Raw genomic sequence first — 72,089 nt, forward strand, 5'->3', positions numbered from 1 at the left:
GGCTTATAACTATAGGACGTTATATAATCCAAAAACTACAATGTTTGGGCAATTAGAAATATCCCATTAGAACAGTAAAAAATACTAATTTCGTAAAGCACTAAGAGAAAAAATTGTTTAGAAACATACAGCAGCCAATTATTGTTCATATTTGGTGTATCTCCAAGGTAATCAAACTTTCATTGAAAACGATGTCGTTTCAACTACGAGTAAGTCACCTGCTGGGCGTGAATAATTGAATCTCACTAAAAGACGAGAGAACATCGTACCAGTACCGATACTGAATCCTTCTATTTCCTTATGCAATTAGATTTTCAAAGAAAGTGGCCACACCCCATATTCTATATAAAATGTTGCCCTTGTGCTTGAAGTTTTACTTCTTGTTGTATTGGCACATTTCTGGCACATTCAGAAATTTTGCATATCTATATTTATTTTGAAATTTTTCTACTGATAGCTGGAAATTTGTTCTACATACAGTTGGTAAGTAATGAGTGTGCTGTTTCAATTACGTCCAATGTAAAGTTTACTTTTTCATATTTTAAGAAGATTATGAGTAGCTTTATCTATAGGATAATTTGTGCAAATTGAAAAAAATTATAACAATTCAGAGTGAGTAGTATAAAGTTTGAATAGGTTTTTCCTAGTATTTACTTTGTCTTAGTACAGTTTGAATATATGGTGAACAGGCTTAGATCCAGTATAAAGTTTCAATAGGTTTTTTCTAATATTTTCTTTGTCTTACTACAGTTTGAACACATAGTGAACAGACGTAGATCCAGTATAAACTCTATATAATTACAGTTCAGTTTTTAGCGAATATGTTTACCTAGAGTATAAATTTTGCAACATTAGAATTTGAATATATTAGAATGTGATTACTCACAATATAAAGAATATGTTACTATAACTTAAATAAATAATATATACATTTACCTTTAGTATAAAGATTGTGTTAGTACTATTAAAATATATAGTGAACAGGTCTCTATTACAAAGTTTATAATATTACAACTTAAATTACACTTTTCTTTATGACATTCTTACTTCAGTACACCAGATATGAGTAAGTACAATATTATAACCACTGTGTTTCTGTTTCAATCTCTCTTAATATAGTATATTATAAATAATTATTAGGTTAAGGAATAATTCGTGAGCGTTTTTAAATAATTTCATTCAAGCATTACATGCAAGACTATACAATACTTCAATGCATGAACACATTACACCCAAAACATTTATTATGATACTTTATTTCATGTAATACCTAGGTATATAGTATGCATTGTTGTAAATGAAATTGCAAGAAATTAAATGCAAAAAGCAGATGGTGTCGAAAATGCTCGATTTTGTCCACTTACATTCCATTTAATGAGCTGAAAATGAAAGCAAAAATTAAAGACATGAAAATCAAACACACCATCTATTAGAGCAAAAAATTATCTACCAAATGACATGAAATATTTTGCGAAAGCGTTTCATTTATGAATATATTTTGTTAACTTGAAAAAACGCTCACGAATTATTCCTCAACCCAATAGTATGTCTAATATGCGTGTTTATTGGACAGGTTTATATATGTACTTCCTTAGCTGTATATGTTTTAAGGTACTGTTTGAGTCAAATCTTTACATGTTTAGGGTGCTTTTTGCCAAAACGTTTTTTAGGGTTTTGTATAATTCATGTTACAAAGGGCGCGACAAAAGAAGGACGTTGAAAAGTTAAGTTCTTACAGATTTCTGAAAGTTATTTCATATTCATATTATAAGTTGTAATAATTTGGGTTAAATAACATAATAATAACTAGATATTAGTGATTTTGATAAATAAAAGTAAGTTGGTAAAAGTTTTGACTTGGAATAGATAACAGTGTACTAGCATTTGATGAAATGGTTTATTAATTTTGTGTTAGTCAACACTTGAAATGTTTTACATATTTTAGTGTTCGACTTAAAAAAAAAGAGCCCTTATCTCATGGTTCAGTGGTAAGCCGACGAGGCCTTTCGTTTGATACCAGAGTTCTTCAGATTGGCTGAAATATGCAAACAGAAAAATGGTTGTGCGCTATTTACATCATCAAATGGATATTGTATGAGTCATTTATAAATCATAATTATATTAAGAATTAATAAAATAATATCAAGTATTTATTTCAGCAATAACACTGCACAACAATTTTTGGAAAAGTTTTGCTTCCTGAAAAGTTTTTGCTGATTGTGACAGGTACCTGGTGGGTATCCACAAATATAGTTTTGGTTTTGCTTCATCACGAAGGAACACTGAGAAATAGACAGTTAACTGTTTACTGGCAATAAAGTATTTAATTGCATTTATGTTTTTAATACGCTATTAAGTTCAACATAATTAAAAGTGTTTTGCTCCTGATTTTCGTTTGTATTCAATGTCCGGTGCATCACGTTGTAGTGTCCAACAGTAGTCAGCAAGCATTGACGGATTCCAGTTGTCCTGAGATCGTTTTTCCGTTGTAGCAATGTCCTGGTGAAACTGAAGATTTCGATGAAACGGTACGTGATGATTTGGATGTGATTTTCGTGATCAGCAGCCAAAAATTTATAAGGAACACCCAACAGTGTTCAATAAGCAAAAACTTTGTTGTGCAGTGTTATTATTTCATTGATGTGATTTAGTTCTACTAGAAATAATTTCATTCATTACTCAGACAAATCTTCGAACTATCAGACTAGTTCTATTTTAATTTATTTAAAGATTAGCAATAATAAAATCAAGACTAGGAAGACAAGATATTATACACATGTAATTCATGTTAGTCCAATAGAGCTGACAAAGACGCCACCCTTTCTTCATAATCTGTCAATTTAAAAAATATATACTTGAACTCGAAAATAAAATATTCTTTTTCGTTTCAGACACAATGAAGAAGTGGACAACCTGTTTGTTTCTTTTGGGTGAGAATTAATATTTTGTGTTAACTTCACTATATAGAGAAATATCCACTAGATTAAGTTAAAAATTAATATTGTTTTTAAATAAACAACAAACATTAAAATCGTAAAGAACAAAGTTTTTAACGGTTGACTGATCCAAAATCGTGTAAATTATATTTTCGCTCGGGGTTGTTAGGTCCCGGTAATAACGGTTTCTGTTTTAAACGTTTCATTAGTAACGTCTTATGTCCAAAGCACTAGGTTCCAGTATAACAGTATCTGTCTGAATCACCAAGTTCCAGTAATAACGTTTTCCGTCCAAAACGTTGTTTCAATAATAGCTTTCTGAGTAACTAAAAGTAATAATATTATTGATTTATATTTTTCACAGATGCATTATTCATTTCGACAGCAATAATTATCATAATTTTGTGAACCATTTGTGTATATATTGTGATAAGAGTAAAGTATTCTGCCTTTAAGTTATAATATCGTAACAGTGTCGTTATTAATACTAAACCATATCCGTCACTTTTACTAAGATCTGATCTTCTATTTTATCTACAGATCAGTCTTTTTTCCAGACCAATTAAGGGATAACAATTATAAGTTTTTTTTTTGAATTTTGCACAAAAGTACACGAGGGTTATCTGCTTAAGGCGTCCCTAATTTACAGTGGCGGCGCCAGGATATTTTCGTTGGGGGAAGGGGGCTGAGGTAAACTGTGGAGGGGCTTCCCAAAATGCCATCAATATGAAGTATAGATGGTAAATTATAATTATGTAAGTACCAAGGTACATTTTAGAAAGGTGTGCCAAACTGTTATTGTGATATTTTTCATATTATCATAAGTATGACAAGCACCTGTTACAATAATGTAACTATTACATTACATTAAATTAGGCACTTCTAAATAGCCTAATGACAATTTCAAAATTCATTCTAGAATTGTTTAGAAATATTATTTGGTTAACATGTAAGGTTATTATCTAATTATAAGTATAACATTAATTGGATTGTAAGTCATAATTTTAAGTGTATGCCACAATCATCAGTACAATTTTGGATGGCTGATACACAATGCAAAATGATCTCACAAAGGACACAACACTGGCTAAATGCTTCATAGTTTTGACCTATACACAATACACTTATACATACATGATATGTTTTGCTTTTCAATAAAAGATAAATGAAATTAATGGGTAAATACCTGTGAAACCTTTGGTTTATCAAGTCAAATCCCTGATGTTCTGTTGTAACTTGAAATCAACGTGATTGTACAGTCTTCGTAAAAGCTCAAGATAGAATGACATTACACAAAGAGCGGCAATACAGTGCATGAGTTTCAGTGCATTCAGTACGTTGCTATGGGAAGCATGACACATACTTCCGTCTTAATGAAGACGTTGAGTTCTACAGATCTCTGTCTCTTTGATGTTAATTGTTGAGCAACAACGACGATTGTGTTTTCCATACTTTATGAATATATGTAGGTAACAATATTCGGGGGGGGGGGCTGAGAGCGGATTGGCTCATTTTTGGGGGGCTCAATCCCACCAATTTCCCCCTTGGCACCGCCACTATTAATTTGGTAATAAAAGATTAGAGGAAAGGCCTACTTGTGGTCTACTGTTTTACCAACAAATAGCGATATTGACCGTAACTTTATAATACCCCCTATGATTGGAAGAGTGAACATGTTTGGTGAGGCAGGGTTTTGAATCCACGAGCCTCAGGGACAATAATGGCAGGAACTCTATATTTTCTTTGAATTAGCTCATGCTTTCTCACGACAGAATTTTTATAATGTACCTAGAGCTACTGACTAGAGGACGTTCATCCTTTCTCCAGGCAGCCTCATGGTTACTGACGAGGGGCTGCACTATGAGAAATCCATTAAATTCTGAAGAGTACACCTATACAAGTTCAGACACATATATAACGGAGTTTTCTTTGTATGTTTTACGAAAGCTCAATCCATAAAAGTTCAAGTATACCTAAAAGATAACTACAACTATTTATTTGTATGAATAAATGTAAGTTATTGTGTTTTGAATATACTTAAAAATATTTACAGGATTATTAACTATTAGTTTTGGTGAGAAAAAAAGGTCAACATCGAACACTGAAGTTGACGATGACGATCAAATTCAGGCAGTAAGTTTTTACTTTCATCAACAGGTGTTAATTTTACAATAATTTTGACTGTTGATCACAGGATAACCTCGTTGTTAGCGATACTTTCCGCCATAAGAATTGTAAATACTAAACTAATGCTGTTAAAGTCAAACCTTGAGGTACTCAAAAATGAATTAAATAGATTACTTGGGCGAATCTTACTTTTGCTGTAAGTGTTTATTTATTTAGAAATTCCACATTTTTTTCTCGAAAGTAAAGAACAAAGTTTGCGACTGTGAAATAAAAGTAAATAAACAAATTTCCTTTTAGCGCACTAGCAAACCTTTCAATTCTTAACTATATAACACTGATGAAGGTAATCTGGAAGTTTGCCACTCATAAATGTATTGTGGAATATCTGTCTGTGAAGAATATAATTTGGAATGTCTGTAACTGATGAATCTAATGTGAAATGCCTGTCACTGAATAATGTAATGTGAAGTGTCTGCTACTGATGAACGTAATCTGGAATGTGTGTCACTGAATAATGTAATCTAAAGTATCTGCTAGTGATGAATATAATCTGGAATGTGTCTCACTGAATAATGTAATCTGAAGTGTCTGCTAGTGATGAATATAATCTGAAGTGTCTGCTAGTGATGAATATAATCTGAAGTGTCTGCTACCGGTGAATGTAATCTGAATGTCTGCTACTGATAAATGTATTCTGGAATGTTTGCCTACAAAAAATATAATCTAAAATTTCTGCCACTGAATAATACAAACTGAAATGTTTGCCACTGATGAATGTGTCCTGAAATGTCTGCCTCTGAAGCATGCAATATGAAATGTTTTCCAATGATGAATGTAATCAGAAATGTCTGTCTCTGGTGAAGGTCTTTTGGAATATCTCTCATTTAAGAATGTACCCCGAAATGTATGCCAGTGATAAGTGTAATCTGTAATGTCTGTCACTAAAGAATGTAATATGGAAAGTCTACCAGTGAAAAATGTATTCTGGAATGTCTCTGATTAATGTGACAGTATAAATTACATGGCAACAAATAGAAATAATAACAAATAAGTTGTTTTATCTATTAAAGGCTTTTATATAAGTTCAGTATTGACCACAAGAGTGATTTTACACATAATACCTAAGGTATTTATAATGTGTATACGGACGTCATATGTTGAGCACAATAATAGACACAAAAATATTCTCACAATTTAGATACTATTTTATAAACAACGAAATAATAATCACTCTATACTTTTAGAAAACTTTAAAATTCTTTACTCCAGACCCACAGATTACAAACCCTTTATTAAAGAACCCCCCTTCATTTTCATTAATTACTCAACACTAAATAATAACACCAACTGTTGTGATTTATATAATCAGTTTCGTATTCTCAGTGTTTTTATTTTAAATTTATTATTATTTTGAACATATAGTGTCTATATTTATAATAAGCCTTTTTCTATTATAGTTTCTGTTATCAATGTTATTTATTAAACATATGCATTATATTATATGCCATTAGAAATCTGTTTTTTCTAAACTTCAAAGTGAATACAAAAACTCACTCTAAATAAGTATTGGTTTTGTGGTACGAATATTATAAACTAATTTTTTCTAGATATTAAAATGATGATGGAATTTAAGGAAATTTTGAAGCGCCCGTATTAAAAATGATTTTGGGATTCCCGTGTCTTAAATACTTATTATAAATCATGGGTATATCTTTATTCAAATGTGTATACCTTTCCAGGAGAATATATTTATTCCAAACTATCTACAACAAGACCACCCTCCAGTCTATGAAGGTCTGGAGTCTGTCTCAAGCTATTTGCATTCAGACTATAGTAATGCTCGATTGATTCCTCATCTTTCATCATCTGCGTCTTCTTCGTACATTCCTCCGCGCCCGAATGACCATTCCACAGTAGGGATTAGGTATGAAGATGGACATAGTAACTACCACATTAAAATCAACCCAATTCCCGGAATACCTGGAAAGGATTATCCCGTGTTTTCCCAAGTACCCTACACCAGATTCAGATGTAAAGATGTTCCATATCCTGGATTTTATGCTGATGTCGAAAGTGGATGTCAAGTAAAATATAAATGCTTATGTTTTTTTAGTTCCATTGCTTGAAGTCCTGTAGTAATATTATTAATGCACGTTGCTGGCAAACCATTATAAGTTTTAATTATTTCAGTTCAAACTGATATTGATACTTTGTGTGAAGTAAGATATACTTTAGAATTGATGATTCTTTGTTTTTAGTTTCACACTGAGCTCGATAGGAGTGTTTCGTATTTTTATTATACCTGAAATTCTACATTGGCATCAGTAGCATGGGTTGTATGTCTGGAAAAAACTTAAAATATAATAAAACAAAACACGGACGTGATAATAGGAAGCTTTTATTAAACCTTTCGAAATCATCAAAATCGGCCCAGCATGGCCAGGTGGTTATGGTACTGGACTCGTAATCTGAGGGTCGCGGGTTCAATTCCCCGTCGCACCAAACATACACGCCCTTTCAGCCGTGGGGGCGTAATATGTTACGGTCAATCCCACTATTCGTTGGTAAAAGAGTAGCCCAAGAGTTGGCGGTGGGTGGTGGTGATTAGCTGCCTTCCCTCTAGTCTTACACTGCAATATTAGGAACGGCTAGCGCAGATAGCCCTCGTGTAGCTTTGGGCGAAATTCAAACCAATCATCAAAATCACATCATCATTAACTTAGAACTACAAAATAAACAAACAATATTTGTAATTACAACAGAAATATATACAAAAGAGTAAGCAATTTATATATACAAACATAAGACGAGAAAATGTGTCAAAAGTGAAATAGTTAAATTAAAATACGTTGAAATCTTGTGAAGAAGGTAGGAAAGTTTGTATGTTTCTTTTATTAGTAGTTCAGTATCATTTTTGGCTGTTGATAGAATTTTAAACTTGGAGAAAAAATTGGATGTCATTTTTCAGCGAAGTTGGGAAGGTTTGTAACTTTTCTTCCAGTGTTTATAGACATTCCCATATGTTCACACGCTTGAACTTTAAGGTGATGTTTGGTTTCACTAATATAGAAGGTCTTATAGCCTCAGCTCGTGTAATTAGTACACGAGATGTGAATAGTTGGCACTTGGCAAACGACTTTTGCAGTGCAAAAAAAACGATTTTATCTAAAATTGGGCTTCATAATAACTTTCAGGTCATTTTAAGGTTAATAAGTGTTGCATAACTTTTTCGACCGTTTCGTAATAAGGTAGCTCTGTCTCCCAGGGTATGGCAAGCAGATGTATAAGGGAAGTTTGAGTATAGTTGGTATCTTAGATGGTTTGACAAACAAATTAATTAGAAGTTAAGAAGTTATTTTCCCCAAGAAATGCTTAGGATCCGTTTCGAAAGAGAATGTTTTGTATGGAGGTAATTTATGTGTGAAGAACTTAATAGGATGAGATTAGTTTGTAGGTCCAATTTAATAGACAGAGTATAAGATTAGGTTTAAAAAGGATGTAAAACTGTCAAATTAAGGGAAAAGGCCAGTAAATGTGTTTTTACGGCAGAAAGAAGTTGAAAGACCGTTAGCATCATGGCTAGCAAGAACGTTCAGAAAGGAAATAGAGTTATATGTCTGAATTTCATTAGTGTAGTGTACGGTGAATTAAAATAGTTAATAAAACATCGGATACGATGTGTAAGGCGTAAACTAGGGGGAGTATCATTAACATACCTACTGTACTTTGTTGCTGTTGTTTGAATTAAGCACAAAGCTACACAATGGACTATCTGTGCTCTGCCCACCACGGGTATCGAAATCCGGATTTTAGCGTGTAAGTCCGCAGACATACCGCTGAGCCACTGGGGGGCTACCTACGGTAGAAAATAAGTTTGTAGCTAACAGGACACTTGTCAATATATGTACTGTTTGCAATGTATATAAATAATATCTTAGTTAAAAATCATCTAACACAAAGTGATAATATATTAAAAGTATATTGTGAAATTCCCGCCTATTCACTAAAATTGTATAAAATTCTCGAGTGTAAGAAGCAAAAATATACGTATGTACGAAAGCACTACTGCTATTGTTTTAGCTGAAATTTTTGGACTGTCGCCTAACGCTTACGACAGGTAACCAACGCAACGCGCGAGAAAACAGTATATATTGTTGGCTTGCTATAGTTGGTATGCTATAAACTTTAGAAGTTATAACTATGATTAACGCTTATAAGTCAGATATTTTATCAGAAACCTTTATATATTTCGAACATTACGAACCGTCTAGCTTCAGTAGATTAACTTCGGACGGTAGTATTTTTACGAAGACAGTGTATAACTTCAGTTGTGAAAAAGTTGTGAAAAGTTAAGTGAAATGCAAATCAAAGAAGCCCTACTTATACAGCAACCAAAAGCAAAATTAAACCAATATAAAGGAACACCTTTATACCTATAAATTAATACCCTAACATTAAACTGCACCGCCCCCTACAATCCCGTACCCGTTTATACTCTCCTCCCTGAGACATGTGTCCCGCAACGGTCACTTACAAACTCCCTCTTTCTTAATCTGAAGATGACCTGGGAAGGTCGAAATGTCGTTCTCTGTTTATCAATAAAAGTGATAATACCCATACCAGCCGTTCTGAAATACATTAGTATTTCAAAAGGTATTGTTGTCATCAAGAATAAATTACATTCAGTTTCAGGTTATTTGAAATCGTTATACGTAACAAGTCAAACATGATACTGAACTACTAATAAAAGAAACATTATACATAGAAACGTTCCTTCCATCCCTAAAAAATAGTCTTCACAAGATTTCAACGTAGATTAATCTAATTCACTTGTGCTACATTCTCTCATCTTACATTTGTATATTTAAACTGTTTACTTATGTTTATATTTCAGTTGTAATTACAAATATTGTTTGTTTGTTCTCTGCCTCTATGTTACTGATGATATAATTTTCAGGATTCCGAAACATTTAATAAATGCTTCCCATTATCACACTTAGTTTTATGTTACATTAAGTTAGGTTTTCCGAAATTTGAGCCGATTCATATAATACATTTTTACCTGTATTAAACTATAGTAGCGTTAGCAAATAAATAACTAACGTTGCGTTATTAATCTTTGGCGTAATTCTCATTTCTAAATGAGTTAAATAAAACTAGTGGTAAGTACACTTAAGTTACCTGAATTTAGTGCAATCATAAGAGTCGTTCTTTATTGTGACTCATAATGTAAGTAACAACCAAGTTTCTACCATGTGTTTTGGTATGGTAAGTGGTCTAACAGACAGAGTTTCACCCCACGAGCTTATAACACTAAAATCCTGGGTTTAACTTCCAGTAGTGAACACACCATATGCCTTTTCTAGAAAAACAAATAACCAGAAACAGACAAGCGAATAGTTTCTTCGATGCTGAAAATGGTAAACATAGTGCGGTTAACATATTTTTTCATATTCTCCTTTTATCTTACTCTAAAGGTCTTACAGTTTAGTTAACACATGCAAGTATTGATAGCAGATGTCCGTATGGTAAGTTTAAGTTAATATACTTTCCAATATACATATAATATTTAGTTTTCTCTATTGTTGATGTTATTTTTAAGTTAACAACTATTTTATCATTGCCATATCTTTACGTCTTGTTTTATACGAAGTTTAATTACTTCCCAAAACATTATACGTTACAACTTGTGTCTGTCAGCTAGACTTCATTATTTGACTCTTCAATTTATGTTGACATTGAGTGTGGAATGTAATCTACTGAAATTATTTTGTAAAACGGTGGAATGGTTTACTTTCCATACTCAAAAAAATAAAAATAAAATTTAAAATCACGAAGTAAAACGTTGGAACGGTTCATTGTTATCTTTAGTCTTACTTATGTGTCAAACGAATGTCAGATGATGCATGTGATACGATGTGAGCGCTGACTGTGTAAAAAGCATATTAATCTTGACCTCTAGATGTCTAAAAGGCACTAATAGTATGAAGAAACCACAGTCAGATGACGTGAACTTGTTCCAATGATTATGTTTATAAATCCGTAAAGGCCAGGAAGCTCGATCAAAATTTAGCTTAAAAACATGTAGTTAAATACCCTCACCTCACCATTCATTTTTCATTTATAGAAGTGAACTTTTACTATATTAAAAAAAATGAAGGGGGCACGCAAGAAAACATGCGGGATTTATTTTTCCAGCAGTCTCAATTCACTTAACTGCCGATGAGGACCTGCACTGGCTGCTGCTTGCCCCTTAGTATTTATTTTGAATTTCGCGCAAAGCTACACGAGGGATACCTGCACTAGCCGTCCCTAATTTAGCAGTGTAAAATTAGAGGGAAGGCAGCTAGTCATCACCACCCACAGCCAACTCTTGGACTACTCTTTTACCAACGAATAGTGGGATTGACCGTAACGTTATAATGCCCTTCCAATTGAAAGGGCGAGCATGTTTGGTATGACGGGGATTCGATCCGCACCTCTCAGATTACGAGTGGAGTGCCTTAACAACCTGGCCATGCCGGGCCTGCCCCTTAGTAATAAAGCGAAATCAATAAAACCAAGAAAGTTCTGTTTTTTAGGCTTTTACTTTAGCAGTACGAATTTCAATTATTTTCTGTTAAAAATAATAAAAATGACACTATAAATACGTGTTTTGTACTATTTCACTTAAATTATATGTATATTGAATATAATGTCGTCCTAGTGTTAAAAATCCATGGTAATATTGCTTACTTCAATAGAAAATTATTATTAATTTTTATTTTATAGGTTTGGCATTACTGCCAACTAGACGGGCGTCAGGACAGTTTTCTTTGTCCAAATGGAACAGTGTTTAACCAGGAAACCCGAGTGTGTGATTGGTGGTTCAATGTCAACTGCATTGACTCCACCTATCTTTACGGTGTTAACGCTGACCTCTACCGATTGCCAGTGAAATCAAGTTATATTGAGGAAGGTTTCGATTATAAGAAGTATGACGATATACATCAACCTAATCGGGCACTGATTTCGAGGGCAGTTGAACAAATACCTAAACACGTGTTGCCTGGACATCTAAATGCTGGATATACAATAGATTCACTTCCTACCTCTTTGCCCGAAGTCTTACCACGTGAAATACCGAAAATCCATGTTCCATTGCCTCAGAATAAGGTACATCACTCTCTCTCACAACAAGGGTACAACCCAACCTATCATAGTCCTCAGTTGCCTTACGTGCAACGAACCGAGTCTAGAAATTTCCAGCAGTGGCGCTATTAAGTGACACCTTGAACAAATCGCAAAGACATAATGATAAATGAAATTCAAGAAAACATGATGAAGTGGGTGTGTTCTTGGAAAACTGCATTGCCTGAGGTGGTTATTAATTTTTTCTTTTGAAAGGTGAGCAACGCAAAAGTTATTTTTATAAGTAAAACACATTGATATTATTTTGTCATTATTTTCCACGTAAAAATACTTCAGTTCATGTGTAATGGCTCTTGCAATAAAAATAAACTCAAACAATGCGCAAATTTTCTCCGTATTTTTGTTGTCTTTGTTGGTGTTGTAGCTTGATTTTACACAAACAGCATGTAGTTTAAACCTCATAGTAACCTAAATAAACTGAGGTGTGTGAAAAATGTTTGGCATTGCCCTGTTTATTATTTGGTATTACATAGAAAAGCAAATGTTTAATGATTATATATTGAAAGTATATTTTTACCAAACCCAAATAAAACAATGATAACGTTTTTTTAATACAAGTTATACCTTTTACACTAAGGAAGGATATATTTTAAAATAGGTATGACATTACTTCAATGAATGATCTTTCTCAAGTAAACGGAAATAAAGGTTTCTGTATTTAAATCAACAATCTAGCAATGTATTTCAATTAGAGAACCATTAGTGGTTACTTATCTCATGGGGGCCTGGCATGAACAGGTGGTTAAGCCGTGGGGGCGTTATGATGTGACAGTCAATCCCACTATTCGTTGGCAAAAGAGTAGCCCAAGAGTTGGCAGTTGGTGGTGATGACTAGCTGCCCTTCAGTCTTTTCTCACACTGCTAAATTAGGGACGGTTAGCACAGATAGCCCTCGTGTAGCTTTGCGCGAAATTCAAAAATAAACAAACAACTGCTTCTCTTAATGTCAGGTTCATGTACTTACCCTTTCTGAAGAAAACCAAAAAAACAGATTTCTATAAAAGGAAAAAAATAACTTCAAAAGGTAATAATAACATTATTTATATTAGAACTGTGATGTTGTTTTTTAAAATTATTACTAGTTATTACTATTAAGTGATGAGATCGTGCACCGTCCAGAACACATAGAGTTGATTTAGGTTTAAACTGATGTTGGTTATAAACTAGTTGTAGTTTTTTCAACTGAAACAAGAAGAATAAATACGAATAGTTTGATGGATTGGTAACTTTTTGGTTTGGTATTTGAGCAAAGCGTTCTTGCCTTGTTTTTGGACTCGTTGGATAGAAAAACAATCGAAAGTGAGTGGCCATCATATTTTAATATAAAACTCTCTGTCATTGTCGATATTTTAGCGAGAATATTTGTACTATTCCTTCTGAGTACCTTGACCATTCATATATATGGAATCTATTGGATATAGGGTAATCTGTCAATTCATGTGAATTGACATAAACATACGCAGGTAACCACTATTGATTCCCAAATTTAAATACGCTTTCAGATTGTCGAGTGTTGATTCTCAAATACAAAGGCATTATTTTCCTTGTTCTTGAGAATGATCTCACCAGTGATCGAAATGTTCTACTAGTATTAAAAAGTATATTTTCCTTACTGTAAAAGCTGTGACTTGAAATAACAAATAATTACAACGATAAATAAACTCAAAATGAATATGTATATTTTCTCATAGTTAGGAGACAATATTTGAAGTTCGAATTATATGTTTTTGATTAAGTAACAAATTTCCTTCGGCACAGTTAATCGCATCAGTTCAACAAATATTATTAAATCTTAATTTATGTTACATGATCAAAGATTTTGGACAGAGGTTTCCTGTCCTCTAACATATATTAGTAACAAATATTTTCTCAAGGTTAGGGGTTATTGGTCCTATTTTATTCATTATATTATGTCTACAATCATATTGAGAAAATACTCGTTTACATTTTAAAATTCTTAACAACAGTTTTCTGTGATATAAGACAATATACTATATATCAACAATTTTATTATTTATTATAATTAATCAAAGTGGAATATAAATATCGACTTTTACAGAATTCGGGCATTCGGGATCCATAAATTTAGTTGTTTGGTTGCTCGCTCTACTAACAAAGAGATTAGTTCAAATGCTGCTTGGTGTTGTCTTCTTCACTTTTATTATAAAGTTCATTAAAAATAAAATAAGAACCCTATTCAAATAATTTCATCCAAGAAATAAATATTTTAGAGGAATGCTGTGATACGCTCTTATTTGCCCTAATAAGATTACAGAAAATCTACCTGTTAACGTGCTTAAGTCTTAACAGGAAGTTTACTAAATTTGATGGGTATAAATAACACAGCAAGAAGAAGAATCGTTCATTTAAACAACTTTTAATCTTACTAGACAAAACTTCTGATTTTTAAAATGAAGTTCAAAATTATAGTTAGCGGTAATTAAAAAAATCTGTCAGAATACATATGATTTCACACTTGGTTCGTTAGCAAACGTTGATAGTGAGTGTTGTCCTGTTCTTAATGGAGTCCCATTGGAAGCGACATACCTATCTGACGTGTAGAAGGTCAAATCAGAAATTGACTTTATAGCTACACATTCCACCTGTTCAGTAAAGAACTTGGTCGTGTGTACCTCAGTGTAATTTAGCATCACAATTGTTTTTTATGATACACTGCTGGCCAAAATTTGAAGGTCAATGAAAATAAAGAAAATATACGCATTTTGCGTTGTTAGACTCAACAACTTATTTCAGTAGAGCTTCGAAAGATGAAAATAAGAAAAGGGAAAATAAATATAAAAATTTTTTTTAGCATTTAATAGCGAAAATGTGAACACTATGAAATTAGCCTAAATACTAGCTGGGCAAAATTTTAAGACCATACCAAAAAGAAGTCCTAAAAAGCGTAGGAAATGTCCAACAAGAGGTCTCAATAATGAGTTGCACGGCCGTCATTCGCTCTGGCATGGTCGATATAAGCGTCTGCAGAAGGCTATCTGGAATGTCATTCCAAATGGTGAAGATGGCTTCACGAAGATCATACATTGTTTGGAATTGACGTCCATTTCTATAGACTTCTCTTGCCATCCACCCCCAAACATTTTCAGTGGAGTTCAGTTCGGGCGAACACGCTGGATGGTCCAAAAGAATCACGTTATTCGCCATAAAAAAGTCCTTTGTCCTACGGGCATTGTAGATTGCAGCGTTGTCCTGCTGAAAGATTCGGTCATTTCCGCACAAGCGAGGGCCTTCAGTCAATAAGGATGCTCTCTCCAACATACCAATGTAGCCAGCTGCTGTTAGATGGCTCTGTATAACCTCAAGCTCCATTGTTCCATGGAAGGAGAAAGCACCCCAGATCATGATGGAACCTCCTCCACTGTGTTGTGTAGAAAATGTTCCCAGTGGGATATCCTTATTATGCCAGTAACATGGAAGCCATATGAGAACAAAACCTTTTTCCACTTTTCTACGTCTCATGTTTGGTACTTCTCAGCAAAGGTTAACCGAGCTGTTTCGTGGTGTGGCCTTTGAAGACATTTATGGTTTTTAAAGCCTTTCTCTTGTAGATGCCATCTTATTGTTCTTGAGCTGCATTCTGCATCCATAAGGGCCTTAATATGGTTTGGTGATCGGCTGGTGTTTTGCTGGACAACTCGTCGAATCCTCCTGCTCAACGCCGGCGAAATTTTCTTGGGCTGACCACTTGAAATTCTCGTTCCGTATCCCTCAGGGTCTTTTAAGAAATTTGCAACAGCAGTTTTACTACGCCTAATCTCACCAGCGATGACACGTTGAGAGAGACCTTGCTTTTGCAGCTCGACAATTCTGCCACGTTCAAACTGTGTCAACTTTTTAGCCTTTGCTATGTTTTTACCAAATGTAACACAGGAGATGTCAGTGGGAGATGTTAACAACACTAATGCTTAAACACAAATAACTAAATTTCGTTACGTGTTTACCAATTAACGCTTCGTTTCAGTATCGTCTTAAACTTTTGACCAGCTAGTATTTAGGCTAATTTCAGTGTTCACATTTTCTCTATTAAATGCTAAAACAGTTTTTATTTTTACTTTCCCTTTTCTTATTTTCGTTTTTCGAAGCTCTACTCAAATAAGTGGTTGAGTCTAACAACGCAAAATGTATATTTTTTCTTTATATTCATTGGCCTTAAGATTTTGGCCAGCAGTATACCTTTCTCTTTTTACCACTCAGTAGTTAGTTCATGAACCACAGGCTGGTTTCTCGAGATACTTAGACTTCTGAAGAAGATACATATAAAACAAATTTATTCATGTCCTCCGTGATGACGTGGTAACAAGGATTAAAATATCTTATCTTAAGTGCTTTTTATCTTTCTAGTAATCTCCGCTTGAATGGAATGGAAAACACACCCGCTTAATCTTTGTTTCAAAGATATTGTATTTATTATTTCTTTACATATGACAATTTTCATCTCGGAAAAACAAATATAAATTTGAAAAAGAAACACATTATCATTTTAACATTTCCTTGCTAATATCGTTAGTTAAATACTGAACATTCATGGCATAAATTACACGAGTTTATTCTTGCATAACAAGCCAAATTTTCAACATAGCGTTCCAAGGAAAATGGTTCTCTGCCTTAGCACTGCATTTTTACATTTGTTTAACCATACAGGCTATAAAAATGCGTTTTCATATCTATCTTTCACGGAATAACAATGCTTACAAATGGTGGTATTGCGCATCAAAACAATGAACGTTCTTGTTCACAGTACGTAGTAAAACAATGAACACTTGTTCACACTACGTAGCAAAACAATGAACACTCTTGTTCGCAGAACAATGAGTACTTGTTCAAAGCAATGAACACTCTTGTACTTTGTTCGCAGTACGCAATGAATACTCTTGTTCGCAAAGTAAAGCAATGAACACTCTTGTTCGCAGTACATAGCAAAGTAATGAACACTCTTGTTCGCAGTACGTTGGAAAACAATGAACATTCTTGTTCGCAGTACGTGGCAAAACAATGAACACTTGTTCGCAGTACGTGGCAAAACAATGAACACTCTTGTTCACAGTACGTGGCGAAACAATGAACACTTGTTCGCAGTATGTAGTAGAACAATGAACATTTTCTTCACAATGACATAACATACCTCTTATTCAGATATAATGATGGAAAAACGAATATTTATGATCATGGCCCATAGTGAACAAAAAATGGCAAGTCAATAAACATTCGTCTTCTTTGGTCCAGGATGTTTAAATAATCGACTCTTGAAGTTCTAATTTATCAATATCATATTTACGGTTAAGAATACAAAAAATACACTTTCTAACTATGAACACACCAATATATGTTTCAGCAATAATATGACTATTAACCTTCATTGTGGCTAATAAATCGTATAAATAAAAAATGAGGAAGAATATTTCTAATGGGACTATCCCACCAGGTGGCACTTTTGTCTGTTTGTTTTTTTTAATTTCGCGCAAAGCAACACGAGGGCTATCTGCGCTAGCCGTCCCTAATTTAGCATTGTAAGACTAGAGGGAAAGCAGTTAGTCATCAACACCAACCGCCATTTCTTGAGCTACTCTTTTACCAACGAATAGTGGGACTGACTGACACATTATAACGCCCCCACAGCTGAAAGGGCGAGCATGTTTGGTGTGATGGGGACTGGAACTCACAACCCTCGGATTATGAGTCGAGTCCCTTAATCACCTGGCCATGCCAGGCCTTGGAATTTTTATCTCCACCATCGTTAATGAGACTGAAGACAACAAATCACACTAAAGTGATTAAATAAATTGAAGTGTTCTGGTTTTCATATGTTTTTGTAATGTTTAAAAATTAAGTTTTCCATCAATAGATGCACAAAGCATACGAAGGTCAGCAACGGTTGTTATCCAACAGTAATTAGCATGTTCGTAGAGTTTTATTATCTCAAACATCGGTGCGGTAATTTGGATAGCTGTCAGTGACGATAACATCGTAATGTGGGTGAAGTCTGCAGTTCGTTTCTAACGGTGAACATACTTCTGGGGGCGATGAATAATAGTTTCCTGAACTTCTGGTTGGAAAAGACGGACTACACTCGAGCTGTCGAAGTTGCATATTGAGGTTTTGGGTTTGCGACATTGATTTGCTCACTCGACGTCGCTTCCTGTACACTATTATACCTACAACACTACACAGAACAACGAATGAAGCAGCGCCACCACAGCCTGCAAGCAGGGGAATGTTGCCTGAAAGAAAAGGAAGAAATTATGATGTACTGCAATGATACCTTCTATATCACTTGCAAGAGCATGTAAGATCGGAGATTTGAAATCATTTTGTATTTTAATTAATTGATCAGAACTGACAGTGTTAGGTATTATGAACTGAGTGTTTTTATTAAAAGTCTTGAATGTCAGAAGTGACATTAAGGTTCCTCTAAAAAACGTTATTAGAAAATCTCTCTACAGAAAAATCACCAACCAACCACATTATTTCTTCGATTTAATCAAACTGTTACTTTCCAATCACATTATTGAAAGAAAAGAGTTTAAAGAAACACTGAACTTGTATTGTTTAACGTAACCTTTAAATAATAAAACTCCAGATATTTCTTTTTACGTAACATAAAACTGAAAATCTATACGACGTAGAGACACAATACATTCTCTGTTGTATTATTTCCTCTGTTGTGAATCGCTTTTTCTCTTATTCAGGGCTCATCAACGTAGATTTATCCAGCAAATCAAAGTAATACAGCCAAGTCTCTTATAATGGTGCTGTGTACCTAACATTTATGGAGTTTCTAAATCCCTTCTAATTTCTCATTCAGTAACATTAATTGGTTTACATGCGAGAATAATTTTTTCGGGTTACAAAAAGATCTGTGCGAGTTTAGAAGTACTAGGATGGCAAGCAAAGACAAGTGGTATTCGGAAGTTTCTAGATTTTGGTTTATATTGTACGCTTGAATTGAAAAAAAAAAAAAAGGTGCGTTGGGCGGCTTTTTCTGCTGAAAGCGTAGGATAGGAAAGATTAGTAAGAAAATCTTTCATATTATCGGATTTCGACTCGTAATTGATTTTATTTCGCTGTGAAGCCTCAGGAATTGAGAATATGGAAGAGAAAAACATATGACGTGGATGGGAAGACTCATAGCTAAGATAATATTTGGAATCAGTGGGTTTGTGATGTACTGATATAGATAAATGATGGTCTCAGGTGAAAATCAGAATGTTAAAAAAGTTTAATCTCTGGGAAGAAACTTCATGTGAAGATAAGCTCTGAGTGGAAGGAGAAAACGAAGTGTAAAAACGTATTTAACCTTCATCAGTGCATGTTAAAATATACACCTTTCAGTACACCAAGGGTCCATACGGACCCTGTATATATTTAATGATCATAATGTTGAAGCTATGATTTAGATGTTGAAAAGTTAGCATACTGGCTTCTCATAGCATTGTACAGATAAACTGTAAGAAAGACTGAATACCATAAATATATAACATGTGATTTATTATTACAAAATATGAAATTTTCTTGTATCCGTTTTCTCCTATTTAGACAAAACATTGTCATTACTGGCATATATTTCGATAATATAGGGCCACTTCTTCTCTGATTGACATCTCACAATTAAAACTAATAAAATACTGAATGAAGAAACAGATTTCTCGAATATTTAACAAAAACACCAAACTGTACGGAAATGTGTTTGGGGTTCGAACGGACCTACGGTGATCGAACTACATCAAACTTTGTTTCAAAGCTAAACTAATGTCAAATTTTGGGCAACATGTAAACAAAACTTATTCTGAGTGAACATGAAGTGTTTCTTATTACCAGTTATTTTACAGACACTCATCACACCGTACACTGGGTGTGGAGTGATCAGCGTAGACACGGTTTCCACATGCTGTACATGTTTGACGGACATTACAGTCCGCGATTCTTGGGCAAAGATAACATCGTTTTTTTAGTTGCTGGAACACCTTGACCAGCATGCTGTCTTGTGTCAAGCAATCCTAGATCTACAAAGATAACATCGGTTTTTTAGTTGCTGGAACACCTTGACCAGCATGCTATCTTGTGTCAAGCAATCCTAGATCTACAAAGATAACATCGTTTTTTTAGTTGCTGGAACACCTTGACCAGCATGCTGTCTTGTGTCAAGCAATCCTAGATCTACAAAGATAACATCGTTTTTTTAGTTGCTGGAACACCTTGACCAGCATGCTGTCTTGTGTCAAGCAATCCTAGATCTACAAAGATAACATCGGTTTTTTTAGTTGCTGGAACACCTTGACCAGCATGCTGTCTTGTGTTAAGCAATCCTAGATCTACAAAGATAACATCGGTTTTTTAGTTGCTGGAACACTTTGACCAGCATGCTGTCTTGTGTCAAGCAATCCTAGATCTACAAAAATAACATCGGTTTTTTAGTTGTTGGAACACCTTGACCAGCATGCTGTCTTGTGTCAAGCAATCCTAGATCTACAAAGATAACATCGGATTTTTAGTTGCTGGAACACCATGACCAGCATGCTGCCTTGTGTCAAGCAATCCTAGATCTACAAAGATAACATCGTTTTTTTAGTTGCTGGAACACCATGACCAGCATGCTGTCTTGTGTCAAGCAATCCTAGATCTACAAAGGTAGATGTGACGCCTTTCTGTATTGCACAGGGATTCTAGAGACGTCTCTGAAGTACGTTGTGCGAATTACTTCAGGAGAGATCTAAATATGTAATCACTGTTTATCACAATGGATAACCTCTGTGAGTCCATACACAAAATACCTGATGAAGACACAGAGCTCCAAATCTGTATACTACTTTGGGTCCGCATGGACCCCATGCAACTTTTTATTCACAAAAATTATTCAACTACAAAACATTTAGAGTTTTATTATTTTTGTGTCAGAGGATGATAATGTGACAATTACATAAAAGTATAACTGGTCAATGAAAAAATATTAAAATATATTTATTGTCGGGGTCCATATGGACCCCAGGTGTACTGATGAAGGTTAACAGCACAGTGGTGTACTGGCCACACCAACAAGGTCATCAGTATAACGTCTGTCAAGAGTAGGAAGTGTTCTTTATTAAATGGATAACATCTGATTCTTTATGTAACCAACAAACAATGAAGCAGTAGAACCTTGTTTAGTACCCATAACGACGCCTTTTGTTTCTAGCAAAATTTACCATTAACTTATAATCCGTTCATGGTTAATACAAGTCTGGCAAGACGTTCGTGTAGTTTTTCTTTTCGTTAACCTACAGTTACAGAAAAAGCACACTAACCGTTAAGTTATTCAGGGCGCACTCGCTGGCATCGTTCTCAGAACACTAATTGTTAAAGTTATACGGTTGACGTTTCTGCGTGAGCTGATACTGATTCTTGTTGTTTACAACATTCTCAGTACACTAAATGTTAAGGTACTTTTGGAGCACTTTAACAGGCACTTACACTGATCTTCGTCGCTAACGTCGTTCTCACTACAATTCGGAAGTCCATTGCACACGAGCGAAGGGTTGATACAATACTGACGGGTCTGAGCGCACGTGGGAGATCCTGAGTTCACACAAAACTGACTAGTTTTGCACGTGAAGCCCTCACATTGTCCTAGGGCGATGATAAACATGTCTTAATTACGTAGTGTAAAAAAACAACAACACGTGAAAGTTAGAAAAAAAAATTTATTGTGATTACATTAATCATAGATAACAAATAACCTACAATTTTTCTAGCGCCAAACAATTGAAAGGAATATAATAAAATCTCCACATTATTTTTCGTTGCATTTTAATCTAAATTTGCAGCATCTTTCGTCAGGTTGTTTACTTTGTTTGTTTGTTTCTGAATTTCGCGCAAAGCTACTCAAGGGCTATGTACGTTAGCCGTTTTTAATTTAGTAGTGTAAGACTAGAGGGAAGGCAGCTGGTCATCACCACCCACCGCCAGGCTTTTGGGCTACTCTTTTATCAACGAATAGTGGGATTGACCATAACATTATAACACCCCCATGGATGAAAGGGCGAGCATATTTACTGTGACGGGGATTCGAACCCGCGACCCACAGATTGCGAGTCGAGCATCCTAACCACCTACCTATGCCGGGCCTAGGTTGTTTAAACATCACCTGTTGCGCTGTCGCAATAAGTAAATGGGTTATGTCTATTGATAATGGTTCTTACACGATAAATGAAGATTTTAAAAGTGTAGAAAAAAAAGTGTAAAACTCAGTAAGCCTAAATCCATACGTAACAAATGTAAATTCAGCCAAAAATGGAGGTGTAAAAATAGGTTAATATTACTTGGATGGCTTTAAGCTCTTGAAAGTCTAATTGTTTTGTACTAAAACTCAGCAACAAAGCTATTTCCAACTTAACGCACTACTTCAAATATTAGAACGCTTGTGAGGATCTTACGAACAAATGACTGGTGTCGTATGTTGTTTTTTTTATAGAAGGAACGAGTTCAGTTTTTCTTTATTATTTCAATTAATCAAAGCTTATTAATTACAATGTTTACTGTAATACGTTTTACTCTGGTGAGAAATTTTTCTTTATTAGTTCAGGTAATACAGTAACGTACCAAGAACTGTAGATTAAATATTAAACAAATGAGGACGTAATTTAAATTACAGACTATATCCTACAAGAATCAATCCTTGGTTGTATTTTACACCATGTTAGATACGCATCACTGTTTTAACTAAGTATAGCACGAGTGTTAACCATAATTATTTTTTAGAAGCGATAGCTTATTGCAGGTATGTTTACGTAACTGTGTGAGTCATACGTAAATTGGCGATTGTATTATTGCATCGTGTTACTAGAACCTTCTACGTTTTTCTCGAGTATTAGCAAATTATAATACTTTGTAGCAGTGGAAAGTTCTAGGCCTCACTTGGGCTATTTATAAATACAGGTCTAAAACGTAGTTCAGGTAAGACAAAGTTAGTCAGTTAGGTCGATAGATACAAACTATATGATTGTGAGTTTACCCGCATGGCGGCGCTTTAAAAATTTTTTTGTTTGTTTGTTTTGGAATTTCGCACAAAGCTACTCGAGGACTATCTGTGTTAGCCGTCCCTAATTTAGCAGTGTAAGACTAGAGGGAAGGCAGCTAGTCATCACCACCCACCGCCAACTCTTGGGCTACTCTTTAGCAACGAAAAGTGGGATTGACCGTCACATTATAACGCCCCAACGGCTGAGAGGGCGAGCATGTTTGGTGAGATTCGGGCGCGCACCCGCGACCCTCAGATTACGAAGCGCACGCCTTAACGCACTAGGCCATGCCAGGCCTATTTAAATAAATAAAAAAAGTAACAACACCATTCAGACCCTCAGCTTCATCCCTTACCATTCACATCTGTAGGTAATATTCTTTACCATAGAGACCTAAAGGTTACATCTTTTACTGATTAGATCTGTAAGATATTTTCTTTACCAGAACATAGGTAAAGTACTGAGGTTATTTAACGTAGTAATCAGAATACAGCAAAACCTATAGATTACATTACATATCAACAATATTGTAAACAAAAGTAATAATTAATACATATCGTACTCTATACATTTAATGCATATGCTTTTTAAACCAGAATATAAGTACAGCCTGTAGATTAAATCCTACAATATTCAAAACGTAGCTAAAAACATACCAATCAGAATGTATGAAATATCCATAGTTAACATTCTTTACCAACCATAGTTCGTACGTTTTATCCTGTATACACCAGAAGCCCATTTAGGATCCATGGTTGTATCCTGTTCTAATCAAACCGAAGCAAGCATTTAAATTATATTTCGTATTAACCATAATGTCAAAACATTCGTACATGTACCACAAAATAATAAAATATTTAAGGACAACATAGGGCCCACTAATCCATCTGGGCTCTCCTATTCACTAAACTAAACGTATTAAACAAAAAATAGTTTAAAGTCATCCCTTATCATTTATACAATTATTAAGCTTTCTTTTAAACTCACATAAATTTACCGCCTACGTATCATCCAAAGGAAACTCATTCCAAAGGCCAAGTACCCTGTTCGAAAAAAGTGTCTTTGCTGAGGACGACTTTTTCCTGTCAAAAGTTATGTTTGTGACCTCTAGTCCCACCATTTTGACCATTAAGTGTGATAAAAGACCATACATTAACACCATAAATTTTCTTAACACTCTTACTCATTTTAACCAAATTTTCATTTTGTAGAGAAGTATTCACCAGATTAAATTACAAAATTATTTTGTTTTCAAATGGGAAACAGACACTAAGATCATACAAAACAAAGCTCTTAACGCGTGGGTGATCCAAACGTACGTAAATTATATTACAGCTCGGGGTCGTTCATGTTCAAAGTATTGGGTCCCAGTAATGACGGTTTATGTTTTAAACATTCGGTTCCATTAATAACGTCCATTATGTCTAATGTTATAAATATGTGTAGACACAGAAAGTACTAAAATTTATCCCGTACAATTCTCCAACGTATTATGGTACGTACATTATATTACGTATTATGATTTCAAATAGCCTGAAATGTAAGTTTCTTTTAGGAATTGAATAAATGTATAGATGTATCAACTTCATGAGATCTACCAACAATACTGACTGATATACACAGCTTTCTTTCTTAACACAAATGTATTATAATATTCAAACAACAATAGAATTTCGAACTAGAGACGCTAGAATTTTTAAAATAATCCTCAACTTTAGTGGATTGAACAGGTACAGGTTTTTGCTGACATTGTAGGAATGTCTTTTTATGAAAAATTGTTTTATTTGTTAAAGTGTAATCATCGGAAAGAAAAGCCTGTTGTGTTTCAACTTTAGTAAGTTTTGAGGTTGTCACTTGTTTAATTTCCTCAATTATACATAATTGTCTTAATTTGTTAAAATTGCTGTCAATATGCACAGAATTATACCATCAGTCAAAATAAACTTCCTTTTCGTGAGCGAATTCTATGTTTTACTATCTTGTTTGCGATAAAGTCGAAACTTTTGGCAATAAGTATGCGGTACTAACTCGTAAGCTACGAGAATAGCTTCTTAAAACATATAGTTATCCAGTGTCTGATTCCTGAATTAGAAAACATGATAATACAAGATAAACTATTGAGTGATGAATATCAGGTGGTTGAAAATACGCGTTGTCGAAAGAAATCTAAAATGTCCTTCTCTGGAAAAAGAAAGGAGAATAGATTATGTTATGATTTCTATAATTAACCAGTCTTTTGTCTTCAGTATATGTTAAAAACTGCCTGAAACGTTTCTTTATATCAAGAACATCTTCCAAATGTATTCGTTGTGATGAAGCTGAAGAGAACTTTACACCAACAGAAAGCTTTGAACAAACTGGAATAAAATATGTAATGTTGATGGTATTGACGTTCAGATTGAGATAAAGAATAACGTGAAATTGATCTTAACGTGAAATGTTCCAGAGTTAATTAAGCTGATATAACTGATACTAATAGATGAAGGACTACTGTGTTCTAATGAAGGTATTTCTACAAGAGACTGGTGAAGTACATAGGAAAATATACTAAACATTTCTTGAAAGACCAGATGACCTCCATGACACCACTCAACTCATTTTATATATCACTTATTCGTTTTCATATATTACTTACAGCATATAAAAACCCAGTGTGATGTGTAATTCCTGTAAAGTTTGTAATATCAGTGAAATGTGTAATCCCAGTGGAATGTATAATTCCTGGGAAATATGAAATCTGTGTGACATATGTAAACCCTACAAAATACGTAATCTCTGTGAAGCGTATAATCCTAGTGATATGTGTAATTCTTGCAAAATGTGTAATCTCATTGAAATGTATAATTCCAGTGAAAGGTATAACTTCATTTAAATGTATAATCCCTGTGAAATGTGTAATCGCTTCAGCAGTATTCAGCTCCAGTGTCATTGATTGATTTATTTCTTAACGTTTTCTCCCTATAAAAGTAAAAACATTAATCCGACCAGTTTAATACTTGCTTGTCTAAAGAACATGATATACTTGACACCAGTGACGTCAGGTACATGCTGGGGGAACAGACTGGTTTGGTCAGTGACTGTCGTAAACAACTGGTTACCGATTATAGTCTACTGAGGATTAAAATTACTAGAAACCCAGTCACCTGGGAAAGGAGTCATGGAGTTAGTACCACGAGTGATGAACTTTGATATGACACTTCGAGTAAGAAATTTAACTTTACAAATAACTGGCTTATAACATATTTAGTCTATCACTGAATAACAGTAAGATATAAATCCCTCTGTACTAAATTGTTGTCAAAATATTTTAATAAAACGGCTGTTACGGGACACACATCAAGGTCCTGTTACAGACAAATAACCATTTTGAAATATCATAATTACAACTTATCCCCTGCTGTTCGCAACTCTCTGAAAGCTGCTGTTTTTTAGTTAATCCTTTGAAAATATTCTCTTATTGTAAATGTTCATCCATACCTTCTTTTCTGAAGCTCACAGCTGTCCACATCAACTTGAACCCCATGACTTCATCTCCAATCTTTCCCTGTCCACGTGATGTCAAAAACCTACACGAAAAGAAGACTTGTCTTGAAATATAAATATAAATCAATGGAATGTGCATCTACTTCCAGCCAACTCAACTCTTACTTAACTCAACTTAACTCTTAGGTTAGATTAAGTAACGTAAACTTACCCAAACCTGGTTTGTAATTATAAACCACATAATAATTAAAGTAAGGCACCAGATATCTGTCCACGTTGGAGTTCCAAACGTTTTTTAAACAAAACGTTATGCTTAAAACATTGAATTACAAATAAGTATTATTGTCTTTCTCAGTAAAATATGTATACTTCTTTCGTCTTTTGAACAAAATAAGATGTGGGTTATCATTTGCCCTCTACATTAGAGCAGAAGAAAAACTGTTAAAACTGGTTTATTGTTAAGTCTCGATATTTTTGTTAAATTCTTTCTTCACCTCAGTGATATTAAATATACTAACTATAATTTCTTACTAGTCCTGTTATTGGATATGTTGAGTAATCTTGGTCGTCTAGTCAGTGGTATAAATCCTGATTTTTTCTGTAAAAGTAATACTAAACAACATTATAGAATTAATTTTTTTATTATTTTCTATACTGCATTTACTTGAACATTTCAGAGCTATTATTTACTCTCTGCATTTATAAAAGTAATTCTTTCCCCATTGGCTCAGCGGTAAAACGTTAAAAATCGGATTTGAATATCAAGATAGATACATCCCACAGATAGACCAGCGTTTAGCTTTATTCTTAGCCACAAACAAACAAATTTTACTGTCCAATATGGCCAGGTGGTTAAGGCACTCGACTCATAATCCGAGGGTCGCGAGTTTGAATCCCCATCACATATGCTCGCCCTTGTAGCCGTGAGTAGCCCAAGAGTTGGCGGTGGGTGGTGATGACTACCTGCCTCCCTCTAGTCTGACACTGCTATATTAGGGACGAATAGCGCATATAACCCTCGTGTAGCTTTGCGCGAAATTCAAAACAATAACAAAGTTCATAAATGTATACATGTTCGTTTATTTTTAGTATGATTCTTTTTCGGTTTTGCAGGATGACGAGAAATAGCATTAAAATTTTCATAACAAGCTGTGGTATTAAAACACAAAAACATATAAATGCAGATAGTAGCTGATATAATTATTTTGTTTCGACCAGAAAAGTTTGTTTAATTAGTTGTAAGATTCAATCGAAATATGTTGCTTTTGTTCATATATTGTTTGTTTGGTTTGTTTTTTAACTTTGCGCAAAGCTACAAGAGGGCTATCTGTGCTAGCCGTCCCTAATTTTGCAGTGTAAGACTAGAGGGAAGGCAGCTAGTCATCATCACCCACCACCAACTCTTGGGCTACTCTTTAACCAACGAATAGTGGGATTGACCGTCACTTATAACGCCCCCCACGGCTGAAAGGGCGAGCATGTTTGGCGCGACGGGGATGCGAATCCGCGACCCTCAGATTACGAATCGCACGCCTTAACTTTGGAGAAACGTATTAATAATTGAAATCTAACTATAAATTGATAAAAGTTCTTAATAAGGCAACCATAATATTAAAAACTGGTTATTTAATAAGTAACTTAGGTAGTGATACAGACTATTAAGCTAAGCCTATTTGTGATTGGGACATCTACAATAGCTTTACCATTTTAGAGCAATCTGCAAATGGGTGTGGTTTAATCTTTTCCCAGAAAGTCCATCTGGACTTCTGTGCTGTTTTCCAAGCGACACTGGATAATACAATTATTATTTTATTATATATGTTGTTATTTTTCCTATTCTATAAATTTCTCTATTATTCAAGTATAAATCTAGAGAGTTGTAGCAGACATTATGTTACTTTCTAGGCACAAATTGTTGATATTTCATATTAAGACCAGAAATCTTTGAACTTCTTTTGTTTTTTATAGATACACAATAATTCACAGCTCTGATGACTATGATGGCTGCAAAGTTTCATCTTTTATCATCTACTCAACTTCAGAATTAAACTTGTCCTTGGTATTACATTTTCTATATGATTCTCGATTAAGTTTTTCTACTCCAGTGGCCATCTTCTCCTGTAAAGATAATGGCATTTTGTCTCAATCTTTCTGCAATTTCGATAGAAAATGTCCGCATAATTTTCTTATAACAACTCCAGGGCGGTTTGGAAGCTGTGTTTTCGTATCTGGCTTGGGCATCATTTACGTAATACTAGTTATATATTTTGCATAGAACCGTGCCTGAGATGTAATCAGATGGTCATTTTGTAGATGTTTGTCCGTCAATAGACACTATTAATGGTACAGGTTTTGACTTACTCACCTGATAAGTAGTCTGTTTCTTTCAGATAAAGCTGTTTTTTCTTCCACATTTTTATAATATTTCAAATCACCACAGTATCTTTTCACCAGATCTGGATTGAATTCGAAGCTGGAGTACCCATCAAATACAGACAATTCTGCATCTGCACAATTAGCTAAAGGTAAAAAATATACTTTAATCAATTTAAATCTACTAATGTATATATAATACTACCTCAAAAACATTTAAATATAATTAAAATTAGCAATCACATAAAGCTTTTCTTATGATCTACAAAAAAAAAGTTATCAGCTTTGTTTCTGAATGTGGTCATTGTCTGTGATTACACATGTAACAAGTTCTAACTCACTTGCTGTAATTCAGTTGAAGTGTTGTTAGGTACAGATGTTGACAGTAGCATCATAACCTGAAAGGGAAGGTTATGCTGCTAGAATTTCTGACGGGAAGTTTCACATTTGTAAACTATAAAAGTTTGCAAGTCATGAACCTTTAGCATTGCAAATAAAGTAATACATCTATTGTTGAACTATATCTATAAATTAAAGAAAGCCACGATTCTAGTAAGGTAAAACAGTGAAACAGTTTTCTCACACAGGAAGTAATGAAGAAAGTAAAATAGTTGGTTATCGAAAGAACTCTAGATCAGTGCAGTCTTTTGTAAATAAAGTAAAAAATACTTATGGATCTTGAAACAAAATAATCTACACTGATTTATTTCTCAAAAGTATCATAAGAGTACTGTTCACAGACTTCTCCAAAAACATACAGCCAGTGATGCTTGATTAAGAAAAAATTATACATGTTAAGTATGAACTAAGGTTTGATTTGTTTTTAATTTCGCGCATATCTACACGAGGGCTATCTGCGCTAACGGTTCCTAATTTAGTAGTGTAAGATTAGAGGGAAGGCAACCAGTCACCCACCGCCAACTCTTAGGCTACTCTTTTACCTACGAATAGTGGGATTGACCATCACATTATACCGCCCTCACGGCTAAAGAACAAGCATGTTTAGTGTGACAGGGATTCGAACCCACGATCCTCGGGTTACGAGTAGAGTGCCTTAACCACCTGGCCATGCCGGGCCAGAAAAAAATGTTCAAGAGAGCTATGAGTATTGATGAAGTAAAATAAAGGTAATATATGAATATTGATTAAGAAAGAAAGTGTTAGGCACGTAGAATTACAAATGAAAAACATTAAAAATTGTCATAAATATATAATAAATATTAGGGTAAGAATAAGGGGTAAATATAAAGTGTTCATGCACGCACACTCACAATCTTTCTTTTTCCGGCAGAGAATTGATTAGTATTGGAGATCATTCATCACAAGATCGTGTTTATCCCACAAGTTTGAACAGTATCGTAGTAGCAACCAAATAGGTTCCTATTATCTCTTTGTCAGCTTTAGTTTGGAACTCAGTTTCAAGGTCGATTAGAGTCTTATCACTAATAGAATGACTTGGTTGTTTAAAATGTTGGATAACCGAGTGGTCTTTTCCGGTGTTAATAGAAGATTTTTGGTTACTGAAATGCTCTCTAAGAGTCGTTTGTGCATGTTCTACATATTGGCGATTGCATTTTTACAATGTATGAGGTAAATGGTGTTGCGTGTTGTACAAGTGATTTCTTTACAAATCTTAAATTGCTTTTGGTCATATTGGAAAAAGAGTCGCTAATTTTTATGAACTTGCAGGCTAAACAAAGAGCTTTATTACATGGCTGAAATCATTTGCATGAATACGGATATCTTTAAGATTTCTGCTCTTTTGAAATGAGACAATGGAAACTTCAGGAAAGATTTGTTTCAAGCATTCAGTCAGTTGTAGTAGAAAGATGTGTGTTTTTCAGAATGTGTAAAACATTTTCGAGTTTAAACTGTTACATACTAACAAGAGGAATTATATTTAAAACTTTAGTTTTAAACTGTGTGATATTAAAGTTTCAAACATAATTCCTCTAATTATCACCTGTAACTTTCGTATCTGTGTGTACAGCTGATTTCTTGAACCTCTATGTTTTCTTGACATCTTGAAATTATCATTAGGTTGTTGCAGTGGAAGAGAAACTCACATTAACTTTGATAAATTTGCAGCCGATACAAGGAAATGCTTTAAAGCTGACTAAAACATATTGGCAGTAGGTCTTTTATTTGGAAAATGCCATTATTGTCGACAAAATGCTCAGAACATATATTGGAATAACACGTGTGATGTGGGTCATAGCTGCATTAGCTACCAGCAGTCCTCCTCAATACATGCACCATTGATCTAGCTTGCCTTGACAGCTCGTGTGCAAACCTTTGCTGTCAACATTTATATACATTGTATACATTGCTTAGAAGTAAGAGCAACTAGTGGAATGGCACAGAAATAGTACCAAGCCTTCCAAAGCCACATTTATCGTACACATTCAGCAACAGACATAGTCGACGAGGACAAACTATTACCATTCTTTGTGAGTATCGCTATCTCTTTGGAAGAAACAGTGAAGTACCTTAAGAAGTCATTATAACCAGGCACATTAACACCATGATAACCACAGTTTTCAAAGGCATCAACGCACTGAAGGTTGAAGCAGAAAAAAAATGAAGAACATTTGCTTATGTTCTACTAAAGTCATATACCAATGATCACTGTCGGTGCTACGAAAATAGAAAAGATAGGAAAAATATATGTTTTACATTGGTCACAAGATATGTTTTACCCATTCTATGAAAACCTATTACACCTCAAAAGTTTTAGTAAAATTTAAAAAAACACAAAAAATACGCTTAACAAACACAATTTTTCACTCTTATTCATAATTAAATCGGGATATTCGAGCTCCAAAACAATCCCACAGACACAAATAAAGAAAGGAATTGTCTAGTGGGCATTAAAAGAAAGAGTTATAAGTGGATTGGTACGATAAAACTGCCAATGAGATAATTTGCCACCATTCTATCTTAAATGTATTCATGTGAAATAAGTATCTGGAACCACTGAGATCTCTTAAAGTCACTCAAGTACGAAATTATAGATATTAGTCAGGAGTGAAGCAAGTAAGTCCAACCATCACCGATTTAAAGACTGTCATCTAAGATAGTTCTGCCACGAAGGATAACGAAGGAACTAGTGTGGCATTTATCATATTAAGAGCAAAATAATACTACATAAAGCTAATAGAGCGCTTAAGTTTCACAAAAATGGCACAGTGATGAAGTTCTTCTATGTATGTAATGAGCCACAAATAGACAAAGTTTCAGCATACTGTCACTGACTGACTCATGGACAGTACTGAATAAAAATGAGAGTGGTAAGTTCTTTAATGGAGGGCAGAAAGAAAAGCAAATGTGTGGTAAAGCCATCATCTAGATGAATGTGCCATGCCAAGAAGAGGTAAAGCTAAATAAGGATGCTGACAAACTCGCAAAAGAATCCCTTTAATCAAATCCAGAGTAATCCCCCAGTTACAGAAAGCAACAACCATAGAAGGTCTCTATGAACACTCAGAGGAAATGAAACTGCTAGAAAACAAAGTTACATATGATGTTTTCATTAAATGAAAAGATGGAACCTAGAAGGTCTTCATAAGTCATAAGTTCACTGGTAACATCAAAGAGCTCTATTCTACCTTCCTTGAGACAGAAGGCTAATCTCTCCAAGAGGGGTCAGCGCCTATCAGCGCAACCCTTGAAACCGTCATCTAGTACCCAAATTAACAGCTAATGATAATATACTACTAAAGAAGGAATTATACATGTTATTCTTTTCTATCTCACGTGAAACAGTCGGTCTTCACATGAAGAGTCAATTTTGGTTTTAAGAATCCTTGGAATTGTCACCTAGTACTAACCTCCAGCCTTCCAGTGGGACAGCGGTGGTGTGTCTGCGGACTTTATACCATTAGAAACTGGGTTTCGATACCCGTGGTGGGTAAAGCTCAGGTATCTTTTTGTGTAGCTTTGTGCTTAATTGCAAACAAAAACAACTGAGCTCCAATGATAAAGTGAGAACAAAAAATGGAAAAAATAAATTAAATAGAGGTTTAACCACTCACATTATGAACTTTACAGTTTACTATTTACTGTACATTAAAAGCGATTACTGTAAAAGATTATTTTACAGTAAGATTATTTAAGGATTATTCGAAAAGTACAAGGTTATCACCAGAGTTATTTCTTTCTCCATAATTAACTTCTAAAATACTATTGCTTTCAGAGTAACAGCTGTCTGGTACTTGTCCTTTAACCTACAGTAAATTAAATTCTTACCTAATATTACAGTACTTCGCCACATAATCATCACGTGTGAAAAATAGCAAATATTTATTGTTAAACGCTTTCGTAAATATAGTTAGAAATCCAGGAATAAAAGTACCGAAACATTAAGTCCTGGAAAACCTGATATGGTTTGGTTTGTTTTGAATTTCGCGTAAAGCTATACTAGGGCTATCTGCGTTAGCTGTTCCTAATTTAGCAGTGTAAGACTAGAGGGTGTGTTTTTCTTATAGCAAAGCCACATCAGGCTATCTGCTGAATCCACCGAGAGGAATAGAACCCCTAATTTAAGCGTTGTAAATTCGAAGACTTACCGCTGTCCCAGCGGGGGACAAACTAGAGGAAAAGCAGCTAATCATCACCATCCACCGCTTATTTTTGAGCTACTCTTTTACCAACGAATAGTGGGATTGGCTGTAACGTTATAATGCCCCCACGGCTGAAAAGGCGAGCATGTTTGGTGTGACGGGAATTTGAACTCGCGATCTGAGTTCAAAATCTGAGAACACCTGGCCATACCGGGGTAAACCAGATATAAAACACGAATTACTGATAACATTCATACTTTGAATTTGCGCAGACTAGAGGGAAGGCACCTAGTTTTCATCACACACCGCCACTTCTTGGGCTACTGTATTATCAATGAACAGTTGACATTACAGTAATATTATAATGCTCCCATGGCTGAAAGGGAGAGCATTGTTGGTGAGGCTGGAATTCGAACCCGCGACCCTCAAATTGTGAGTCAAGCGCCCTATAATCTAAACAAAAATCCTCATAGCTTTTACAGGGTATTAAGATGTTTATTTATCTGGTTTTAAGAAAGGTCAGTACCAACGACAATTTATTAAATATCCAAAAAGCCACAACGTGTACTGATTTTTAACCATCACCAGTTTATATTGGACTATTAAAAATAAAGTACAAGATTAGGGTGAATTTCTCGAATATCCTAGAAAACGAAATAGAAGACAACAATTTCACATTGTCCTCTAAATGTACCTTTTTTCTGTGTTACGTTATGACAATAGGGACCATATTATTTTAATAAACATAAAAACCTACTATCAGAATGAGTGATTCCGAACTAAAATGTCAAACTGAAACACTCACTCGAGGTTTTATAGCTACACAAACACTCGTTCCAAAAACGAAACCTATTATTGTTTGATGCGATTAGATAGTAATTTGAAAAGATTATGATCATACATAACGGTAATAAGGTTGCCTAATGACACCAAACTGAACTATTTCAATCCGAATTGGACAAAAGGCGATTTTTCTTTATGATGAAAAAGCACTTGAAAGAGAAACTGTTATACAACTATCAGAAAATGTATCAATAAAGTGAGACAAAACTCGTGTTTCGGTGTGAACTAGGAACGTGATATATGTAATGTTCCTTCCTCTGAAAAATATATATATTTGTACTGCCTTTTCGGTAAAATTACGTTTTAGGTTTGTTTCTTTTAATTTCGCGCAAAGCTACACAAGAGCTATTTGCGCCAGCCGTCCCTAATTTAGCAGTATAAGACTATAGGGAAGGCAGCTAGTCATCACCACCCACCGCCAACTCTTGAGCTACACTTTTACCAATGAATAATGAGATTGACCATTATATTATTATGCTTCCATTGTTGAAAGGACGAGCATGTTTGGTGCAACGGTAATTCGAACCTACGCCCCTCAGATTACTACACGATTGTCCTAACCACCTGGCCATGTCCGGCCTTATGAATTAGGAGATTGAACAACTGTAGTCCCCATTACTAAGAGCCTCCCAGTGGCACAGTGTTATGTTTGCAGACTCATAACGCTAGAAACCGGATATCGATATCCGTGGTGGGCAGAGCATAGACAGCCCACCACGTGTAGCTTGTGCTTAATTTCAAACAAATAAAAAAACATTCCTAAGTAAAATGCAATAATTAAAAAATGCCAATATAGTCAGGTCTATTAAATGACAGGCTGAAGATGCCCATGTCTTACTCATGAACAAATAGATCATGGATATAGGTTTTAGAAGTCAACTTACCAATACTTCCATAGAGTTGGAGTTCCAGTATTCGAATGTAGATGTGCATCCCGTGAGCCACTCGGATTAGCCAGATACATTCGACATCCTCTGGAAATGAGTCCGGATAGCCAGGAGATATAATTACTCCTCCAAAACCAGTTTCAATTCCTCCACAACCTTTTATTTCGGGGGTGGACTCGGGAGGAGGGACATCCTCTGCGAAATAAATGTTCATAGTGTCAAGAACAAAATAATTAAATATTAAAAGAAAGACAGTCAAGTCATTAGTGTGTAATGGTCATCCGAATTAAGTAGTTAATTTATTACTAAAAATATAACATTAGCAGAAAGTTTGATTTTTGGACTGGAATAACACCTTAACCGAAGGTGTTTATCTGCTAATGTATGACTTTTACAAATAACTGCCGAAAAAGAAATAGAAGACTCCATGTGAATTGAGATAGAAAACGAATAGAAAAAAAAAGGCTATTATTATCCTAAGAGTGAAGATGCAAAGAAGAAGAAGTGTTGCATCTACTGTAAAGAAATAATAAAAATTTGATCAGTTTTGATAGATACAGAAGAAAAATTGCTTCGGCCTTTACCTTAAACCAAAAAATTATAAAAGAAAATACCGTAAGAAAATATCTAAGAAGAGAATAGACGAAAATTATTGTTTTTCATTTCTAAGTAAATTGACATAAAGTTGAAAAATATTAACTTTTATAAAATAAAACAGGAAATATTAATTGTTAAATTTAAAATATATATACTAACATAATTATCTTCAACCTTAAGTATAGAATTACAAGTATGTTATCAGCTGAAGAATTAATTTTTTTTCTTCTAGGTTTAATACGTTATTGAATTAATTTGTTACCATGTAAAATATTCATATTGTTTTTAGCGCAAATCTATATAATACGATACATGCGCTATGTCCATAGAGTGGAATCGAACACCAAATTTTAGAATTTGTATGTCTAGTTATTTACAACTGACCCACTGAGAGACTGAAAAAGCTAGGTTCGTCAACAAAATCTGTATTTTTTGTTTGAAGATCGTGGTTTGATAGTTAAGAATTTGGAGGTTAGGGTTAAATGTTGACAAACTGAACGTCAAATTGATTACCTAGTTTTGTTAAATTCCACAGGCTGAGTAAATGTGCATGAAAGTAATAATAAAATTACTTTATTAAAACAATTATCGTTAAGCAAATTAAGATAGAATAATTACTTGTTGGTTTAAAAATATTCCAAGGTATAAAAATCAACGATAATTTTGCTCTTATTAATAGATCTGTAGCCTCAGTCCTGAATAAATCAGTTCTTTTCATCATTGGTCCTTGTAAGATATCAAACTGATTAGAATAGACAATTACGTCACTTTAACCACGAGTATGTTGAAGTATGCTCGGCTTAGAAGGGTTCAGAAATTCTCATGTGCTTTTTTATATGTGGTAGCAAATTTCTTTTAGCAGACACTATCACTAAGCACAGTAATGATTAGTGTGTAGTGATAAGCCAAGTAAAAAATGGCTGCCATTTTTAGTCTCTTACTTCATGATATAGGCAAGTAACTGCTGAAATTGAGTTATAATCTTATTTTAGCATCAAATTAACATTATTAAGTGTTTCACAGCTGTTTAACAGTAATATCATTCTGCTCTACTACCATACATACTTTTGCGGGGAAATAATAAAAAGGAAAACTATTTTCCAGTGGCAAGTTCATCAATAAGCATAGTTATTTCTGTTTCATAAGTAACAGTTTCATTTATAGGTCGGTAGATAAAAGCACAAACATACATAACGACCCATTGTGATTTCATTCATAAATATATCTGGCAAAACACTTTCAGTAAAAATAAATGAATAAATAATGATCAATAACGATCATTATAATAATTATCCAATCAGTGTGTTTGTGTAGGTTGTACATTTCTCGTTTAAATAAATCTGTCCCTTTTGGCCCCTTTTGGAAGGGGTCGTTTGGTTCGTGAGTGCGAGCTCTCCATCTTCCTCGTTGTGCATTAATTAAGTTTTGGTGGGCTAAACCAGTGGCTTCATGAGGAGTGAAAAACCCTTTTCCAAACAAATCTCTGCAGCTTTTCCTTACCACCTATGGAGACAAGCCACATAACTATTATTCACTGTCAAGCAGCTGTTAAAATAATTTAATGTAAATCCAAAAACACTCAAGAAATCAATATGCCCACAGTGGGGTGAAGAAATGTGAAATTTTCTGATCACCCTGGTTTTAAACCAAAATACCTACCTCGATAATAATGATGGTACTGAAATAATACTTTATGTGGCTGTTTATTTGTCTTCCAGGTTTCAGTAAAGCCAAGACTGGCAGCTGAATGAGCATGCATGGTAGTATACTTCATGACCTACGATCTGTGTGGTGGAGGATGATATTAAAAGTTATGGATTCTGTAAATATCTCTTGACGTCGATTTGGCGCTCTAGAGTACTTGTATCTTGATGGAGGAATCTTTTCAGCTTCATTGGCCTTCAGTGTAATTCAAAATTAGAAAACAACCAAAAAACTGATATGATGTTAACAACAAATTTTTGCTAGCGAATTATAAATGTTTGGTTTGAATTTCGAGCAAAACTACATGCGGGCTACCTGCGCTAGCCGTCTCTTATTTAGCAATGTAAGGGTAGAAGGAAGGCAGTTAATCGTCACCATCCATATCCAACCCTTGGACTACTATTTTACCAACGAATAGTGAGATTGACAGTAACATTATAGCACTCCCATAAATGAAAAGGCGAGCATGTTTGGTGTAAAGGGGATTTGAACTTACGACCTTCGGATTACGAGTCAAACACTCTAACGACCTGACCATGCCTGACCTATTAAATTATGAAAATGAAACAAGTGTTCATTATCAACTAGAAATTGTTTTTTAAAAAAGGAGAACAAATACTAAAAAATGTCGAAAAATTAAGTATTATGTATATAATAGTAATGAAAAAAAACAAATTAGAGATAAAAAATACAAAAGTCCCAAGTAGTCCAAACAACCTTCCCAAGAATACCTTTTATCTACAACTAAATGTTTTATTCCTCAGACTTGCATGAATTCAGATTTATAAAAAAGCATTTATTGCATGTATAACCTTGCTGGTTATGTGTCCCTAGTGTCAGGGATATTGTTTAGTGTCAACTGAAATAAACTTGTTAACACGTATAAAAGAATATGTGAATATCATATTAAGCCCACTGTACTTGAACATATCTTTGGTAAATCTGACACACTCATCAATTCTGATTAGTTTAATATCGTAGCAAGAGCCAATGATAAACAGTACCTGCTAACCCAGGATCTAAGACCAGTGATCTACTTAACAGGATCGGCTAGTAAATCATTTTTAACGGTGTCATAATTGTATAACACAAACCACATCATCACTGAATAAATTTTCGCTTTCTCTACAAAACTATAATTTAAGGACACTTAACACACGGGTGTAATAACCGTAAAATATAAAACACAACATCTCTAAATGTATTTTATGTACAAAACTATAATTCAAGGACACTAAACACAAGAGTATAATAATCGTTAAATATAAAACAGAACATCACTAAACGTATTTTATGTACATAACTATAATTTAAGGACACTGAACACGCGAGTGTAATAATCGTAAAATATAAAACAGAAAACCACTAAATGTATTTTATGTACATAACTATAATTTAAGGACACTGAACACGCGAGTGTAATAATCGTAAAATATAAAACAGAAAACCACTAAATGTATTTATGTACAAAACTATAATTTAAAGACACTGAACACACGAGTGTTATAATCGTAACATATAAAACACAGCATCACTAAATACATTTTATGTACAAAACCATAATTTAAGGATACTAAACACAAGAGTATTATAATCATGGAATATAAAACAGAACACCTCTAAGTGTATTTTATGTACAAAACCATAATTTAAGGACACGAAACACAAGAGTATAATGATCGCAGAATATAAAACAGAACATCACTTAATATACTTCATCTACAAAACCATAATTTAAGGATACTAACTACAAGAGTGTTATGATGGTACAATAATATAAAATAGAATATCACTGAATATATTTTACCTACAAAACCGTTGTCTAATAACACTAAATTCGTGAGTGTAATAATTGTCGAATAAAGAATAAAACGTCGTTTAATACAATTTACCGCAATGTAAGGAAGCTAAATGTGACACCATAAGTTTCTCCACCCGTGTCCACCAAAAATTATTATTAGTTTACGGCTGTCTGTCCGTTTATAATTGTTATCAGGTTAATTTTCTCCAATTATTATCATTGTGTAATATTAACCATTATAAATAAACATGCGTTAATGTATATTTTCAAAATATATGATTCTGTAACAATGCAAGTTAAATTAACTGTTTTAAAGGTTTGTGTGACCTTCAGCACAAGATATAATAGTAAGTAAACACTAGTAGAAGGTTCCAAGTTACCAGATTAAAGAACGTATGTTCTAATAACATTATGATGATTAATAACCACAAAAAAGATCTATCGTACACTAATTAGGTTTTACAAAATTAGGAAGATCTCACTCTCAGCTCTAAAGTCGAATTTTCCGTAAAAACCACGGAACTGTTTGGCGTGGTTGGATCGAAACATTATCTCCATTTGGGGGTACATTGATTGTATAGGAGAGGTGACATCTCTGCCACAGAAGCGTCCCACTAGCTGTTTAACATTGAAGGCCGTCACTGTAGAAATGTCCACGTAATCTGTGAGACACCTATGTGAGAAAAATATGAATAATTCAGTAACTACAGCAGCATAACGAAAAAACAAAGACGCTGTGTGAAACGTAAGTTAACAGTTTCCCATGAAAAATCACAATGTTACAAAAGCGTTTTGCGAAAGAACTAACTCAATATTCACAACCATAAACATAAAACGTAAAAGTATATGATCCGTAGAAATATTTTTCGGGAAATATGAGGTGCGAATACAGCAAAATTAATTCTAAGTTTCAACTTGAAAGGCTGGGTGTACCCTAGCGATTTCCGTGCTCGGGTTGTAAATCCAAGGATCTACTGATTGTGACTCATTGCTGTAAAAACACACTTCATATTATGTAGCCATGGGTGCGTGAATAAATCCCCTTATTCGATGAGACAAAAGTGAAGTACTCCTAGAATTGACGATAATGTTTAGTAGCTGTCATCTATTTCCTCCCTCATCTCCCCACTACCGAAGCGGTATGTCTGTTGATGTACAACGCTGGAATTCGGATTTCGATAATCGTAATGGGTATAGCACAAATGACCCACTGTGCTGTTTTGTGCTTAACTTCAAACAAACAAGCAGTGTGTTAACTCAAAATTAAGAAAGAATTGCTCTTGTGTGGTTATGAGCGAAATTTTGAAACATAATCAAACGACTTGAATGAATTGCTTATGAATCATTTAAAATTATGACGACAGTATATTGTTGCGTTCCCCCCAATGGCCCAGCGGTATGTATGCGAACTTACAACGCTAGACTTTGGGTTTCGATACCCGTGGTAGGCAGAGCACAAATAAAATCTAAAACTGGGTTGAAAATTCACTTTTCAACAGGACAATGACATAAAGCACAAAGCTAAAGCCACACTGGAGAGGTTTCAAAAGTAGAAAATGAATATCCTGGAGTGGCCCAGTTAAAGGCCTGATATGAATCCAATACAAAATTTATAGTGAAACTCGAAGATTACAGCCCATCAACAATCCCCAACAAATCTGTTAGAATTGGAGCAATTTTGCCAAGAAGAATGGAATGAAAACCACATCATCTCATTTTGCAAGGCTGGTAGAGACATATTCAAAAGGCCTCGGAGCAATAATTGCTGCCAAAGGTGCTTCCATAAAATATTGAATTAAGGGACTGAGTAATTATGCAATTAGTAAATTTCAATTTATATATTTTCTTTGCAGGTTTTGCTGACATCCAGTTTCCTTCATACATCACAGTATTCAGTTTGATCGTTAGCGTTGAATAAAAATTTTATTATAAACTGTTTACATTATTTATATTTCATTAAAATATGATATCAATGATGGGAGTAACTATTTTTATAAGTCACTGTATGTTTCCTCATTTCTCTTCCTCTTCTCCATAGCCATAGTAAAGCCGAGCACGGTTTTAATGCAGGCTACCAGGTTTCCTCTTTGAGAGACATTCTGCAGATTAACCTACTGAAATATCTGCCTGTACAAACATAGTCTACATACGCAATATTTAAGTGAACACTATGAAGTTGATATGATTGAGATAAAAATTTAATGTGTTACTTATAAAGCGAAACTGCAATTGTGATAAAACTTTTAGCACTGATGATTGTAAACATAACATTGTGAAAATTAGATAAACTATTAATTTTAAGACTGTTACTACAATTTTCATTTCAATCTGATATACATCTCCCTCTGGTGATTCGCTCATAATAGTAACGTGCCCTCTGGTGTTACTTCGTGGCGCTACCAACAAGCTTTTTGTTGAATAACACTCAAACTATGATGTCACAGCTAGCGACGCCTTCTTTGACAGCAGACAACTTCCTTTCTGAAGTGTCATGGTGGCCTATAAACGTACCTCTAGCAACGCGCCATCTGATTCCACGTTGTAAAACGTATTCATGTCTGATTGCTCAAAATAACTACTTATTTTCATAAACATTACGTTTTTATTACACTGTAGGCAAAATAGCTCTTTTTGAGTTTACACAGTATAAACCATAACATGTATCACCGTAAGTTTCCCACAGACGACACGGTCTTTCTAAGTTTCATTGTGCGAGTTTTTCATCACTCGAAAGACATATTACAAACAGTTGAGGAGAATTCAAGCATGTTATATTTTTCAACGAAAAGTAATTCTATGACAGTAGTTAAAGCCAACATATGTTTCTTTTTTGTGTGTGTTCCCTAAGTCAGACACACAACATAATTTCCTTACTGCTACCTTCATTAACATAATTCATGAGAACTTAAAATACAATTTTAATGCTATTAATTTAGAGCTTTATTTTTATTACTAAACTTCTGTTATACTGATTTGTTTACATTATCAGTATGTGTATTTAGAACTAACTCAAATTTTTTAAGCTGGTTGAACCTTATGACATGCTATTGGAATTAAGGCCGAATATGTCGTTAACAGAAGGGTAACCACGTGATTAAACAATGCATTCTAACGTTTATAAGTAAAAACACAAGGAAAGCACATTTAACTAGCAGTTTTCCTGTGATAAATTTACCCTTGTTACCCGATTACATGCTTATGCTGCAGTAACTTTCATTTGTTATCTATTCTGTAAGCTTTTTGAGTTAATCTTGCGATAACGTTAATCTGTTTTCTTAGCTTTTCCTGTGATAACGGACATTACTTATCTCTTTTGTTTTCTTACTTCGTAACATCTCACAATTTTTGTTTTGTACATTTTTTCTATGATAGTTTACTCTTCTTAGCTGATTCTAAGGTTATCTTGCAATAACTTTCATTTGTTATATGTGTTGTAAGCTTATCCAATAATATATTTCTGAATTTGTCACTTTTTATGCTGGTAGAGGTTAATTTTCTATCTTGCAAGCATCTCCTGTAAAAAATTATATTTTTCATATGCACTTTTAAACTGAATAATCACTCACCCATCTTTATAAGGTTGTTCCAGTTCAAAGAAAAAGAACGTTAATCTCAGAGTCTCGTAAGGTTTGCCGACAAACTGGTAGTTACACTGGAGATTGTCTGGATAATTGGCGGGAAAATTCGGGGATGAGAAGTTTCCAACTTTGCCTTGTATGCTGTCGAAATAATACATACAGCCAGCTGGAACACAGAGAATGGTGTATTATTCCAATTAAATGTTCACGCAAATTAACAAACGAAGAAAATTAAGAGTGAAGTCCGTGCTCTAAATGGAAGTTGAGTCAAAACCTCATCTTGTAAACAGAGAAATAATATAACATTTACCCTTTGAGTGAGATATGAAATAAAATTAATTAACTAACCAACAGAACAACAGATAACCAACAATAAACCATATTGGCCATTAAAACACCATCTGCCAAATAATTTACATAAAAATAATAGTTCTGTCTCTGATATGTCCGTGTAATTACTTCGCAAGGTGTGGATGGATCTTCACCAAAGTTATGTACGAATGCCCATTAGTCACATGCAAGGGTACATACAAATTTTCCATTTTGCCGGTTCTTATGGACATTTTTGCTTTTTAAAATTGAATTTAAAGGAAGCAGCTTTTCGAATCCAAAGATAACTTTTATTAATCATGAATTTAGAAAACTTCCGCCATGGAACGGGTACTCCAACTATTCAACAATATATTTTGAAAATACGGAAAGCAAGAGCTCATGAAAATACTCACAGCACTCTTAAATAGCAAATAATTATTATGTATCATTCAAATGAAAGCCTTTATCCTATAAGATAAACACTTCACGTGTCAAAAGAAACGCCAAACATTTTATTCTCTTACACAAATTCGAAAAAAAAACACGCAAAGCAAAAAAAAAGTAAAATGGACACTCACCTGCCAAATGACAGCACCAAGGATTTTTCCATTTATCTCACATACAAAAGAATATACCAAGGCACTTTATCCTGTGAGAAATTACCTCACAGGTCAAAATAGAGTACCAAGCATTTAATTCTGTCCGGTATTTCCCACAGGTGCAAACGAAAACACCAATTGCTTTACGTGTTGGGCAACTACCTATGTTAATATGATGCATTTTGCCACAGCTCAAAAAACTGTTGTATACGAGAGTCCAACAAACACATAATAAATCTTAAAGTGCTACAGCTGATGATTCTACTTAAAAAAAGAAGTATTTCGATTTTTCTCTAATTTCTTATAGAGATTAAAAAAAAAGAACTATTTGATAATATGTTATGCAATGCAAAAACCTAATATTTACAGGTGTATATAATTTGATGTAAGAAATTGGACTAACGCTATCCCTTCCACAGTTGATTTACGTGGGTATCTAATCACAGCCTTTTTTTACGTCAGGCACTTAAAATAACTTTACCTGTTATTTTTGATATTTATGTTTACGAAGTATTTCTTTAAAACAGAATTTTGTTTTGTAAGACACCTAAAATAATTTAATGAAAACTAAATATGCTTGTAAAAACGTGAACGGTGGCGAGCCAAAAATATATTCAACTGATTTACCGTGGATAATATTCATGTTTATCTTCCAGTGAAGAGCTATTGTTTCAGTATTAATGAAAAATACGCTGTAACAAATTGTATTTACGTCATTTGATTTTTGTCATCAAACACACTCGAATGATCCAAGTGGAATCCAGGTATTCTTTAAAAACAGGTCTTCTCTTAGGATCAGTGTTCCCTAATTTTAGTGTTGTAAAGACTTATCCATATACTACTGAAGTTAAAATATTAATAGAATAGTGGTATACTTTCTAAATTTTGTTTATCTGATATCTACACTAAAGAACTTTCTTAAGTGTTCCTCAGGTTCAAATAGAAATTCACTCTTCATCTAAGTGCTGACATATTGGTGGTGAACGTTTTATTGCACAGGTTTTACAAAGAAAAAAATAATGACATCTTAAATAGAAAGTCAGATAAGACAAAAATTGCACACTTTGTAACAAAACATGAAATGAAAATGTTTCTCTTCACCATACAGAACATTTACAAATAAAGAACCATCTTGGCACATGCCTCTACTGACTTTGACTTCTGTATTAAGATGGCCACCAATCATATTTTTTATCCATTTCATGTAGGTGTGTCCGGTTTCAGTGATCTTAGTAGGTATTCATGAATTGTTCAGAATACTTAAGCCAATTATCATATTTTGAAAGCTCATAAATGCATCTTTTTCCCATTTCAGCATCCTTTGTTTATATCTTAAAATTTAACGATCTTTAACATGTGTGACCTTTATATGTTACAGGTTGCTTTGATATTATTACTTGTAAACATGACAGACTAGTGAAACTTTGTATAATATATCACTATAACTGCAAGTAGATACCACTCTTTTTCTTGGTGGTGATTTAATTTCTGATAACCTCATCATGGCCAAATAATTTATATCACTTTCAAGCATCAAAAAGAAGCAAACACAACTCACTTAGATCTGTGTGTGTTATATAGAATGATAATGGGGAATCATTACAGTGAAGGGCAAACTATTAAATAGATTCTAAAAGTTTAGGCTTTAAGACCCTTGAGGATGATCTTATATCATGTGAAAGAAAGCCTAAAAGTATAGGCTGTAAGACCTTCGAGGATGATCTTATATCAGGTTCATTTAGAAGGATCCATTTCCTACATAACTGACTTCAACAGACTTTATAGTATTGGGATACAATAATGACACACCATGCTTCATGGGTTAGAACATGCCATTCAAGATTCAATAAAACTAAGCTAAAGCTGCATAATGACAAAATGATATTGACTCAGTAGTGGTGCCAGGTGAGTGTAAATCAAAACTATTACATGATATGCCGAAACTTGAGGGTTGTATAATCGCTACTAGAGGAGGTGTTGGTGTGATAAACGAGCAGATAATTTGTAAGTAAATCACTAGAAGGTAATGCATATCAAAACGTTATCAGCTTTATAGTAACAATCAGTCTTAAAATTAATGTTTTCCTAATTTACATAACATTGAATTCACAATTATTAGTACTGAAAGTTTTTATCGCAATAACAGTTGTACTTTAAAAATTAAAGCATTAAATATTCTAATTTAATTTTATCAACTTTATAGTTTTTGTTTATAAAGTACATATCTTTTACGGAGGTGGATGGTATTTCTGTAGGAGGATAGTGCTCGTTTAGACTAGAAATCCATAACTAAATTCACTGTTTCCCATCGTGCTGACTTTCACATTTCCCCCTACCTACAGCCCAAAACTAACGTGCTTCATCATATGCTAAGTGTAAGTAAAATGATAGTCTTGCCAAACATCACACTTACTGAAAACATTTATTAGCAAAACTTCAAGTTAGAAAAAGATGAATTTATCTAAGATTTATCACATATAACCTACATATATATTATTTTTTCAGACTAGTGTCAATAGGAAAATCTAACAGGGTAGAAAGTATACAATAATTATATGCTAACGGAAATAAACTTGTGTGGAAATTGATTCAATCTTGGCACTCCAGTACTTTATAATTCATACATGTTTTAGTTTGTGTTCTTCCTAAGTATCATAAGGTATCGAGCTGTCAGCAGAAGTTGCTCCTCAAACAAAGATGTACAACACAGCTCAAGTTACAATATAAGCATTGGTGATATTTCTTTTATGTCTAAACAAATACACCCTCAATAAATGTTGAAAAGTTGCATTTGTAAATAATAGGGGGTTTAAACTATAAATATGTGTCTTTTAGATCGAAAATAGAAAATATCTTCCTAATGTACCTTCATCTTTACAAAAAAATAGATACATTCGTTTTGTACTGATTATCAAGTTTAGTGACATACAAAATCAATTCTACGTTAATTTAGGCTAAATATACAACTCACTTTGGCAATTATGTTTTGTAACGACAAACAGTAAACGTGATGATTTTATAAAATGTGAAATGTTTTCTTTCTTTGTAGACTATATCTTTTCTTGTAAGAACCAACAGACTTAACATATTGTGTGAAAAACAACAAACGTTTACAGATTTTGTTCTTAAAAGCTTCAAGAATAGAGTTTATGCGCATTTTGATAAATCTTGGATAAAGTCGTGTTTTAATAGCTTGAAGTGTTGTTACTGAATGTTTCAGTATATATCATGTTTGGCAGGTCTTTGAATTTATTTACATATATTGATTCTAGCATATTAGGCCAAGGTGAAACACGTCAGTTTCAAAGGTCACGACCTAATGTTCAGCATGTTCATACTTCTATGAAAATGTTATTTATAGAGTGTAATCTGTTATAAAAGACTAAGCTAGACACATAATTATCTGGCACTTGATCTTTAGTCCGAACAGAGTAAATTTAAAAACTTTTTTGTTTGTGAATTATCAACGTAAAATGAGTGTAGGTTATATTTTTTCAAATAATTTTTGACCGGCACAATCTAAGCCTTTTACAGACTGCCGTACGTTTGACAGAGTTTAATATTACAGAATAGCAAGTGTAAAGTATTTTTGTTGCCAAATGCAATGATCTCAGTGAAATACAAAACTTCAACCTTAACACTTTTCGTTTATGAGCTATATTAAATGTGAAGCTAATTTAAATGAGACAATCCAGTATTTAGTAAAATAAGAGCTTGTAGTCTTTCTAAATAGCACATTTGTGAGTCTAATTCTTATATGTTTCAGTATATATAATAAATGAGAAAACAGCATCATGTTTTTTTTTTCAAATAAGGATTTGTTCAGACAATCGAGAAGCTGAGGGAACAGTCAATTTAGTTATGAAATTCATAAAGTTTCTAAAATGAAGAAACATTCTATGATCATATAACTTGGAATCACTTTGAGGGAACGTCCCTTACGTTACATTTACGCTGATTTATTCTATCTGACTAATCACATTCTGGAACAAGTATATACCACAGATGTTATTTATATGGTCTGCAGGTCATTATTTTATAAAGTATGATGTTTTTGTAAACAATATATTAGTATATCTAATTTTGGAAGTTTTGTTAATAAATGGTTGACTATGTTTGTTAAGTATGTGGTTTTACTTGCATGTATTAATGATGGTTTATTGGACTAATACGAAATATGAGTTTTATATAAGAAGAATGAAGAGAGACTTGTATTAGGTTTTCAAACATGCTTGTTAGAAATTGATGTTCATGTTGCGTAACTATCATAAAAGACTAAGCTAGACATGTGTAGGTCAGTATTTTATAACACAAGATGTTTGTAGATTTTGTAAGTACCATATTTAATGTTCTCTTAACAAATGTTTCAGTATGTGTGATTCTAAAACTTGTAACTTACATTCTTTAATAATAGCATATTAGGTTATAATAAAACACAAGTTTTAAATACAGAAAAATATTAATGAAGATTGTATTAAAGGTTCAGCCATACTTGTTGGAAGCTGTTATTCATCTGGTTTAACTTTTTACAAAAGACTCAGCTAAGCATGGAATTATCTGAAAGATCATATTTAATCTAAACACTGATTTGTAACTAAATACTTGTATAATTCTTAAGTAAACAGGTAATACATGTTACCGTAACATTGTTTTAACATTTATGTGAATAAAACGTTTTGGAATTGATTGTTCTTCTGAGCCTACAAATCGAAGTCTCACATGCTTTGAATGTGTAGTGTGAACAAATATAATTCTGGTGTCACAAAATAATTTTATTTTACTATAATGCTCATGTTTGAATCTTTTATTCATTTATTTATGTAATCACATATCTTCTTTAGGCGATGTCTCATGATAATTTCAGTATTTGTTCTCACATAATGTTATACAAATGAAAAATTCAATCTTTAACTGAAATAGTAATACAACCATAATGTACAAAAGTTATATGAAAGCTAATTCAGTATTTTGTACGTTGTTTATAGTATATTAGCATATCTGATGTTTTGTTAATAAATGTTTCAGTATGCTTATCAAGTCTATGATTTCCCAGTGTTGTTGTAATGTTAAACAGTCAATGTATTAGATGTTTAAAATGTGAAAGAATAATCACTTGGTTTATAACTGAAGACCCTTTTAAGATCGTGACTGTCAAGGCTTTTTTCAGTTATAAACTACGAGCATTTGTGAAAAATGTATTTGATGCTTGGGTGAACTATTAAGATTAAATGTTATAGTAGTCAACAACTATTTAATATATATGTTTGGTAGTGACATGACTTTAGTCACTTACATACTACAACTTAGAAATATTATATTTTATCGAAAAGTGTATGTCTGTGTGTTACCAAATTTCCTAATTCCAGACCTATATATTTTCTTAAATTTTTATTCCACTATTTTTAAAAGGCAACTGGTTATTTAGTCACTTTTGCTCTTTGTATTATCTATAATAAGGGGATTATTGAATCAACCAGCTTTCCTGAAGTTGAAGTCTCAGGTAAATATGTCAACTAAGATGTGTCAGCAATAGGACTGAAAGAGTGAACAATCTTTATTAAAACTTCATTTTTTTAAAATGGTAACAACATTACTTATCAAGCCCACAGTACTATGCAAACGTGTTACAACAAAGTGAAAAACTGGATTTCAGGCTACTTTCAAAGAACAATGAAAGGAAACTCACGAGTAAAGCATTAAAACTCCATTACTCTTCATATTAAGTACAACAGAAACTCAGTGGAGGTGCTTGAGTTAAGTAAACAGTTAATATTTTGCGTGTCCTCCTTTTGGTTTAATAAGTGCATACTGTCTTTTAGGCATCGTTGCAACATATTTATCAAACTGTCTTTAGGGATTTTACTCCAAATGTGGGGGTCATTTCATCATCTGAATGACTCCAGCAGCTTCTTTTTTCAGCTAAATAATTTCTGCATAGGTTGGATAAATGTTTTTGGTAGTACTTTGGGTATTTCTTGATAGTATAATACTTTACCAATAATATGCAAACTACTAGTATACCATAACGGATGAGTATTTGATGGTATTTATGTTCATCAATTATGCCATCTACTGTGCAAATATCTTCTGTCACCTCAGTAGATAAACACCCCAAAACCATCACACTAAATCCTCCTTTCTTCATGGTAGGTGTATGCATTGAAATAAGTATTTTTCATCTTTCTTTTGATGGATGGACAACCTACGCTTTGAGCCAAATATTTCAAACTCGTTATATTTTCATAACACCCTTTTCCAGTCGTCAACAGTCCACTTTTTTATACTTTTAACATATTTTAGTTCCTTGACAATATTTGGAGATCAAAGTAAAGTTTTTTTCACTGCTACACAGCCACGTTGAGTCTTTTTGATACAGTAGATCTGCGCACTTTTGCATCATTTCATACATGGTTGTTTATCTTATGCTTGAGATCAGTGGCAGTCTTCCTTCTTATAACTTATATAATCTTGACAATTCACCAATAAAACGTAGCTTAATTCTATTCCATTCAGACTAAAGATCAAATGTTTGGTAGTTACAAGATAAATTACATCCTATACATGATAATTACAACAACTGCTACGACTTATATATCGGAGAAATAAGCAGAAAATGGAAACCACATACACAAACACCTTCGCAAGTTTTTGATCACTGCAAGTCAAATAAGTACAACATAAGCATAGAAAACACCAACATAATAAGTAAGAAAATAAATATAAACAAACGCGAAACTAAAGAAGCCCTACTTATACGAAAACTCAAACCAAAATTAAACCAACATAAAGAAACACATTCATACCTATATTAATTAATAACTTAGCAAGTAACTGCAACGTCGTATATAATCACACTATTGTCCCTAAGGTATGCGTCCAGTAACGCTCGTTACAAATACTCTTTCTAAACCTGAATATAACCTGAGAAGGTCGAAGCGTTGTTCTTTAGTTTATTTTACTTAATGTTTTAATACCAATACCAACCGTTTTTAGAATACATTTTTACTTCAAGTGGGTTTCTTGTCATCAGGAAGTCTCCTTTTATACTTATATAAAACTCATGTTTCCTCATATCCCAATGTGTTGTAAACAGAAATAATCAATATACGAAAGTAAAATAACAGACTTAACAAGTTTCATGCAAAACGCACATTTGTTAATAAAACTTCAAGAATAGGATATATTAATATGCTATTTACAAAAACTACAAATGTGTATCAAATCCTAACCTACAGTCCAAGTTATTATTTATCAGCCAAATGCAATAGATCACCGTACACAAAACATAAGGGACATTCCCTAAAATGATTCAAGTTAGAAAGTTTCTTTATTTAGAAAGTCTACAAAACATGTCATGCAACTGAAATCGATAATTAATTTGACTGTTCCTGAATATCAGATACTTTCACTCTGACATTACTCCTCTATTCTTAAGGTTCTGTGGTTGTGTTTTCTTATATCAAAGCCACATCAAGGTCTCTGCTGAGTCCACCGAGGGAAATTGAACCCTTGATTTCAGGTAGCATTGTAAATCCGTAGACTTACCGCTGTACTAGCGGGGAACTCACTATTCTTACAACTGACATGTTTTACTATAGCTTAATACGTAAATTATCACACGCATACTAAAACATTTACTAAGAAAAAGCTCAAATTAAGGAAAGACGATCTTATCTAAGATTTATTACAAATAATGTGCATAAACCCCATTTTTGAAGATTTTAAGAACAAATGTAAAAAACTGTGATAACAATAAAAACGTTCTAGATAACATATTTAAATGTTATTGCTTCACTTATTTCTTATGATAAAAAATGTGTTTTAGAAGAAAAAGCTATTCTCTCACGTTTCATAAACCCATAAAGTTTCCACAAAATAAAGGTTAAGTATAATTATGTACATAAATCAACTTATAAAGCTTAATATGTTGTTACTGTATTATGTAGAGAGTTAAACTAGTGTTTTTCAAGGAAAATAGATGTTGTACAATATATTAACTATGGAAATGAAGTGGAATTATAGAAATAAGTTTTACATCAAGAAATATAAAAATATATGATACTATACAATTAACTATACTAATTGTCTTGTTCAATATGTATAAAAACGAAACTTTATATGTTACAAAACGTTTCTTAGGATGTAGTCAATCAAAGAAAAGAACTACAGAACTAATGCAAAAGTATAAATTTAAGAAAGAAAATGCGCAAGTTGAATAAAATATTATTTTAAGGTTTTAATTGCTACTAAAAAGATGATGACATAATAGAACGTTGAAACATGTTGATATAGATGAGGCTACTTCACCCTGGTGGTTCGCTCGCAAATTATCTGCTCTGATAACCTCATCATCCTTTCCCACAACTCTACAAACGCGACTTCTGGTTCCACTTCGTGGAACTGTAATGTCACCTTTTCCCCAAAACATTAGCGCCTTCTGCTGCCACATCGTGGGCGTAATCGTTCCGGGCACGTGCCGTCATTTTATCTACTCCCTCTCATTCTTCTGAGCCAATTAATCAGCGGGCGCGTCCAGAGGGAACTACTAAAATATGCTGAGCAAAAGGTACAGTTCTTACTTTTTTAGTGACACCTAGTGCGTTTAACACTTTGTCTGGACTAGTGGCATCATTTAAATACACATAAATAAACAAAACCTATACAGATGAAACTAAAAAATTATAAAAACTTATGACATATGGTGCCACCTGATGTTCAAATATTTTTGTTGTATTTAAATCATACTCATCTTTGAATGTATACAAAAATATAGCTTGCCTAGTTGACAATAGTTATCACCGTATACAAAATAACGTTTTAGGTTAAGCCTTTGATATAAGACTATAACTAATTAAATAAATATAAATATTTTTTTCAGGACAGATAAGCTTTCGGATTTAAATATTAAACTTGTGTAGTATTTTTAACTCGTGGAAGCATTTAATATTCAGAAACATGGATATATTTTTATACTGTTTTAAAAGTAGTTGAATATACTTAATCTTTAGGCGTGTAGGTAAAACGAATTTAGATTTATGCAAATGAAGTAAGCTTTTTATTTGGTTAGTTCCTGCAACCTCAGCAAGTGGAAAATCTTTCTATTTTTTCACCTAAGTTATTTCTGGTTTTAAACATCGTTTAAAAGATCAGTTATATGTATCCAGTAGGTTCGTAGTCAAGTATACAAAATTTGACTACTAACCTACTGAGTCGGCCTTATAACCATTTTCAACTTAGATCCCCTGGTGATAAAAATCATCGTGTACTTTCCACATCATTCTGACCTTTTACAAGCACATAATATTTCATAACTTTTCGAATATAATAAACCAATTTCATATTATTCTGTTAGAAAAAACTCTGTAAAGAACATTCTACCATACACCTGTATAACTCGTAAGTTCCTGTTATCTGACCGTATCATGCGTAAGCATAAATTTCCTCTTTTTAGATCTGCGTTGACAGATTTTTGTTTAAAGTGCATTTGTTTTAACTTATAACATAAAGATTATAGTTAAATTTTATAATTAGATATATTGATAAATAGGGTTTATATCTCAATTACGATTACAAAGGAATGTTTTACCATAACTAATATTATCAATGTAGCGTCAAGGTTTAGGCCTACATTGAAAGAATTGTTACGTAGATAGTATTAACTATGGAAAATATAATGAAATCCTGAATCTATTAGAGTAAGGTTTAACGAAATAAAATAAATTAAGAAAGACAAGTTAGGGTTCACAAAGTTTTGGTGTTGTTAGGCGTGTAGAATATAGGCTATAAATGAAAAATATAGAACATTTATTGATTATTAAAATCAATGTGAAATGCATAATTAAGAAGTAAGTTAAAAGTAGCATAAAATATACTACTACTTCTAATAATACCTTTAACCACATTACGATATGTTGGGATCGCGTACGCATTAGCCTGATATTACTATAATTGCAAAATAAGGTAAAAAAAAAAAAAAATATCGGATATATCGGAATTGGGAAAAAAAAAGCTTTCAAAGTAAAAGACACAACATGTCTTGTTTATAGATTTCAAATACATAGTAACTTTGACGATAGCTGGAAACATACACAATCAAGATTACCAAAATATTAGTACACGTACAACTTACCTACCAACCAAGTAAAAGTATACAAGGACAACTTATCTATCAACCAAGTAAAAGTATACAAGTACAACTTACCTATCAACCAATGTGTAGAATATAGATGTACACCTGACCTATCAACCAAGTATAGAGTATACATGTACAACTAATCTATCAACAAGGTATAGAGTATATGTGTACATCTTACCTATCAACAAAGTATAGGGTATACTAAAACAACTTATATATCAATCAACTAGAGAATATAAAAGCACAACTCAACTATCAACTAACCATAAACATTATAAAAACACAATTGAACTATCAATCAAGTGTTGTTTAATATAATATGACTTACCTAAACATTAGTTTATGTTTTACAACATCAGTTTATTTATTGTTTGTATTAGAATTATTGGGGAAAAAACAAACTTGTAATAATTTTGTGGAACTCGTTATGTCTCACCCTCTAAGTATCTTAAACTTCACAAAATCCTCTATTTATAGACCAGAGGTAAAGTAGCCAACTCTTGAGTGACCAAACTGTGAGATCTGACCGTCACTCGTATAATGCAACCATAACACCAAAGTGTGGAAACGAGACGCGAACCATGAATGCTCGTACTCACAACTCGTTTATTAACGTATAGCTACAACTTCTTCCAGTTGAACAGCAAATTGTTTAAAAACTTGAACCACAACTGTATCGATAACATATTACACCACAGATATTTAAACATCAGTTATTAACATAAAACTCACCTGTCAGTTGAATTAGAATAAAAGTTTTTATAACAAAGAGGATGAAAGCGTAACGTAACTGCATTGTCGTGTCTAGATGCATCTACAAAATAAAAATAATTAATAGCAGCATTAGTCATATTAGAATAATCTCTTTTTGAGCGAAAGTGTTAAAGATGATATGGTCCATTCACTGCAATATAGCATTAGAATCAAAATAATTAAGAAAACAATATATTTACTCATTTTTCTTAATACTTTACAATGACTTTACTTAACACATCACTTACAAGGTTTATATAATAAATCATCCCCTGGTGAGAGGGTGCTAAGTTTACAAATTTATAGATTTGATTCCTTGTCATAGACATAGCAAATAGTCCAATGTGGCTTTGCACTTAAGCAAACAAACTCATCAAAGAAATAACCTGTTAAATAAGGTTAATGAAATATGTCGGAAGTGTAAACCGTTAAAATTATTTTTTTCTCACTTCAACCTTCTTTTCCTCTATTCGCACGTGAAAATGCTTTGCGGTAAATTATAAGCCTCCAGATAATGTTTCTCTGGTGTAAAATCGGCATGTAATTATTCGACTAGAATTACTGAAATTTACGTGTAAGTAATTAATACGTCTGATCTGGATACCTATAAACTTCAATAATGTGTTTATTCTGTTTGTTTTGTCCAAGAACCCCTACTCCCCTTCAGTGGCTCAGCAGTAAGTTTGCAGGCTAAGTTTCGGGTTTCGATACACGTGGTAGGCAGAGCACAGAAAGCTTTATGCTTGATAATAAAGTTAGAAAAAACGACCTTTAAATTTCATATAATTATAAGAGAACTTTTATTACTGTTTATTTTAGAGGATGCAGTTCTGTTTATGATAAAAAGTAGCAACCCAAAAATCAACACCGTGACAACTGATGCTCAAAAGTTTGAATTCAAACCACATCTTGCTCATGAACGTATTCACTATAATAGTTGTATTTCCACAATTATAGCACTGTAACTTCCTTCTGTGAAAAGTCTGAATGTTTTATCCACATTTCCAATACATCTTTTCTCCATATTCACAACAGCTATTGAGATTATGTTAGAGTGTCAGACACTTTATAGAAGCCTTTTATAGTTTTTCACTTATACGTGGTTTACAAAGGCTAACAGCGCTTCAGTAAGTATTATTATTACAAGATCTCATTAAGTACAGTGTTATTTTGAGGCGGACATTATTTTTATAGTTTCATAGTATTCTAACATAGTATTCTGAGGTTTAAATAGGGCAAGCCTCATTCAAAATGCTGAGTAACGATCTTCTAATAATGTGCACCTGGTGTGATACACCTGTGTATGAGTTGAACCATTTTAAGTGGGAATAAATGTGGGGGTGTCCTAAATTTTTCCTCAGTTAGAATATGTATGTTTGTAGAATTACATTTACAGAAGATCTTGAAAAGTCTTTTCTTCAGTTTTAATTGTTTAGTTATATTCCTTTATTCTCTCAGTATTTTAAATATTGAGATTAAATATCTATATATCCAAAAATGTTACAAAAATACACAGGCTTTCATAGGGTGTCCTAACTTTTTCACATGACTGTATATACGAGTATATAGTATGCGATAAAAATAACTTATATTTATAAAAAAAATTAAATATCACTAGGAAGACAGAGCTCAGGAAGAAAACTGGAAAGAATACATTACGTTTCAAGCTTAAGAGTTGTGTGTACGTGTGCATTTCTTATACCAAAGCTACATTGGGCTATCTGTTGTGTCCATCGAGAGAATAGAACTCTTGATTTTAGTGTTATAAATCAGAGAACTTACCTCTATGTTAAGAGTTACACGATAATTTAATACTGGAAAGAGTGACGTACTACACTTGATTGAAAACTTCGATCTTTGCTCAGGTAATCTACAAGAAATGAACAGATATTGTAGTAAGTATTAGCACTACTTTCTAAAGATTATGTTCTAAACTAATGGAGAGAAGAACACGATAATGAAACAATAAAGTACTGCTTAATTGTAAGTTTGTGCAATTCAGATTACTGGTTTAATTGTTATTTACTAATCATTAACTTATACCTTCATTTAACGTGGGTTAGATGGATTAATGATCAACATATAATCAGCTGGTGCACGGTAAACTCCAAAAGTAAAATTATTTGGCCAAGTGTAGTATTACATTACACACAAAATATATTATTATAAAATGTACTGTAATGTACAAAGCTGGTTTGAAAGTTATTTGCTCGAATAAAAAATGAATACTTTTATACTCTTAAAAACATATTTGTTCTCATAGCCAAATTGGACTTTGTGTTGTATCACTGCGTCGTAAACTTACCATTGCCTCACTGGATGACCTTTAAAATTCATTTTACAAAATAATAATAATGTCAGCAAAAGCTAAATAAATAGTAAGAAACATCTGATTGAAGAACTGTGTTCTCAGTAGCAAATGACTAGAGTAATATTTTCGGAAGAATGTGTCGTGATCGTTGGTTGGCTATGTAAGCGTGGCAAACACTATTAGGATGACGTGTCGTGATGGTTGGTTCATTACATAAACATAACAACCACAATTAGGATAATGTGTCATGATGGTTGGTTCATTACATAAACGTAACAACCACAATTAGGATAATGTGTCATGATGGTTGGTTGATTATATAAACGTGACAAACACTACTAGGATGGCGTGTCGTGATGGTTGGTTGGTTATATAAGTGTTGCAAACACTATTAGGATGATATATTTTGATGTTTGGCTCATTACATAAACGTGACAAACACAATTACGATAATGTGTCGTGATGGTTGGTTGATTACAATAACGTGACAAACACTAATAGGAGTGCGTTTCATGGTGATAAGTTAAGTGCATGAATTTAATTATATATTCGCACGAAATGTAACATTGATTGTTTGATTACATATGTGACGAACACTATCAGATATCATATTTGTTTGATTACATAAATGTAACTAACACTATCGCAAGATGTCATGATGGTTTATTAACCAACACTTTATTAGGAGATATTATGGTGTTTGGTTAATTACTATTCATGAGTAACACTTATGTAACGCGATTGCACAATGAGTAGATTATTGTCTAAACAGGAAGCCAACACGAAGAAATACAATTACGCGTTTTCCATTTGTAAACATTCCCTTTGATAAGCTCGATTCATTGCCAATGTTGGCTTTATGGCCTCAATTTAACAAGGTATAAAGACACTTTTACGTTTCTACATTGGGTTCTCAATCTAGGATTGAAACTTTATATTAGGTTACTGCACATCCTAGAGGATAATAACCACAAAGTTTCGGTCTATCAGGAGTATTTTCTTGATCACAAAATACCAGATAGGCGAAACCTTGAGCTTTCTATTTGAGATATACGTTTATACTTAATAATTAAACTATAAATAAAAAAGTATTACGTAGTATATGGCATAGCGTTATAATAAGTGATATGTGACGTAAAATACAATTATCATAATATTACATAAGATAACCAAGAAACAGAATCAGTGTAATCGTGCCTTTAGCAAGGACAACATAATCTGATTAAAACAATCACATTATAATCCACGCAAAATTAAAGAAGATCATTGTAATGAAGCCAAAGTTAAACAATATATTAAGTAATTTAGAAGGATTAGGTTATTCACCTTTCATGCTTCTAAAATTTGTGATCAATCATAGTTTCTAATTTAGCTCCATCTTCTGTTTTCAGAAAATAGTTTTATCTTTTATATTAGCGATAGGATCATTTTTAGGGCTAATGCAAACAGTTCAAACAATTTCACTCACATTTTAAATTATACGTTTTTTCGTCGCTCATAGTTTAAACTTCACTACTTACCATGTTTAAGTCTCTGTTCTTATCATGACGCTAAAGATCGGGTTTCCATATCCGTGATGGATACAATACAGACAACCCATTGTGTATCTTTACGCTTAACAACAAACAAATAAAAACTATATATGTATATACATATAATTCAGCTTGGTGGTTAGGGTACTCGGCTTATTATCCGCGGGACACGGTTTCTAATCTCCGTCTCTGAACATGTGTGGGAACGTTATAACATAACGTTGAATCCCACCATTCTTTTTGAAAAAGTAGCCCAGGAGTTGATAGTGGGTTTGTTGACTAGCTTACCTTCCCTTTAATCTATTATCATTAACTTAGGGACAGCTATCGTAGATGGGCCTCCAGCGGCTCTGCGCGAAATGTAAAACAAACAAACAAACCTAGTACTTGGCAAGCAGTTTTTAAAAGCACGTAGTGAGTTCATAATTTAACCACATCAATTATAAATGATCAAATTGGCATTAAAAAAATCAGACGCTGAATTAGGGTAAAATCAGAATAATCTAACATAATCAGAACTACAATAGTACCGGTGTAAATTAATCAGGATTACAACATAATCATATGGCTTAAACAAAACTGTATAACTACAATAACGCGTAGCATAGATTACAACAAATTATGTAATGTAACAAGGATGATAGTAATATAATTAAATATGTGTGTTTTTAACAGCAAAGACACATCGGGTTATCTGCTGTGTCCACCGAGAAGAATCGAGCCCCTGATTCTAGCGTTGTGAATCAAAAGACGAGGGACATGTGTGCTCTACCCACTACGGGTACCGAAACCCGGTTTATAGCGTTGTAAGTTCACAGATATACCGCTGCGCCACTGGGAAGCTGTAATTAAATAATCTAACTAGAGCCACAATAATTTAAACTAAATACATTTAAAAAATATATTAATATCAAACCAGGATTGAAAATGAAACATATGTTCCAATTAAAATTACCGCAGAATCATGCAGCGTAATTATAATTAACAAATAATTACATATAAGCAGGATTATACAGTAATCGTGAAATATTAAAGTACTATGAAGCTAATATTGCAGTATGACTACGATTACCTGTTTATATTTTAATATTTAACAAAACATATTGTTCAACTGAGATTATATTAAAAATCATAATAGTAATCATGTCACGACATCAGTAAAGGAAACCTAGTCTGACAGTAAATCGTAGAGTCCATCTTGATCCAGTACGTGACACCTGAAAAGTGTGAAATGTGATTTAATAAAAATCCTCTCAGTTTTTCTGCAGGGTTATGAAACCAGAAAAAAGTCTCCAACATTAAAAGGTTTCGGCATGGCTAGGTGGTTAGAACACTCGATTAGAAATTTTAAGGGTCGCTGGTTCGAATCCCCGTTACACCAAACGTGCTCGTTACTTTCAGCCGTGGTTTTCAGTTGATCATACAAAACTGATACATCGGACCCCTGATAATATTTTCACACTTTTTCCATATGATAATACAATTAAAATAATAATTAAGGTTAATTTCTAATTTACCGATTAATCTACATTATTCTGTATTACAACACAATCTGTTTGTTTTGAATTTCGCGCAAATCTACACGAGGGCTATCTGCGCTAGCCGTCCCTAATGTAGCAGTGTAAGACTAGAGGGAAGGCAGCTAGTTATCACCACCCACCGCCAACTCTTGGGCTACGCTTTTACCAAAGAATAGTGGGATTGACCGTCACATATTACGCCCCCACGGCTGAAAGTGTGAACTTAACCAAGATATGTCTGCGGACTCGCATCGTTAGAAGCTGGGTTTCGATACCCGTTGTGGGCAGAGCACAGATAGCCCATTGTGTAGCTTTGTGCTTAATTCCAGACAAACAAACTTAAGAATAAGTTTCGAATAACTACCATATAGTTTAGCCGGGATTACAATAACCACTACAAAGTCTAATCAAGAAAACGTGAAAACAGTAGAAGTAACCAAGGATACTATAGAAACATGTAGTAGAATAGAAAGGTGTATTACCATCATGGAATATATCAAAGTTGAAAGCTCTTACTATGTAACTTAGCTTCCTTTCGAAAGTTAATTTCTTTCGTTAAGAGTGAACTGTGAACGAATAGAAAATATCAAATGTAGTAATACATGCTGGTAACCTGAGGGTTAAGTTGTTTTTAATGGAATTTTGTAGATATGACAATTTACCAATGTACGAAGTGAGTGTTGTTGTTTTTGTCTTAGTGCAAAGTTTTGTAACGAGCTATCGTCATTCAATCTGCTGCACGAAATAAATGTTCTGAAAACATAAAAATAAATGAGTGTGAAAAACGTAAATTATAAAAGGTTTGTGGTTGATAATTGGAAGAAAAATACTCGAAAAATATAAATATTTCAAATCAACAATGAAACTACAAAGAGTTACATTTGTACTTAGGATAATGAGAAAATTTTAAACAATAAAAGCGATTTACAAACAAACAAAAACAACAAAGAACACCACAACCAAGTCCAGAGTCTCGAAGGTGTGAATAGGTAAAATTATTGAAAACAAAATAAACTAAGTTTTTCTAACAAATAGTTCATTAAAGATCAAAGATCACCGACATAGAATTCAAGATTCATCAAATTTATATTGGTAATCCACATCCACATCTACTCTGCTTATTAACTAATTTCCATATATATTTAGAAATGTGTATGTAATAAGCGTTAGAGCAATTTTATCAGTACAGTATATGACTATAATCGCCCAAGTTTGCGCTACTCATCTTAAAACTCCAGTATGGGAACCCATTAATTTTTAAAATGTCGAGATTTGCGAAATGATCCTTTGAAGTTGTAGATTTTGTTTTTATTTGAAAATACATTTATAATAAACTGCTTCTAATATAGTTTAATATAAAACGCATCAAACTGTTTATAAACGTACAAAATTACTTTAAAATTTAACTATTAATCTTACCTCTGAACGAGTAAATGAAATTCAGTGTTTAACGCCAGCCCTCTGGGTATCTAAAACATTTATTACACTTAAAGCTATCAGCTATTATTTATCCCTATCGATAGAGCTTTAGTTCTCTTGTTGACTGCATAACTTTTATAATTATTTACTTAGCTTCATGTTGTAAGTGTAAGCTTATAATAGCTATCCGAGCTGAGTACAGTAGTTCAATACTGATCTAAACACTTTCACCCGGCATAGCCAGATGGTTAAGGCACTCGACTCGTAATCGGAGGGGCGAGGGTTCGAATCCCCGTCATACCTAACATACTCGCCCTTTCAGCTGTGGGTGCGTTATAATGTGACGGTCAATCCCACTATTCGTTGGTAAAAGAGTAGCCCAAGAATTGGCGGTGGGCGGTGATGACTAGCTACCTTCCCTCTTAGTCTTACACTGCTAAATTAGAAAGGGCTAACGCAGATAGTCGTCGTGTAGCTTTTCGCGAAATTCAAAACATTTGCCACCTAACATATGATGATGGTATGAACTGTCTTTCATTTTGTTTACAACTAATGCGTACCTAGACAAGTAACAGTTAACTCTAGCATATACAATATATGAATAATTTCTTACTTTATGTTGTGGTTACTTAAGATACCATATAATTTACAAGTGAATAAATGGTCATACCTAGTCTAAACTAGATTTACAACATTACATTACAACGGGTGATAGAACATTCATGAAAGTATCCTAATGCGGGTAGCTGATTCCAGCTTCAGCAATGACACTATTTAAATTTACGACACAGCATCACTATAGATGATTGAAAGTCCATGAATATATTTTATATCGTTATGGAGTAAACAGAGATGGATACTCCGCGTAAGATCGGCACGGGGGGGGAATCGTATCAAAGGAAATTGTGGTGATACTCTGGCTTGGTATCTTACATTGTGTTGTAGGGTATATTTTTAATGACATAATTTTGACCTTTTGCATGGTTTGTAAGACGAAGTTCTGGTATTACATAGTGACGATTTGTGACGCCTTGTAGTTTCCTAATATCTATATCTGGTTTGACGTCTTAAGTTTTGTAGAGACTTGGGAAAACATCTAAATTAAAATACAAACTCGTCGTTAACGTGTTAGTCAGAACTGTTTACTGTTTGAGTCTGTATTGTACATTCAACAATAAGTTTAACAACTAAATAATTATTTGGTTTTATTTGCGAGTGAAGCTAACCGCTCGCCAAATTTATAGAACTTGTGATAGAATAAATAAAAATATTTTCTTACCGTTAAGACGAGTGGAATTTGCATTATTTTGTGTTAAATAATCAAATTTAAACTCAACAACAGTGCCATTCGAGTAGTATCATATGTTTATATATTTGGTTGATTGCATTTCCATATATTTTACAAAATGTTCGTGCCCGTCTTGTGATGTGCGCATGTTTACGCCTATTTTTTAATACTGCTTTGCACATATATCACATATTTTGATAACCAAATCTAATAAATCCAATTTCACTTCGCTATTTATGTAATGAATATACATAAAAAATTACAAGCACACGCGCACTCACAAGTAAGAATGATTGTTTTTTATCTTGTATATTCACATTATGAAGTCTGAAGCTATGTAATTTTTCTTTGTTATTGTTGCGTGAACTAAAATTCGTACGTAACTGTAAACTAGTGAACGAACACATTTACTTTACCATTAACGATGGAAAAGCTGAGCGTTAACATATATCTATAACGAGACAGCGTATAACTGCAGATGAGACAAGTTTCTATGGTAACACAACCTATTAGATATATTAGTCACCTGCAGTCGATAGCACGCTTGTAGAAAAATTGAATGCAATTTCACACTGTTGCCTCATGAGATGGCGCTATTTTAGTTCCGTTGTCGTACATAATCCCTTAAACCTATTTATCGATGCATTCCTCTAAAAGCAACATAAATTATTCATTTTCCTATTCTCTGAACCCATTTACGATTTCTCAAACAGAAAGCGGTTTCTGATTGGTCATGACAGGTAGTAGCTTCAAAAAATAAAAAAATGGACGTTTTGAGTAGTTCTGTTCTCTAAATGATATTAATACTTTAAAAACTAGCATGAAATGCTAAGTTTCCTTGAACAAAACTCCCATAATCTCAATGCGCGAAATTCAAAACAAAACAAACCCATAAACCCAACTTTCCATACATGCTTAAAGTTAACTATCAAAGTCTAAAGTTTTATTACGTTATGCTTTTACCTCCCAGAAAAAAAGGGAAACTTGTATGAAAATATTGAGAGGTTTACATAGAAGAAAGTAAATGGATTATAATATATATATATCTCCTGTGTATATATATATATATATATACCACAATTCCTTAAAACAATATAGCCTACACGTTTTGAAGGTTAAGCAAAAGCTGATTCATTTTATTGAAAAGTCACATATCTTAAGACTTTTCACTAAACCAAAGAGTTAAGAAAACTTAATGCAAATGAACTTCAACCGTAAAGCAGATTTAGTAACTAGAGTTTTGTTCTACATATCGAGAAACGTTCTCGCAAATACTGGTTACGTGTTTAAGTATAAGTTGCTGTTTCTTAAAAATTCCGTTTCGCTTCTCTCTCCGTTATAGATTCCACGTTTTGAAGAACCGCAACACATGTTTTGGAAAGATACCATGAATACACCACTTCACGATTTTCCCTATGTGGTGTGTCAAGGTCGTCGCAAAACCGAGGCTGAACATTTTGACGAGTAAACAAAACAAATGCCTCCTCCAGCTACAATAATCACATAAATCATGAGGCACTGAAATATAGAGATTCACACACACATATAACTTATCAAAACTCACTTTTTCAATGGTAAAGTATAGTATGCACTATGACGAAGATAAGTGAAATAAGTACAATGCTGTAGGCGATAATAAAAGCCTTTTAAGTCTATGTTACAATTAATAACCATCTCCATACTTCAGTTCACATATGGCTGCATATGAACAAATCTATTCCATATAACTTTGAGCTGTTCATTCTCATTATATTCTGATGTTCATTTTTCAAGATGTAGTAACAATACCTAGTATTTAAAACAGGATGAAACACAAACGTAAGAAAATGTTATTGCTTATGTAGATTAGGGTTAGAGTTTGAATTCTGTGTATCTGAATTGTGAACCTGACGATGACCGAAGAAGGTCGAAATGTTGTTCGCTCTTCTATGTAAAATATTTTCTCAACCCAAACGAGCCGTTTTTGCATATAAATTTCTCAAGAGGACTGTTATAAATGGAATTTAGTTATACTGGATTAATGCCACAAGGGTATTTTAAGGCTTAGTTTTAGGGCTATTGCTTTTTGTGATTTACATTAATGACATAGATGAAGGAATGCTTAATAAATTACTTAAATTTGCTGCTGATATCAAGGTCTTTGGTGTTGCTAGCAATGAAGAGAATGCTGCTGATTTACATGAGGATTTAGATCATTTAGTGAGTTGGGCAAATAAATGGCATATGGGTTTTAGTTACAACAAATGCAATATAATGCATGTGTGTTATCATAATTTATATGTGTAATTTGCATGGGAATAACTTTAATACTGTCAAATGCTTTCTCAAAATCCAGATAACAGTCAGCTGTTCTCCAATTTGTGTAAGATGCATAATTTACCATATCACGTCCAGTATGATGGTTTGGCTAAAAGGTTAATACAAATTATGAAACAAATGCTGAATAAATAATTGTTAATCCTGATCAAACTGTCTATGATTAACATTTTCAAATCACCATTTTGGCATGTCATGCAATTGTACAGAGTTCAATTGGATTTTCACCTCATATTTTCGTATTTGATAGAGAAATATGTGTGATGTATGATGAACCACATCTAAAAGTGTTATGCAATGTCTACAGATATACGTGAAATTGCTGCAAATTATAAAATAATCAAGACAACACAAGAGGTGCTATACTAAAATAATGAAAGAGTTGTAAAGTCAACACAAGAGGTGTTACAACAAAATAATCAAACAGTTAGGAAGGCGACACAAGAGGTGTTATAATAAAATAATCGAAAGACATTATTTTCAGCAGAGATACCAGGTTTTAGTTTGGAACATTCCAGTGGAATGAAACTCAATTTGCTCTGGCTGGCTAGGTTTACACCTAATACGCTAGCAACTGTGTCCATTGATGTATGGAATACAGAGGCCACGTGGTTATTATGGACAAGCTATGACCATATATGTTACGAATAAATTTCTTGTGCACAGTTTTAAGCGTTTGTTTTAAGTTAAGACCGATGAATACTTACTTCAGCTGATGATAAAAGGAATGCACAACGAATCCCATGAGAAGGTGGCTAAATAGGTGCCAGTTGTGTGGGAATAGCTGCAAGATCACCAGCTGGATCAGTCTGTTGGTTAAAAACACAATGGAGAGAAAATGACATTCCTTGCTTTCAGGGGTTTTGTCTGACAAAATGTATGTGCTACCACAAGATTATTAGCGATTATTACAGCTGCTTATTATAAGATTATTCACTGAACAGATATGAAAATCTTTATTTTTCCCAAACTATTAAGTGATGTCCACCATACAATGTGTAATTGTGTCATTTCCGTTTTATTATCAACAAACTTGGACAGTGGTTTGTTTAGGAAAACACAACATTTACTTTCTGAGCTTTCAGGGGTAACTGCTGCGTGGCTATATTTTGTGACTATCGCACAATAGCCAGTAAATTAGGATGATAAAACAGACAGGAGTGGATGGTATTGCAACCAACACTTTACGAGCAATCCTGATATCTACTCGATTAATGCACTTTTAGGACGTTTTGATGCCTGTAGATGCAACGATCAGAGCATATCCAGGTTACATTACAAGAGATGTTAGTTAGGAATTCGAAAATTCGGCTTAAAGTACTTCAAACGAGTGTAATATCTTCTTACGTTGCCATCTCTCTTGGTCAACTTATAATGTGAATCAGGTTTTAGTTATTCTGAATAAATTAGGTTCTTATTCCTCTAAATGTGGCTGTATTTATCTTTAGGTGACACTAACTGTGCTTAATTGACCATTTCGTTCATGATGATAAGTTAGTGTAGCTACCAGTATATAACAGTAAATATACTTTACTACTAACTACTGTTTTAGCTTAATCTAATATAAGAACATATCTGAAAAATATGGTAGTGATAGTGTGAATAGTAATTCTGGCAAGGAGAGTTTTAGCCTAAAAGTCTTAGTTAATTTGAATTTTTTTCCAAATTGATATTTCATAACGTCAATAAATAAGTTAAATATTATGGTTCACAGATGGCAGCACAAATCATCTTAACCATATATAGTTCAAAGATATAACTCTACACAAAATTTATTCCTGAATAGTATGTGTTATTTCTTAATTGCTTATGTTCTAAAGGTACAAAAAATGGCCATTATTCCCTTCAAACTTTGCTTTTGTGACTTGGATAATGAAATTTAAAAATTAACCTATTTTTTATGTAAAAACGGGCAAATTTGCACATTTTCATTTACATAATGTTTCAAAAAACAACATGAATCAAAATTTACGTGTATTTATACTCAAGTTATGCAAAAATGTTTAGAAATGAGTAGTTTTTCGAGATTTGCGACTTTAAGTAAATCACTTTTACGTATCAGCCCCCAAATATAGTCTCCAATCATGTTTTAGTTATACGCTCCTTGGTAGCGGCGTTCAAAGTCCAGTATATCTTGGTGGAAGCGCTCGCCTTGCTTCTCTGAGTATGCTTTCATGTTCTCCTTTAATATATCAAGATGAGCGTCAAAGATATGGACTTTTAGGGTCTTCCTGCAACCTATTTTACCGTAGTTCTTCACCCGAGCCTTAACCACTTCCACAAAATTTTGGGCCTTGTGATTGCCAAAGAAGCCCCGAACCACTGTGATAAAGCTGCCCCAAGCTTTATTTCCCTTTCTACTGAACTTCTTGAGGAATACTGTGCACTCCAGGATCTTCTTTATTTGTGGTCCAACGAAGACACCAGCTTCGACCTTTGCCTGAGACAGCTTAGAGAAGAAGTCTCGAAGGTACTTCTAGACTACAGACTCCATTATCAAGAGCTGTGACAAATTGTTTCATGTGACCCAATTTTATGTGCAATGGTGGAAACAACACCTTCTGGAGGTCCACTAGTGGCTCACACTTGACATTGTGCCTCCCCACAGAGAACTTGGTCCGTTGTGGCCAGTGCTTCCTGTTTTAGTGCGCTGCGGTGGCCCTGCTGTCCCAAAGGCAAAGATAACAGGGAAACTTAGTAAATCCTCCTTGGAGTTCCATCAGGAATGCCACCATTTTGAAGTCTCTGATAACCTCCCAGCCATACTCATCATACTTCAAGGCTTCTAGCAAGGTCTTGACGCTGTTGTATTCCTCTTTGAGATGCACTGAATGAGTTAGGGGAAAAGTTCTACAACATTCTAGAAAATTATTGTAAGTTACACAACATTATAGAAAGTTCTTGAAAATTCTTGTAAGTTCGAGAAAATTCTCTATCAGCTACTCAGCATTGAATTTATCTGGAGTGTTCTGAAAAACGGGTAAATTTAAAAATTTCATTACCCAGGTCATGAAGCAAAGTTTGAAGAGAAAAACAGGTATTTTCCATTTACTTTAGGTATAAGAAATTGGGAAATACTTTCTGCCCAGAAACAAGAAAAAGTAAAAATTTTGTTACATAGTGTAATCAGAGTTGGTTATTACAGTAACTGCTATATGTGATGGTGTGTATTATAGAAGTACACAGTTGGCCAAAATCTTAAGGCCAATGAACATAAAAAAAAAATACGCATCTTGCGTTGTTAAATTTAACCATTTATACTAGCTGGTCAAAAGTTTAAGACCATACTGAAACTAAGCGTTAATCGGTAAACACATAATGAAATTTAGCCATTTGTGTTCAAGCATTAGCGTTGTCAACATCTCCCACTGACATCTCCTGTGTTACATTGGGTAAAAATAATGCAAAGGCTAAAAAGTTGACAGAGTTTGAACATGGCAGAATTGTCGAGCTGCAAAAGCAAGGTCTCTCTCAACGTGTCATCGCTGGTGAGATTGGGCGTAGTAAAACTGCTGTTGCAAATTTCTTAAAAGACCCTGAGGGATACGGAACGAGAATTTCAAGTGGTCGGCTCAAAAAATTTCGTCGGCGATGAGCAGGAGGATTCGACGGGTTGTCCGGTAAGACACCAGCCGATCGTCGAACCAGATTAAGGCCCTTACGGACGCAGAATGCAGCTCAAGAAGAATAATACTGCATCTTCGAGAGAAAGGCTTTATAAACTGTAAACGTCTTCAAAGGCCACGCCTCCTTCCACACCACGAAACAGCTCGGTTAAACTTTGCTGAGAAGCACCAAACATGGGACGTAGAAAAGTGGGCGAAGGTTTTGTTATCTGATGAGAAAAAAAAATTAACTGGGATGGTCCAGATGGCTTCCAATGTTACTGATACAATAAGGATATCCCACCAAAGACATTTTCTACACGACACAGTGGAGGAGGTTTCATTATGATCTGGGGTGCTTTCTCCTTCCATGGAATAATGGAGCTTCAGGATATACAGGGACGTCAAACAGCAGCTGGATACATTGTCATGTTGGAGAGTGCATCCTTAATGACTGAAGGACCACGATCGTGTTGAAATGACTGGATCTTTCAGCAGGACAACGCTGCAATCCACAATGCCGAAGGACAAAGGATTTTTTATGGCGAATAACGTGATTCTTTTGGATCATCCAGCGTGTTCGCCCCAACTGAACCTCATTGAAAACGTTTGGGGATGGATGGCAAGAGATGTCCATAAAAATGGACGTCAATTCCAAACAGTGCATGATCTTCGTGAAGCCATCTCACCACTTGGAATGACATTCCAGCCAGCCTTCTGCAAACGCTTATACCGACCATTCTAAAGCGAATGTTTGCTGTTATTCGCAATGACGGCCGTGCAACTCACTACTGAGACCTCTTGTTGAGCATTTCCTACCCTGTTTAGGACTTCTTTTTGGTATGGTCTTAAACTTTTGACCAGCTAGTATTTAAGTTAATTTCATAGTGTTCACATTTTCCCTATTAAATGCTAAAGAAAATAAGAAAAGGGAAAATAAAACTATTTTAGTTTTATTTTCCCTTTTCTTATTTTCATCTTTCGAAGCTCTACTGAAATAAGTGGATGGGTCTAACAACGCAAAATGCATATTTTTTCTTTATGTTCATTGGCCTTAAGATTTTGGCCAGCAGTGTATATCTATCTATATGTCATTATATTTATTAGTGAGTACATGTGCGTGTGTATTGTGTTAAACACTTGTTAGGGATTTTACAAAAATGAATGATTTTGGCATAAGTGAATTAATCACTAAGACACAAATGATAACCAATACTTGAGTTAATTAAATCTTTTCGTCATACGTCAAAACCTTGAAGTATGTGGTTAAGTGAAGGTGTTGGCATACGATGAGTTCTTTGAATAAACAGGAAGTCCGTTATTTTCGTAAATGTGAAATGGAAATAGTTACAGTTTCAATACTGAAATATTTGTGAATTTACATGTTTGTTTCTGAAAACATAAAAGCTGTGGTTTCACTCATGCTCGATCTCCAAAAAAGACAACACGACCTGTTGTTTTGCTAGTACTAGTTAACAACGTTTAAACTGGATCATAAAAACTGAAACAATCTTTAGTTAATAAAAATTATATCTTAAGACTTTAAAAAACAATTAATTGCAATAGGTATTCAGATGGAACTACATAAATCCATAAAAGGAAAAAAATGTATTCTCAAGATGGCTGGTATGGGAATTAGCACTTTAATTAATATAAAGTACAGAACAATGTTTCGATCTTATTTTAATTAAATTGCTAATACTTATACCAGCCGTCATGAAAACACATTTTATTTGAGTTATCTCAAACGGCACAGGTAATGACAACAGGTCTTTATGAATTACTTCTGTATACAGGTAATGGTAACAGGTCTTTATGAGTTACTTCTGTATACAGGTAATGGCAACATGTGTTTATGAGTTATTTCTGTATACAGGTGATGGCAACAGGTCTTTATGAGTTACTTCTGTTGAAACAAATAAATTTTAATTATAACAAAACTCAAGGCTTTATACACAAATTATGGGAACAGTTTTTCAGGTGTCACTACTCCATGAAATATCTTTTGCATAACTTTTATTGGCAACTTAAGGCATATAAAAGTGCAACCTTATGTCAAGTTGATCTTATGTGACCTTTTAACTTTCGTATAAAATAAAACATCACAAAAGTTCAGGATGTAATGCGTTTTTTAAGTATTTCCATACAATAAGTCTAGACAGATAAAGAAGATATGTGTCTATAAGCCAGTTCAGCATCACCAGTTTCCTGTAAAATCTCTGTAGTACATCAAGATATCTTAACTACTTTTTTGTGTGTAGTGTCTTTTGTATTATGTTTAAGTCAGATTGAACAGTACATTGGATGGTGATGTTTCGGTTCGGTTATAAAATGTTCGTGTTTTTTCTTTCACAGCTTTCATCTTTTGTAGAAGAACCAAGGTCATCTATCACTTTTAAAGAAATCCCAGGCCGGTTCTGTTTAATCCAATGTTATAATGATTTTTTTTTATTTTCTTAAAAAAAACGTTATCGTATGGTAAGGAAATAAAAAAATCTTTAAATGGCTTTTTACAGATAAAACATAAATGAAAAAATGACAAATCTATCAGCTTAAAGCAACACTGTTTATAACCCAAAGAAAGTGCTGATCCTCCTCTAGAGATCATTTCAAAATTAAACCCTGATATTCAGCTTTGGCGCGTTTTTTCCTAAATCTATCTAACACATATCACCTTTAACATGTTTTTGTTGGTAACATAAAATATACAAGTTCATTCCTATATCAAGTTGATTTTTTCTTCAACATACGATATCCTTTCAACTTTGAGGTAAAACATAAGGTCACAATGATTATCTTTCACCTTTTACGGAAAACCATAAGTAATCTTTCATAGAGAGCAAAAAGACAACTTTTATAGAGAGCTCATAGGGTTACATTTTTCCTTGGGAACATCACTGTGCAAGGTTTTATCACGTTTTCATTATTAAGTCTATAAAGGTGAATGTGGAAGGTTAGAGAACCCACAAACCAGTTCCACCCAACCAATCTTCTACAAACTGTCTCTACAAATTCATTTACGATGTCTTTTGTGTATTTGTAGTTTAAACTGGATGGTGAGGTTTGTATTATTAGTTATCTTGTATTAGATTCATGGCCAGTACTATCGGGAGTTGGGGCAAGAACCTACTTTTAGATTTGTTCTCATTAAATGCCTCACTATTTTCCCTAATTAAAAAAAGCTGAATCTGGAATGAATTCTATT

General features: G+C 33.6%; 2 protein-coding genes across 4 annotated transcripts; one reads left to right on the forward strand and one right to left on the reverse strand.

Moving 5' to 3' along the window:
* Positions 1 to 325: 325 nt before the first annotated feature.
* On the forward strand, positions 326 to 12,580 carry LOC143257570 (uncharacterized). 2 transcript variants are annotated; one of them, XM_076516443.1, is made up of 6 exons: positions 354 to 483; positions 2,428 to 2,528; positions 2,892 to 2,930; positions 4,990 to 5,069; positions 6,803 to 7,147; positions 11,835 to 12,580. In XM_076516443.1, exons 3-6 carry the CDS (start codon positions 2,897 to 2,899, stop codon positions 12,324 to 12,326), a joined length of 951 nt encoding a protein of 316 aa, XP_076372558.1. In that variant the 5' UTR covers positions 354 to 483; positions 2,428 to 2,528; positions 2,892 to 2,896; the 3' UTR covers positions 12,327 to 12,580. The 2 variants fall into 2 exon arrangements, with proteins under 2 accessions (XP_076372557.1, XP_076372558.1); XM_076516442.1 differs by lacking the exon at positions 2,428 to 2,528 and having other exon boundaries at positions 326 to 483.
* A 4,078-nt stretch (positions 12,581 to 16,658) lies between these two features.
* Positions 16,659 to 56,758, reverse strand: LOC143257569 (neuropilin and tolloid-like protein 1). Of its 2 annotated transcripts, none has more exons than XM_076516441.1 (9): positions 56,676 to 56,758; positions 54,873 to 54,954; positions 43,083 to 43,260; positions 39,999 to 40,189; positions 35,412 to 35,609; positions 29,115 to 29,268; positions 26,744 to 26,832; positions 21,720 to 21,875; positions 16,659 to 18,493 (listed from the first exon to the last, which is right to left on the reverse strand). In XM_076516441.1, the coding sequence occupies exons 2-9, from the start codon at positions 54,952 to 54,954 to the stop codon at positions 18,192 to 18,194; spliced, it is 1,350 nt and encodes a 449-aa protein (XP_076372556.1). In that variant the 5' UTR covers positions 56,676 to 56,758; the 3' UTR covers positions 16,659 to 18,191. The 2 variants fall into 2 exon arrangements, 1 of the variants encoding a protein (XP_076372556.1); XR_013031944.1 differs by having other exon boundaries at positions 18,373 to 18,493; positions 21,554 to 21,875.
* Positions 56,759 to 72,089: the final 15,331 nt, after the last annotated feature.

Source organism: Tachypleus tridentatus, chromosome 7 (assembly GCF_004210375.1).
Source record: "Tachypleus tridentatus isolate NWPU-2018 chromosome 7, ASM421037v1, whole genome shotgun sequence".
Taxonomy (NCBI): Eukaryota; Metazoa; Arthropoda; class Merostomata; order Xiphosura; family Limulidae; genus Tachypleus; species Tachypleus tridentatus.

Excerpts from the sequence above, each read along its gene's own strand:
- LOC143257570 (XM_076516442.1), top strand. The coding sequence starts at position 2,897 with ATGAAGAAGTGGACAACCTGTTTGTTTCTTTTGG. Across the intron at positions 2,931-4,989 it reads AACCTGTTTGTTTCTTTTGG|GATTATTAACTATTAGTTTT; the intron begins GTGAGAATTAAT and ends AAATATTTACAG. Across the intron at positions 5,070-6,802 it reads ATGACGATCAAATTCAGGCA|GAGAATATATTTATTCCAAA; the intron begins GTAAGTTTTTAC and ends ATACCTTTCCAG.
- LOC143257569 (XM_076516441.1), bottom strand. The coding sequence starts at position 54,954 with ATGCATCTAGACACGACAATGCAGTTACGTTACGCTTTCATCCTCTTT. Across the intron at positions 35,610-39,998 it reads ATTCGACTTTAGAGCTGAGA|AGGATGTCCCTCCTCCCGAG; the intron begins GTGAGATCTTCC and ends TTTATTTCGCAG. Across the intron at positions 18,494-21,719 it reads CGTTAGCGACGAAGATCAGT|GCAACATTCCCCTGCTTGCA; the intron begins GTAAGTGCCTGT and ends CTTTTCTTTCAG.